Source organism: Hyaena hyaena, unplaced genomic scaffold (genome assembly GCF_003009895.1).
Source record: "Hyaena hyaena isolate Hyena2069 unplaced genomic scaffold, ASM300989v1 scaffold_44, whole genome shotgun sequence".
NCBI lineage: Eukaryota > Metazoa > Chordata > Mammalia > Carnivora > Hyaenidae > Hyaena > Hyaena hyaena.
Genome location: NW_024080676.1, coordinates 2,807,189 through 2,879,277, shown reverse-complemented (window position 1 = coordinate 2,879,277; position 72,089 = coordinate 2,807,189). Strand labels below are relative to the sequence as shown.

Below are 72,089 nucleotides of genomic sequence, written 5' to 3'. Positions count from 1 at the left end.
ACTAACCAAGAGGGAAAACTAAAAAGTAATGAGAAAAGACAGAGGAGGGAAGGCGAATGATAGAAAACAAAAATACATAAAAAAGTCATAAAGAAGCAAAGAAAAGGAAGAAGAAAACCGATAGAAAAAGATCAGCTTAAAGCATATATATAACCAGATTTCCCAGCTACAATTAAATAGCCGGGTGTATGCAGTGCTGGTTGAAGAGCATAGAGAAAGAGAGCGATGATAGGGCGGAGATGAGGCAAAATTGGAGATAGAATGAACAGGCAGAAGGGATAAGAAGCTTTTTTTCAAAGAGCTAAAGGGTGGAATATGGTTGGAGAGGCGAGAGAAAGATGGTGGTGTTATCCAGAGAAACTATCTAGTCCGATTACTCCTGAGAGGCTTTGTTATACCGCCATTAACAGTTCCGCTGGTGGCTGCTTCCCTGTTGCTGGGGGGTTGAATGGAGGGTGGGGGAAGTGTCGCAGCCTCAGATCCGCCGGGGTCAAGCAGCAGTACAACCCGAGTGCGTTTGGGGAATGTAGCAACTTCAGGTCCGTAGAGTCTGCGTCGCCTCACTACGCCGCCACCGCTTCAGCAAGCAACTTTTCGCTCACGCAGCCACCACTTCACCGGGTCGCAGCCGCTGCCACTTTAGTGGGCCGATGTTACGGGCGCCACTGCCGCTTCACCCGGCACCGCGACCACCTCCGCAGGTGTTGCTTCCCGTTCACTGGGCCACCGCCATCATGGATAGTGCCAGGCGCACGGCAGTTCAGTTTTTCCTGGCGCATTCTGGGACCAGGACACCTAGTTTAAAGTCAGCACCCCAGCCAAAGCTAAAAAACACTGTCTTTCCAAGCCGAGGTTTTTCTCTTCTCCAGGGACGGTTCTATGAACAATCTCAGCTTTTCTTTCCTTTCCCCTAGACTCGCGGCAGCTCGCCACCACTCACCGATTTATCATTCACCGCAGCTGCATGAAAGCCGGGTTCCCTCCCCTTCCTCCGTATCTCTGCGTCCTACCCGCTTTAATCTTGCCCAGTTCGCACTCACGCACATATGAGGTTTCCTTCCCAGTGTATTCTGTCTTTTTCTCTTCCGAAACTCCTGTGGCTCAGTGTCCTGTGACTTCAGGCCTTCTCAGTTTGAGAGATGAGTGCAGGCGAAATGTAGGGTGCTCCCTACTTCTCTGTCATCTTGCCTCCTGTCCCTGGCAATGGATATTTCTGATCACACTTATGGGGCTTCTTTTCAGGGTGATGAAAATGTCTGGTAATTGATTGCTTTGGTGGTTGCGCAACTCTGAAAATACACAACTCCTGAATTGTACTTGAAATGTGTGACGGGTATGATATGTGAATTATACTCTATGAAGATGTTAACAACAACAACAAAAAGGACTAAGTTAGAATTTAAATACTATGATGAAGTTCAGAGGAACAATGCACTTTTAAAACAAAGTATTAAGGAAATACTATTAGTTGAAATATGAGAGATGTCAGAGCCCTCATTAGCTCAGGATCAGTGGAAAGGATTCCTGGTATTAAGGAAATTCCACAAAATGTGTGTAAAAATTATTTTCATGTAGGTCCATTCTTCTGGGAAGATGTCCATACTTTTTAATCAGATTCTCAAATCAGATGACCACCAGAGAGATAATAATAATTGCCCTATAAGCAGAGAAAGAAGAGGGTGGAAGCAATTTGCTTCATCCCTCTTCCAGTTTCTTGAAACCATTCTGTGTTCTTCACTTCATTCCACCCAGAATACATGAACTGAGCAGTCTAGTTGATACCCATGGACAATTCTTTGACAGTCACCTTCATGCGCATCTTTGACTTCTTACTATTTTAGCTTACTAGCTAGTTTGCTGTTTCTCTCCAGAGTTACAAGGTGACTGGATAAAATAAAGATGGCCTCAGATGAAGAAAGGTATTTCCTTCTCTAGAATTAGCTCCTTACAATGCATTCTGGAATCAGTCTCTCCCCAGTTCAAAGAGGACTTTGTACCTACACAAGTGTCCTTATGGCATGTGCATTATTGTTGTCACATGATTTCCAACTTGATCCTACCTATCACTCATTCAGATTTATAGTCTAAATCTTTTACTCCTTGGTTAAACCTCTCAAATATCATATCTGTTCCTATTACTAAAACTTCCCATACAATCCCTACTTATCCTCTCCTCCAACTAAAACCAACCTCTATAGATCTCTGAGATGTGACCAAATGAACAACTTGATTTGATTTCAGGATCCTCTGTATTTCCATGGTCCAGACTGTCATCAAGCCAAAGTCAAAAGAAATGAATAATCTCACAGTTGGTCCTTGAGTCCCATTCTTATCATACAGATCATTCTATAGAACTCCCAGGGTAATTTTCTCCAATAATTATTTGCATTCCACTCTTGTGGCCAAATCAAAACTTGTCATGCCAACACTCAGGTTTACAGTTACCTGACAGACACCAACGTCCAACTCTGTATCCGTCCAAATTCATGTTTGGTTACACTCAGTGAAGACTTCTCTCTTCCATCCATGCAATCTCTTTGCCCATACACACCTCTAAACTTCTCATCATACCACTCTACCAATCTGAAATTCCCTCCCCTATTCCTTATTGCAAATATCTGAGGATCTACATCAACCCTCAGAACAAGCAAGAAGCCTAGCAAGGTTAAACCTTTCCCTCTCACTGTCTTACGTGCTGTGTGACATGATCATATCCACCTTCATTTTATGGCTCAGTATTTTGTCATTTCTAACCTGTTTGTATTTTCATTTCCTCTAAAGTGTACATTCTCTTTCTTTTCAGGTAGAAACCTAACAAACAGGTTCCGTGTATTCCAGTTATATAGCAATTCAACCTTAGATCTTCCATGATGCTCAATCCAGATCCATGCATACATAAGAACCTAAAGTGTTTGTCAAACATTTCTTGCCTGACCATTTAAACATCCCCAATAAGTACAGAATTGGTAAACCCCAAAAATGCAGGCAAACAAATAAATTACCAGTCACCAATATTTTACCTGTTCTATTTTGATCAAGAAATAATCAATGAAGTCCCGAGGATTGTTAATGTCCAAGGATTCTTGGTGTTCTTTCATTTTCTCCAAAATATAATTTTTTGTACGAGTAAAATTTTTAAATATTTTTCGATGACTTCCTGGGAGATAATCAATGAGAGCAGGGAAACTATTGTAGATCTTAAAGATAAAAAAAAATTAATTTATTAAATTGAAAACATTAAAGAAATGAGATGAAGAAAAAATGGTCTCTATCTTCTGGGGGGGCATTTTATATTGTACATATAAAGTAACTGTCTGATGTTCATAGAGATATTTAAGGGAGAAAACTCTGACCAGATGATGGAAGATAATAATTTCCTATGTGCATACATCAACCTTAAAAGGTTAAAGCATCTTTATATCAATTCTCTCATTTTTTACTTAAATTTTTTATTTTTTTAAATGAATTTGTTTTTTTAAGTTTATTTATTTTGAGAGAGAGAAAGGGGGGGGGGTCAGACAGAGAGGAAGAGAGAGAATCCCAAGCAGGCTCCGTGCTATCAGCACAAAGTCCAATGTGGGGCTCAATCTCATGAACCATGAGATCATGATCTGCGCTGAAATCAAAAGGTTGGATGCTCAACAGACTGAGCCACCAAGGCAAGCCTGTTTTTTAATTTTTAGAGAGAATGAGAGAGAGCATGAGCAGGGCAGAGGGAGAATAAAAGAGAGGAACTTTTTTTTTTTTAGTTTATTTTGAGAGTAAGTGCATGTGTGAGTGGGGGTAGAGGCAGAGAATGAGGAGAGAGAAAATTCCAAGCAGGCCCTGCATGCTGTCAACACAGATCCCAACACAGGATTCGATCCCATGACCCTGGGAACATGATCTTAGCCAAAATCAAGAGTTGGATGCTCAACTGACTCAGCCACCCAGGTGTCCCAATTCTCTCATTTTTAAAATATTAATTCCCCCACAACCTTGAAATACAGAATGACATGATTTACTATGATTCACATTTTATAGATGAAGACCAAGGTCAAGGGAGTTTGGGCAACCTGATATACAGCACAAAGCTGTGTTCCTCCTCAGTGTTCCCTGGTAGCATCTGTGGTCCCAAACTTTTTCTTTTCTTAAAGGAGATATTCTCTTCCTTCCTAAATTAGCATACTTCTGCTAAACAATGTGATAGAGAGGTCACTAAGTAAGTGGAGGACAAGCCTTGTGGCCAGTGGGAACCTTCCAGCAAGGACTTGCATGCCCATGGTGTGCTGTGGTCATGTTTCCAGGCAGTTACCAAAGTAGCTTGTGGAAACTGAGGTTTGAGGTTTAGTGGAAAAACCACCGGCCAGGGAACCAATGGACTTGAATTCCACCAGCTTCCTATTGGGACATTTGTCTTCCTGTCTGTGAATAAAGGTTTTGACTATCTTTCTCAGATGCACCTCCAGGACGCTTGCCTTGGGCAAGAGTTCGGTATTCAAAAGTTCACTAAGTATGACTGGTGAAAAAGGTGAACGTTTTAGCAAAACCCATGAGAATCAACTTGTCTGAACTCTAGAAAACCTAGCAATCAAGTGAATGCTGAATTAAGAAAAAGGCAACTTGAAAATGGTGGGAAAGCTTTGTGGAGTTTTTAATTTGTCCTTGTCCCACCTCTTTCCTCAGTTTGGCAGTGGTCTTAACAAGGGCAACGTCTTGTGTGGGACTCTAGTTTCTAATTCAAGAAAGACTAGAGCTGACCATCCTCACAGAAAATTTTGTTTCCTCTGTTGCAACTTCTCTGGGGCAATCTGAAGGACTCTTGCCTTTGTTTCATAGAACTTAGAAGTCAGGGTGGAAGGCAGTAGGTAGGTCTCAAAAACTCTGTAAGGCAAATGAATAACCCACAGCCTCCTGGGGCAAAGATTAGTTAAAGCATATGACACAGCACCAAAATCCTAGGAAGAAAAGCTGAGGAGAGAGTATCTTCTGGAAATTAGGGCATTCAAAAGCACCTATGTATACTGAGGAATTTAGAAATTTAAAGTTTAGAAAGCAGGACATAGGCTAAGAAAAGACCTCAGAAGACCCTAAGTTTTCACCTCTGGTTGATCTTGGCTCAGCGCAAGCTGAGAAAGAATTGAATACAGTCTGATGAAAGCATTGAAGGAGTATCCCAGCACAGAGCCAATCTGGAAGAGTTCCTTCCTCCCTCTCTCCCTTCCTTCCTCCCTCCCTTCCTCTTTCCCTCCAGTTCCCTCTCTCTCTCCCTCCTTTCCCCTTCCCTACCCCCCCTACCTCCTCTTTCTCCCTTATTTTCAGCTCCTCACATTCAATGAAACTTCCACCAAAGCGTTAGCTTAATACAAGCTAAGGGAACTGAGAATTCAGAGACCCCACATGACAAAGAAGAGACTTAGCAAAAAGAGTTCAGAAAAGTAACTAAATAAATATCTACAGCCTATAGAGAGCAAAAAACGCCCAACATAAACCCATAGCAAGCAAAACAAACCAAACAAGTCACAGGGAGGGAGAAGAATCTGAAATCCACAGTTACCACATTATAACATCCAAAATGTCTAGTTTTCATTCACTTCACAGCATGGTTCATACAGAATTTTGGACTTGTTGGACAAAACAGTATAAGTAGCTTCTCAGGGAGAGAGGATCTTGACTTCACCTGGATCCATGAGGAGCTCAAAATCTTGGAGTTTTCATTAAATCTTTCCAGGAGGCCAATTAAGATCTGATCTGTATAATCAAAACGATTCTGGAAAATAACGGAGCAGACCACATTGCAGGGAGCACAGCCCAGGACAAAAGTGGGGTCACAGGGTAAGGCTAAAGAATAGGAAAGATTAAAAAAAGAAGAATAGGAAAGATTTATTAAATACCATTAAAATATACATATAAAAGTCTTTGTTGTTGATAACAAATAAAGGGAATTTTAGAACCTCTAAAGCAATAGGTACCTATCAATCGCCTTATCAGTGAATATTTCAGTATGCTTAAAATCAACTTGTCACTTTTCCCTTAAAAGTGAAGCCCAGTCCATCCTTGTTTGTTTAATAATCATTTTTCCAAATACTCCATTTACATTACTACATTTGTTTACTTGATTTTGACCCAAGGGGACTACTACTTTGGAGAACAAAAGAAAAAAGTTAAAGAAGGCACTTGCTTCCTTCCTCGTTCCCTCTCTCTTCCTTCCTTTCTTTTACATTTTATTCAATGCAGGGCTTGAACCCATGACCCTGAGATCAAGACATGAATGAATACTTAACCGACTGAGCCCAGCAGATGCTCCAAGAAGCCACTTTTAAAAATACCTAATAGAGGTGTGTGGCAGTAGGTGGAGCATGCAAATGTTGATCTTGGGGTTATGTGTTCAAGCTCCACATTGGGTGTGGAGATTACTTAATAATAATAAAAACAGGGGCGCCTGGGTGGCATAGTCGGTTAAGCGTCCGACTTTCGCTTAGGTCATGATCTCGCGGTTTGTGGGTTCCAGCCCTGCGTTGGGCTCTGTGCTGACTGCCAGTTCAGAGCCTGGGGCCTATTTCAGAGTCTGTGTCTCCCTCTCTCTCTGACCCTCCCCTGCTCACGCTGTCTCTCTCTCTCCTAGAAATAAATAAAAATATTTTTTAAAAAATAATAATAAAAGTAAAAAAAAAAAACTTGAATCCAACAATTCAGGTTATGAATGAAGAATCAGACCTGTCTGGTAAGCTTGTAAACAATGAGCGCTCAATGTAGGAAGGAAGAAAATGGCTAAGGACCTGGAAACCTTTTATGTAGAATGAAGTTGAAGTGAATCGTGTAAAATCAGCAGAGGAAAAGATGAAAGGAAAGAAGATTATGGAAAAATTCAGATATTTGATGGAACAAAGATAAAAGAAGCAAAAAGCTATTCATGTTGTAGAAGAAAAACTAACACAAATGAATACAAATTAGACTACAGATTTGTCTGCCTAAAATAAAAGTAAAATAAGAAATCTTCATTTCAGGGAAGCCTGGGTGGCTCAGTTGGTTAAGCTCCTGACTTCGGCTCAGGTCACGATCTCCCGGTTTGTGAGCTCAAGCCCCACACTGGGCTGTGTGCTGAGAGCTCAGAGCCTGGAGCCTGCTTCATATTCTGTGTCTCCCTCTCTCTCTGCCCCTCCTCTGCTTGTGCTCTGTCTCTCTCTCTCTCAAAAATAAACATTAATAAAATTAAAAAAACCAAAAAGAAATCTTCATTTCAAAGAGAAGTCACAGATAAGGCAGACAAAAAAGATTAACTTGATAGAGTCCTGAGAAGCCTGGCTAGCTCATGAGATAAAGCTTCATGTTTGGCATGGAACCTAATTAAAAATATTTTTACATAAAATAAATGGCAGTAAATAGAGTCCTTTTATTTCCTTATTGCAATATAGAAAAGAATAATAATTTCCTTCCCTAGGAAATCACCAATAGTGTCCAGCAGGCCCCATATTAACTTGGACAGCCTGCCCTCTTGTGGAATTCTGCAATATTGCTATATACAGCCATAATAAGAAGCCCATATTGTTATAAATTTTTTAACTGGACTATCATATAAGTCAATTCTGTCATTTTACAGATAAATTAAAGCAGAGTAAAAGTTTCATTTTTTTAGTGGGAAATATTTAAATGAAATTCCTATAGTCAAATGATCAATAAACTTTATATGCAAAAGGCCCCCCAAATCACATCATCAATGTAATTAAGGTAAAACCAAAATAAAAAATGAGAAAGAAATGAGAAGGAATTAAAAAATAGGAAACATGTTTAGTTAACTGCCCCCAATCCAGAATCCTTTTCAGTTGAAACATACAAGGACAGTAAACTTTTAGAAAAACTTATTTTTAAGGAGGGAATAATTTAGGAAGTCCTTGAGATTTCCGTGTGTGTGTGTGTGTGTGTGTGTGTGTGTGTTTCGCAGCTAAAATTTGATTTATTTTTTTATAAATTTTTTAATGTTTTATTTATTTCTGAGAGAGAGAGAGGCAGCATGAGCAGGGGAGGCTCATAGAGAGAGGGAGACACAGAATCAGAAGCAGGCTCCAGGCTTTGAGCTGTCAGCACAGAGTCTGATTGGGGATTGAACCCACAGACAGTGAGATCATGACCTGAACCGAAGTTGGACCCTTAACCAACTGAGCCACCCAGGCACCCCTAAAATTTGGTTTTTAATCTTTCACTTTATTTGAAAGAGAGAACTAAAAAGAAGGGTAATTTGGAATCCAGACTGAAAATCAGATTCACCGAGACAAGCACTTCATAGGTCACTAAAGTTGGTCACTAGAGCTGGCAGGAGGGTGGGGTGGGGTAAATAGTCACCATAAAAGTTCTACCCCCAAATCTAATTATTTCAAAATGCACTTGGCACCGTTATTATTTAGATGGTGAGGTCAATAGACCAGGAGAAGATAGCAATTGAAAAGACAGTTTATTACTTGGAGTTCCCAAGAGGAGGAGCAATCACCCGAGAGGGAAGCACCAAGGTAGATCAGGAGGCAAAGGAATAGGGGGAAAGCATGGGCCAGAGCCTTTATTGGGGTTTTCATGGGAAGGAGTGGGCAAGGCAGGGCAGGTATGCTGAGTACATTTAGGATTAGATAGTTTGAATAATTGCAGAAGGCTCTGGGTATAGGGGTGTTCCCTAGTTCTTCAGTAACTGGCTCTGGGTTGATTTAGAGCAGGGAGAGTATTGGCTTGGTGTGTGAGAATTTGATAAAGGAAGCAGCTAGGAGTATGGTCCTAGGATAGGTTGATTTACAAATCAAAGACATGCTCAAAGACAAAATGTTTGCTATATCTAGCAATTCATTATCCTTGGGAGGGAAGGCTGTTTCCTGGTTCCGCAAGCCCGTAAGATGTCAACACATTACAAAATAGAGAAAATTATAAACATGATTAATAGAATAATAATGAGGGAGAGTAATATAAGGTAAGTTGAAAACAGAGCCAACTAATAAGGAAGGCAGGGTAAAGAGTTACTAATAATAGCTAAAATTTAAATCATTTTATAACTTGGTATTTGTGTTATTTTCAGGATTATGCTATAGCATATATTTCTTAACATATATTAAACAATACTACAATAAATAGGGAGCAAGCAACATTAAATAAATCTACCTGATAATTTAAAATTAATTGTTTACACTAGTACAGCTATTCTAGAAAAACAATATGGAGGTTCCTCAAAAAATAGAACTACTCTACGGTCCAGCAATTCCACTATTAGATATTTACCCAAAGGATACTAAAATACTAACTCAAAGAGATATATGCACCCCAATGCTTATAGCAGCATTACATGAAATAGTCAAATTATGGAAACAGACTAAGTGTCCACTGATGAATGGATAAAGAAGTGGTATATATATATATATATAACCAACGAAATATTACACAGCCATCAAAAAGAATGACATCTTGCCATTTGCTATGACATGGATGGAGCTTGAGTGTATTATGCTAAGAGATATAAGTGAAATCAGAGAAAGACAAATATCATATGATTTCACTCATATGTGGAATATCAGAAACGAAACAAATGAGCAAAGGGTGAAAAGAGAGAAAGGGAAACCAAGAAAGAGACTCTTTACAGAGAACAAACTGGTAATTACCAGCATAGAAATGGGGGAGATGTGTTTAATAGATGATGGGGATTAAGGAGGGTATTTGTGATGAGCACCGAGCAATGTATGAAAGTGTTCAATCACTCTACTGTACACTGAAACTAATATAACACTGTATGTTAACTAAATGGAATTTAAATTAAAAAATTGTTTTAAATAGCTGTTGACAGGGATATTACAACTAATGAGAGCTGCACTAAAGATGCCTGAGGAATTATAACCATAAAAAAGTTTCATTGTTGCCAGAAATGTAGACATTGGCGTAGGAAGAAACTCTCGGACATATCAATGAAGCTGACCAAACACATACAGACCAATGAAGTAAAAGCACTTGTCACTTGTTACATGTGCTCCATCAGGGGGTGATGAGGTCATTTCCATTGTGTACACTTGACAAGCATTCCCTGGTGACATGTTCTGAAATAGGTAATCCACATTTACATTATGGGAAAAACACTGTTTTAACTCTTTGGAAAAATGAGTCCCCAAACATTCCTCCTTCATGATGTAATGATTCGGAAATAAACAAATTTGGGACAGAATAGGATAAATGACCTTTTATATACACACTCTATGCAGTCATGAAAGGACACACATAACAAGCATAGATACACAAAAGCTCCCTTGGTTCTTTGCTGCACAACCTTTCTCTTCTACAAGAGGGCTGAAATGTTTCTAAAGACATTAGCATACAAAAGAACAGTCTGCCAAGGTCAGAGTTATAGAATAACCCACCGTTGGTTTTTCTCAACTCTTCTACCAGGTAGTAGGCTTCCTCTTGAACTCGGCTCTCAAGTTCACTCTTCCCCATCCCCAAATTCCGCAGGGTCAGGAGGGAGAAGCGGCGCATCTCCTTCCATGTCTTTCCATTGGTGAAAAGGACTCCTACCAGAGGGAAGAAATTGGGACAGATATCCTAGGCAAGGAGGAGGAAGCCTTGTGGATGGCCCAAGTTCTGCTGAGTTGCCCATTCAAATTCTTGTTTTCCATCCTTCCTACCCCCATAACAGGTGCTGAACATGCATACCAGAACACTTACCATGTCCGTTATTAACTCTTTCAGCTAATGGGAAACTTCCTCTTGCAGAAAACTGTTCTCCTAGATCAATCAGGGCTTCCTTTACTGCCTTATATCCATGCAGCACAACAGCAGGCTTCATGCCCAAATACAGAGTAAAAACTGGGCCATAGGTTTTTGAGAGCTGAGAAATCCAAAGAATATGTATTAATTACCCAAAGAGGTCACAACTTGGCTATATTTTGTGCATGACTCTTTTGTGTGTGCATGATTAAGCTTGATACCATCATCATATTGTTGATGTTTTTATTCTGCTGAACGTGGCTTCACCTATTTTGGGATTTTTTTGTATAAATAAGATTGTTACAGGGGCGCCTGGGTGGCTTAGTCGGTTAAGCGTCCGACTTTTGCTTAGGTCATGATCTCACGGTTCGTGGGTTCGAGCCCCGCGTCGGGCTCTGTGCTGACTGCCAGCTCTGAGCCTGGAGCCTGTTTCAGTCTGTGACTCCCTCTCTCTCTGACCCTCCCCTGCTCACGCTGTCTCTCTCTCTCTCCTAGAAATAAATAAAACATTAAAAAAAAAATAAACATTATAAATAAGATTGTTACAGCTGGCACAGAGAAAGGGCCTCTAATTTGACAGGCAATGACCCGGACTATTAGTACTCAGATTACAGCTAATCATCATATCAACACCTTGAGCTAGGTTTATTTACCCTGTTGTATAGATAGACAGAAGTTTAAAGACCTTCCTATATATTTCCAGTGTCTAATAACAAAACACCCAAATTTTAATCTTGCTTAGCAGTCCTGTGATGTCTGAGCAATTTACCAGTGCCCAGTGTCCACCTTGGGACCAATACCCAGGTGACGGTTTCAGGATCATCTGTAAAGTTCATCCTCTGGAGATTCTGACTTTGTAGCCATAATATGGATACTAGAAATGTATATTTAAAAAAAAAATCACTGCAGATGATGCCGAGGCACACCCCACTATGAGATCTGGTATTACTAATACAAAACGAGAGCAAGCATCAGAGAGGCAGTGTTAGGACATGAAGCATCTCATGGAAGGACAATTGCTTCTCTCCTGCAGCATTCATGGCGGACAGACAGCGGCTTTGTACATGTACCATTCAGCTGGTCCTGAGGATTTCTTTTTACTTTCATTTATTCATGCGAGTCCTAAACCCAAAACTACTTCCTTGACATCAGGTACAATTTGCTTCTTCAGAGTTCAATTTTCAGGACTATTCTGAACAAAACACACAGTTTATATAGTAGATGACTTCTCAAATGAAATCTTTAGTCACAAACCACCTCCCTTACCACTTACCTCCAGCCAGAAATCATACCAAATGGCTCTGAAACAAAGAAGGGCAGCAACATTCCTGGCTTTTGCCACTTGATTATTTTGATGCTACCACAGAATGACCTAAATATTTCTCTCTTCATAGAAAACATTATTATATTCCACTATTCTTTTTTTTTAAAGTGATGTCAACACCCAGTGTGGGGCTTAAACTCATGACCCTGAGATCAAGAGTCACACACTCTACTGACTGACCCAACCTGGCTCCCCTTATTCCACTGTTCTTGACAATACTCCACAAAGAGTATTCCTTTATAGACATATCTTGATGTTTTAATTTTAATATTGTATACTTTATTTTGATAACTATATTTTATTTAAACGTGGCTGTTTACCTACATACCCTTTGCAAACTGCTGGAGGAGCATTAAGCATACTTACATTGCATAAAGATTTGCCCATGTCCTTCACATCTACCTGTAGGATATTTCCAATAAAAGGGAGAGGATGAGGGCCAGGCGGGAGCTTCCCCTTCCCAGGATTCTGTTTCCAGAGAGAAAAGAGAAGCCAACAGGAGAGACAGAGCACCAGAACCACAAGTAGATCCATGGAAGTGTTCTCTTCTCAGACAACTGTGTGTTTGGAGACTAAAGCTTCTGTACACTCACTGCTAATTCCACATGTGATGCTTATAAGGTAACCAATCAGCTATATTTACTTTAATCTCTCTCTTGAAAGGACTTTGGCCCACTGATAAGGACAAAAGTATTGTGTATTTTACTCTTCTTTTGCTTCTAATACGCTGCCCTGGAGATTCTGTTCTAACAGGTCTGGGTCAGAGCCCAGGTAATGTTTTTCTTTTTCTTTTCTTTTCTTTTTTTTTTTTTTAAACACTCTAGATGGTTCCAGTTGAGAGCCAGTGAAGTAAATTATTTGATCACAAAAACTGCAAAACATTCTGGATTTTGATTAATGACCAGTTTGTGAATTTATGATTTAGGGGGAAATCCTTGTATATAAAAAAGTTTATCCTTTAATGCTTTATCAAGCACTCTAGCATATTTTGTCCTAGAAAATCAAAGCCTGCTGAAATATTTTAGTGTACTGTACTAACAACTATCTAAACATAAACTAGGTAACTTAACTTTCAACTCTCCAAACATGCATCAAGTAATTAATTGCTAAGTAAATTTATACAGTAAAACCTTAGTTTGTGAGCATAATTTGTTCTGGAAGTAATCCAAACCACTTGTATATGAAAGTGAATTTCCCCATAAGAAATAATGGAAACTCAGATGATTTATTCCATAATCCAAAAATATTCACACAAAAATAATTATAATACTAAAATATAATACAAAATAATAAAGAAAATATAAAATATAAAGACAATAAACAAATTAACCTGCACTTACCTTTGAAAACCTTCATGGCTGGTATGAGGGAAATAAGAGAAGAGGGTTATTATGTAGGACAACTTTCACCATGCCTAATGGAATCAATGATATCTATGGCTCAATGGAATCTTTTTCTTTTCATGAACACTTTAACAAGGAAGCTATCCAATGACGATTGCTTTTTCCTCCTTGAGAGAATTTCAGGGAACTGTGACATTGCATTGATGATCATCCACAATCCCACCGTGAGACAGAAAGAACCACTGGCTCATTTGTGATCATGTGATGTTCAGTGTCACATGCACAACTCATATTGCAAGATATCGCTTGTTTATCAAGTTAAAATTTATTAGAAATGTTTGTGCAGCTTGCGAATCACAGAAGAAATTACTCATAATCCAAGGTTTTACTGTATACGTTTACCATCAAACTCTTGTTCCCCCAAACATTGGAAAAAGGAATTTTAATTTTATTTTTACAAATGGAGAAAGGGAAATTTGAAGACAACAGGAGCCCCATTCAATGCTGCACCACTTACAAGTGACAAATGGGATTTGAACTGAGATCTTCTGATGCCCACTATGGCCATATGTGATACATATGTGATACACCACAGCCACCTCAACAATGACAGGAAAACAAAATCAAACCCCCAAAACATTAGTTCCTCGGTACGTACACCTCACTGACTGTTCACAAAATAATAGACTTCACTAAATAGAAGCCTTTATTTATTTGATTCCAAGATTAAAAGGACTTTAAGTTCTCAAGACAAAAAAACAAAATTAAAAAAAACAACAAAAAACCATAGGGATTCTCCCCTCATCATCACTGCAGAAGTAAAACTTGCTCAGGTAACTGAGAAAAGAGCCAATCTTAGAATTTAGGGAGCAAGACTTGAGAAGCTAGGGTTTCCCCCACCTCGTAGTCACCTCCAGACACAGCTGCTTCTGTTGCTTTTTGTGGCCTGGAATTGTTAGAAATATTGTTAGAATTAATGGAATGAAGTATGCATGGCAAGAAATGGAAGATTTTAAAACTAAAGGCATGGATTTACTGAATGGGAATGGGAAGCAGGGAATTCATTAAACAGATGCAGAGAACTGGGGCACTTGGGTGGCTCAGTTGGTAAAGCATGTGACTCTGAGCTCAGGGTTGTGAGACTGAGCCCCACATTGGGTGTAATTACTTAAAAATCATACCTTAAAAACAAACAAACAAACAAACAAACACCAAAAAACCTACAGAACTAGCACAACATTGCAGACCTGTAAGGATGACCTTCAGTGATCATGAGGATCCAGATATCAATGGAATAAGAGATGAACATTATCAGATCACTAACAGTGATGCTTCTACAAAAGATTGTTCTGCAAATATCGTATCTGTTCTAAACTGACTAGTGCAGACATTTCCAAGCTCTTTTACTAAAGAAAATTAAGTTTTACCAAGACCCCAGTCACACAACGTTTTACCCCTCATGTTTACAGAGATATTGACAATTTATGGAATTTTCACATCTATTGTCTCTTTTTTGATACACTCAGTCACCTTTGCCTAAGATAGAATTATTCCCATTTTAGAGCTGAGGCAGCCGGGCCTCAGGTCTTTAGCACCTTTTCCAAGGACACACAGACTGCAGGTGGCAGAGCTCAGGTCCCATACATACTGAGTGGTGCATGCTTCCATACAAGAAAAACACCCAGTGCAAGTTAAGTTTAGCCACGTTTATTGAATGTATACTGAGTATGATTCACTATTCCAGGACTTACCTTACTCAGTGACTTTTAAATAAACATTTGAGTCAATAATGGCAGCACAGGTTGATTAAAATAGGAGTCAGACAAGANCAGATATCAATGGAATAAGAGATGAACATTATCAGATCACTAACAGTGATGCTTCTACAAAAGATTGTTCTGCAAATATCGTATCTGTTCTAAACTGACTAGTGCAGACATTTCCAAGCTCTTTTACTAAAGAAAATTAAGTTTTACCAAGACCCCAGTCACACAACGTTTTACCCCTCATGTTTACAGAGATATTGACAATTTATGGAATTTTCACATCTATTGTCTCTTTTTTGATACACTCAGTCACCTTTGCCTAAGATAGAATTATTCCCATTTTAGAGCTGAGGCAGCCGGGCCTCAGGTCTTTAGCACCTTTTCCAAGGACACACAGACTGCAGGTGGCAGAGCTCAGGTCCCATACATACTGAGTGGTGCATGCTTCCATACAAGAAAAACACCCAGTGCAAGTTAAGTTTAGCCACGTTTATTGAATGTATACTGAGTATGATTCACTATTCCAGGACTTACCTTACTCAGTGACTTTTAAATAAACATTTGAGTCAATAATGGCAGCACAGGTTGATTAAAATAGGAGTCAGACAAGATTTATAAGCTTTAGAACTTGAGTCCAACTCTAGTCTCAGTGAACCTTCATAATTTATCAAGGGCAAAGAGAAACATTAGTTTTGCTATCTGACTCATATAGCTCTAGATTTAAAAGAGCAACACTACCTAATGAAGTCGATAGTTTTCTTGGGGGGGGGGGGTTTGTTTGTTTTTTAAAATAGGCTCCAACACCCCAGGTGGGGCTTCAACCCATGACCCTGAGATCAAGAGTCACACGCTGTACCAACTAAGCCAGCCAGGCACCACCTCTCCCTGGCTCTCTCTAAAGCAATTGTTTTATTACTTGCTTTGCTCCTCCTTCCTCTTGCTGAGGCTTCTGTCTCACCCTTTCTCTTTTTATAAAATGAGTGACAGATGACTCAAGATAGAAGGGATCAGAAATCCTTAGTGTAATCCCTGTTAGTGTTTGGAGTAAGGAACTGGTGACTTTGTAAGGTGAAGTATCACCAGCTTATCAAGTACAAGATCTTGTCTTAGAATCCATCTTCAGGTGTGTGGGTGGCACAGTTCATTAAGCATCCCACTCTTGATTTCAGCTCAGGTCATGATCTCATGGTCATGAGTTTGAGCCCCATGTTAGACCCTGTACTGATCGTGCAGTACCTCCTTGGGATTCTTTCTTTCCCTCTCTGTCTGCCTCTCTCCTGCTCACTCTCTCTCTCAAAATAAACTTAAAAAAAAAAAAAGCTCCAGTTCAGGGACACCACACACTGAAGGGATTCCCCATCACTGCCCAAATGGATGGTCAGGGAGGCATCAGCATGAAGCTCTCCACAGTCATAGAACACTACAGACCGAAGGGTAGAAGTGTTAATTAAGTTTCTTTTTCAGGGCACCTGGGTGGCTCAGGTGGTTGAATGTCCAACTTTGGCTCAGGTCATGATCTCACAGTTCATGGGTTCGAGTCCCATGTCGTGCTCTGCAGCAGAGCCTGGAGGCTACTTCAAGTTCTGTTTCCCTCTCTGTCCCTTCCCTGCTCACACTTTGTCCCTCTCTCTCTCAAAGCACACTGCAGAGCCTATTTTGGATCCTGTTTCCCTCTCTCTCTTCCCCTCCCTTACTCAGTCATGCAATCTCTCTAAAATAAACATCAAATTAAAAAAAGGAAAAAATTCTTTTTAAATAAACCTTTCATTGAAGCAGAATATAAAATTCTAAAAGTTTAGCGCAGTGATCTAGCATCTGAACATATACAGTGATATCAACACACAGGCCAAGAAAATTCATTTTGCCAAGACCCTAAAAGCCCCAGAAACCCCTTTATGCCTCTTCCTGTTCAGTACCTTCTCCTTTTTTTTTTTTTTAAAGGTTTTATTTATTTTTGAGAGAGAGAGAGAGAGCATGAGCAGGGGAGGGTCAGAGAGAGTGAGACACAGAATCCGAAGACAGGCTCCAGGCTCTGAGCTAGCTGTTAGCAGAGCTGGACGCCGGGCTCAAACCCATAACCATGAGATCATGACCTGAGGTGAAGTCCCAGTACCTTCCCATTCTCTAAATGTATCCAATTTCACATCAAAGGTTAGTTTTTGCCTTTACATAAGGCAAAATATTAGTTTGTGAGCTTTATATAATCAAAATCATACATTTCATTTAGTATCTAGCTTCTTCATGTTGTAAATAGCACTCATTAGGCTTTCTTACAGTGTCTTATAACTTTTCCAGTTTTTTTTTCCCCATTGTATTGTGGACATATGGTTGATTCTAGTCTGAGGCTATTATGAATAGTGTTGTTACTAACATTCCTACAGATGGCTGTTTTTGTATTCCAACGTAGAGGACTTCTGCCCAGCATATATCTACAAGTATAATTGCTGGAGATGCAGGTGTTCTTTTTTAGTAAATGCTGCCAAAGAATTATCCAAATAGTTGAAAAATTTTATAATGAGATTGACAGTAGCTCTACTTTCTTGGCAACACTAAGTATATTCAGTTTTTCATTTTGGCCATTCTGACAGGTATGTTAATAACTCATTATAGTTTTAATTCACATTTCCATGAAGCTTCATGTTGCTGAGCACTTTCTCAGATGCCCATTGGCAATGTGAATTCTTCTTTTGTTAAGGGTTTGTTTAGTATAGAACTGAGCACATTGCTGGTTTCATATGTATGTTTTTATAATTTACTTTTAACAACTCTACGGGTATAGAAAAGTTTGAACTATTTACAAAGAATTTTATTTATTTTGAACATATGAGTAAAAGTGCTGACCTAAAATACTTTGGTGTTTCCTAAAAACAATCCAATTCTCCATATAACCATAATATAAATTTCAAAATCAGGAAACTAAAATTGATGTATTAGGACCACTTAATCTCTATTTCTGTTTCATCAAAAAGTCCCCATAATGTCTTTTATATTCAATTAAGAAACCATAATTATGTATTACAAATAGTTGTCATGTCTCAATCTATTTCAGTCTAGAATAGTTCCTCAGCCCTTTCTTAACGTCCATGACCCTGGCACTCTTGAAGAATATATTTGGAAAATGTCCTTCAATATGGGCTTGTCTGGGACTTTCTTCATGATAGATTCAAGTTATGCATCTTCTTAAAAAAACGTTTTTTAAGTAATCTCTATACCCAACATGGGGCTCGAACTTACAACTTTGAGATCAAGAGTTGCACAACTCACTGACGGAGCCAGCCAGGTGTGCATAGGTTATGGGTCTTTTATATGAATATCACAGAACGTTTTTCCTTCTTATTGCATCTTATCAGGTGACAAATTTCCATCTGCCCATCACGGGTGTTCGCTTTGATAACTTAGGAGTGTTTTGGCAGTCTCTTCCATTAAAATTATTTTAATAGCATTTGTGTATTTTTTTTTTGAAGATCACTTAAATTTATTTTTAAATGTCTTTTATTTATTTTTGAGAGAGAGAGAGAGAGAGAGAGAGAGAGAGAGAGAGACAGCGTGAGCAGGGGATGGTCAGAGTGAGAGGGAGATACAGAATCCAAAGACAGGCTCCAGGCTCTGAGCTAGCTGTCAGCACAGAGCCCAACATGGGGCTCAAACCCAGAAACCGTGAGATCATGACCTGAGCTGAAGACTGCTGCTTAACCGACTTGAGACACCCACACGCCCCTTTAATAGCATTTGTAACTAAGAAATATTTTGAGGGTAGACTCTGAAATTACAGAAGTAGTCATCAAGATTTTAATGGTATTTATATATCATTATGGAATCATGCATCAGACTGAGCCACCCAGGCACCCCAAGGAGTGCTGTAATTTTAATGTTAAATAGCACATGACTGTGTAACAGTTAAATCTCAGCATTTTGGACATTAAAGATCCTTAATCTTTGAAATAATTTAAGTATAATGGCGATCATTTCGTATAATCTCATTTCAGATCATTAAAAACAAAATGTCAGTAAACAGAGCAATCACTTACAAATTCTATAATTTTTTTTTAAGTTTATTTATTGGCTGTCTGGGTTAAGCGTCCAACTTTGGCTAGGATCATGGTCTCATAGTTTGTGGGTCTGAGCCCCTCGTTGAGCTCTGTGCTGACAGCAGCCTGCTTCGGATTCTGTGTCTCCCTTTCTCTCTGCCCTACCCTTGCTCACGCTCTCAAAAATAAACAAACATTAAAAAAAGTTTACTTCACCAAAACCCATAAAATACCTAGGAATAAACCTAACCAAAGAGGTGAAAAATCTATACACTGAAAACTATAGAAAGCTTACAAAAGAAATTGACGGAGACACCAAAAAATACAAAAAATATTCCATGCTCATGGATTGGAAGAATACTGTTAAAATGTTAATACTACCCAAACCAATGTACATATTCAATGCAATCCCTATCAAAATAATACTAGCTTTCTTCACAGAGCTAGAACAAACAATATGAAAATTTATATGGAATCAGAAAAGACCCCAAAAAGCCAAAGCAATGCTGAAAAAGAAAACCAAAGCTGGAGGCATCACAGTCTGGACTTCAATATGACTACAAAGCTGTAATCATTAAGACAGCATGGTACTGGCACAAAAACAAACACTCAGATCAACGGAACAGAACAAAGAACCCAGAAATAGACCCACAAACATAGGGCCAACTAATCTTTGACTAAGCAGTAAAGAACAAACAGTGAAATAAAGACAGTCTCTTCAGCAAATGGTGCTGGGAAAACTGGACAGCAGTATGCAGAAGAATGAACCTGGACCACTTTCTTACACCATACACAAAAATAAACTCAAGATGGATGAAAGACTTAAATGTAAAACAGAAAGACATCAAAAGCCTAGAGGAGAAAGCGGCAAAAATAGCAACTTCTTACTCAACATGTCTCCAGAGGCAAGGGAAACAAAAGCAAAAAAGAACTCTTCAGACCTCAGCAAGATAAAAAGCCTTTGCACTGCAAAGGAAGCAATTAGCAAAATTTAGAAGGCAACTGACCGAATGGGAGAAAATATTTGCAAATGACATCAGATAAAGGGTTAGTATCCAGGGGCGCCTGGGTGGCTCTGACTTCAGCTCAGGTCATGATCTCATTGTTCCAGAGTTTGAGCCCCGTGACGGGCTCTATGATGACAGCTCAGAGCATGGAGCCTGCTTCAGATTCTGTGTCATCCTCTCTCTCTGCCCTTCCCCCACTGGCACCTCCACAAAAATAAACATTAAAAACAAAAAGTTAGTATCCAAAATCTATAAAGAACTTAGCAAACTCAACACCCAAAAAACAAATAATCCAGTAAAGAAATGGGCAAGAGACATGAATAGACATTTCTCCAGAGAACACATCCAGATGGCTGACAAAAATGTTCAACATCACTTATCATAAGGGAAATACAAATTAAAACCACAATGAGATACCACCTCACAACAGTCAAAATGGCTAACATCAACAACTCAGGCAACAACAGATGTTGGTGAGGATGCAGAGAAAGAGGATTAGGAATGCAGACTGGTACAGCCACTCTGGAACAGTATGGAGGTTCTTCAAAAAATTAAAAATAGAACTACTCTACGACCCCACAATAGCACTACTAGGTATTTATCCAAGGGATACAGGTGTGCTGTTTTGAAGGGGCACATGCACCCCAATGTTTACAGCAGTGCTATGAACAATAGCCAAAGTATGGAAACAGCCCAAATGTCCACTGACTGATGACGAAAGATGTGGTATGTGTACACACACACACACACACACACACACACACACTGGAGTATTACTCAGCAATCAAAATTTTGCTATTTGAAACTATGTGGATGGAACTAGAGGGTATTGTGCTAAGCAAAATTAGCCAGATAAAGACAAATAACATGACTTCACTCATATGAAGAATTTAAGATACAAAACAGATGAACATAGGGAAGCAAAAATAATATAAAAACAAGGAGGGGGACAACACATAAGAGACTCTTAAATACAGAGAACAAACTGGGTTGCTAGAGGGGTTGGGAGTGGGGGATAGACTATCTGGGTAAGGGGCATTAAGGAGGACATCTGTTGGGATGAGCACTGGGTGTTTTATGTAGGAGATGAAATCACTGGATTCTACTTCTGAAATCATTATTGCACTATAAGCTAACTAATTTGGATGTAAATTAAAAAAAAAAAGTTTATTTTGAGAGAGACAAAGCAGGGGCAGAGCAGGGAGAGAGGGACAGAGAATCTCAAGTAGGCTCCACACCGTCAACATACAGCCCAGTGTGGAGCTCGAACCTACAAACCACAAGATGGTAACTTGAGCTGAAATTAAGAGTCTGATGTTTAACTGATTGAGCCACGTAGGTACAAATTTTGTAATTCCTAAATAAATATTTGGATAAAAGAAGGCACCAAAAACAACATTGCACAATAATTTTAAAACACTAACGATGGTTTGTATTCACTGTGCTAGAACAGAAATAACATTCAATGAAGAAACTTTGTGCCATTTAACACTTGAGAGCATTTATGACATGCAAAAGGAAAAATAATGCAGCTTGAAACAGAAACTTAAAAGGCTAAAAAGTTAAAAGAAATTTTGACAAAATATTTAAGTCTCTAAATATCACAATTTTTGATACAAAAATGTATGAACTTTTTTTCTGGATGCCCAGTGAATTCTGTGGACCCTGCAGAAGGTTCCCCCAAGTATTGTTTAAATCTTGGTGGAGAGTGCCCAGGCGGCTCAGTCATTAAGCCGCTGACTTCACTTCAGGTCAGGTCATGATCTGTTTGTGGGTTTGGCCCTCATCTCAGGTTCTGTGCTGACAGTGCTTGGGATTCCCTCCCCTTCTCTCTCTGCCCCTTCCCTCCTTGTGAACTCACTCAGTCTCTCTCATAAATTAACTTTAAAAATAAATCTATCCTGATGGTAAGGCATATGCTCCTGGAAGGTTTGCCAGCGTTCTGTGAACCAAACTCATTTTCTGAGAACAGTTCCCTACTTTTGGGAAACTGGGAGCTCTATGTACAGATGTGGAAACAAGCTCAGAGGAGTGACCCAGTGTCCCTGAACCTCTGAACTTACCCTCCTGTGGTGCCCAGGTGGGTCAGCCCTTCAGTAACGCGAGCCTGGAAGGAAGGTGCTCCTGGCATTTCAACCCCTAGTCGGCAGAGATCACATGAACGTTGGTTGCCTGTCCTTTCCAAAGTGGGTATAACTTGTTACATTCTTTCCAACAGGGTATGAGAGTTCTAATTTTTAAAAAAAGGTTATTTATTTTGAGATAAAAAGCACGAGTGGGAGAGGGGCAGGAGGGAGAGAGGGAACCCACGTAACAGATCATGACTTGACTTGGTCAGATGTTTAACTGACTGAGCCACCCAGATGCCACAGAGTTCTAATTTCTGTCTTCAAAGATTCTTAGTCTTTAATGTTTCTTGTGGTGAGTAGTATCTCCTTGTGCTTTTCATTAGTATTTCTCTGGTGTATAATGATTAAATAATTACTTTCAAACCTTCTGTGCTTTTCTGTTTTTAGGTCGTACGCCCATTTTAGTTTCTTTGCATTTTTGAGATTTTGTTTATGATGTGTCAGAGTTTGAGTGGGATTATTGATGCAGAAGATAGGGCTGCCTTGCAAGGGGACCAAGATTTGAGGAGAGTAGAGGGCATCCTCATGGAGGGTTAGCCAAACATGGGGTGTCTTGGTCCAAGAAGGTGGGGAGGACATTCACCACTCACAAGGACAGGTGAAAGCTGCCTTATTTGGAGAGCCAAAGCCCACCCACGTTGAGAGTTGTCTACATGGGGGTGCCATGTCTATAGTCTACTGGGCTCAGGAGGCCCAGTAGAATAAAGGCTTGCCCACAAACGGGTGTCCCCAGGTAGATTATCAGTGTCTTACCAGCGTGAACAAGGCATATATACGGAACGGTGGCTTGGTTTAATTATTGTTGCCCAAGCAGATTAAGAACATCCTTACCCCAGGGAGGGTTCGGTGGCCCCTCCCCAACTTGCAGTCCCTTTCAAAGTAACTTAAAAACTTCTAAAATAAATAAAATATAAAATTACACCACTCCTCTATTCTTTTTCTACAGGAGTTTTATTACCCACTGGATAAGCAGAACATTATGCATGCATTGCAGGGATGGCAAAGGATGGATGTAAAATTCTAGGTTGAAATTTCAAGACACTGAAAATTTTATGGTCTTATTTTTGTTAAAACTACTGCACCTATCTCCCGATCTTTGTTCCTTTGTGAATGATCTATCTAGTTTTAGAAATTCTCTTTGAGGTTATTTTATCTACAATGCATCCAAGTGTAGTTTTCCTTATCCTTTCTGTCCAGCACCTGGTAAATTAAATTAATTCAGTAGGAGGTCCTGTATTTTTAATTCTAGGAAACAGAGTTAATATTTTTAAAACTGGTCTGTTCATCTAGTTCTTCTTTGTAACTTTATTCCTGCTTCATGTTTCCAACATGCTCTTTTACACAGTGAAGATAACAAAGTGCTCAGTCTCATGGAGATATGAGAAGCTAAGAGATGAAGAGTAAGATCCTTTGGCACGAGGAAGGGATAGATAAGGGACATTCATTCTCATGTGAACTGTGAGCTGAAACTTGAATGCCAAGGAGCCAACCATGCAAATATCTAAGGGAGGAACATGACCAAACATCAAATCCAAATAATAATGAGTTGATGAACTGTGAATTTCTGATTACCTTTGGTATTGCTGGTGCCTCTCAGAATCCACTCAGATCCTAAACTTTTCATTCTCTTCCATAGAAGGAGTAAATGTCTTGTGACAAGTTATCTAATATTCTAGTTATCACTTGTCTCTTGTACCCTAGTACTGCTACAAAAAGGATTCAGTGGAAGATGGAGAAACAAGTAAGAACAGGTACAACCTTGGAACTGAGAGAAACAGGGTGAAGGAAAGCTGCCTGCGCCCAGTGCTCCCAGGTGAGTCTGTGCCTGGTTCTGCCTCACAAAGTAGTCATGCCACATCTCATTTTGATAACACATTAAGATAGGACTCATCTTATATCTTTCAAGGAACCAGAGAAATAAACTTAAGTGGGATGCCTGGGTGGCTCAGGTGGTTAAGCAACCAACTCTTGATTTTGGCTCACGTCATGATCTCACAGTTCATGAGATCGAGCTCCACATCAAGCTCTGCGCAGAAGGTGCAGAGCCTGCTTAGGCTCTCTCCCTCTCACTCACTCTCGAAATAACTAAGTGTTTGGGGTGCAGGACACACAATCCTTATCAAAATCCAGCAATAAACGGTACACAGAAGAGGAAAAAAGGCAATATAAATGTTCTGTTCTCACCAGAGGTTCTCTTATTTTTTTCCATTTGTCCTGCAGGACATGCTTTTGATTAATTTAACGTTCCCAAACTTCACTAACACATGTACTTGGCATAGACAGAACTAGTCCATGAAGATAAACATTACAAGTGTGGTTACCTTGGGGTAGGGCTTAATTAGGAGGAACAGAGAGCCTTCTGAGATGTTAAGAATGCAAGAGCAGGGTATGGATGGCAGTTACACAGGGGAAACCTGTGCATACACCTAAACACTTAAGATTTCTATACTCTCCTGAAAGAAGTTACATCCCCACATAAGAAGTAAAAAAGAACTTTGTCACGTTTCTGTAATGAGTATGCAATTTTCCTATTTCATTAAAATACTTTTTAAACTCGTAAAGGAATGAAACCTTCATTTGACCGCTAGAATTGAGGGAGTGTTGGTAGAGCACTGAGCATGAAGAGAGGCATATTTCATTTTATAAATGTTCTTAACATTAATTTTTATTTTTGAGAGACACGAGAAAGAGCGTGAATAGGGGAGGGGCAGAGACAGAGAGAGACAAAGAATCCGAAGCAGGCTCCAGGCTCTGAGGTGTCAGCAGAGCCTGATGCGGGGCTCAAACTCATGAACCACAAGCCAAAGATGGACACTTAACGGACTGAGCCATCCAGGAACCCCTATTTTTAAATGTCCCGAAATACCTTAAAGAGGAGCAGCTCATGTAATCTCACTACACACTCCCAAAAGACCTCTTCAGATGGTGATATTTAACCAAGCCAGTGACCCATATTGAGCAATCTAAAAAGTAACAAGACTCAGGAAAGAAATAAATACAAGATTCAGAGGGTACTTGGGGGTTGATCTGTAGATTGATCTGGCTAGAACAGAAAATTTGTGAAAGGAAGATTTGGAAAAATTATGGACGATTTATGCTTTAGTGCTGTGGTTCTCATAACTGAATTTGTGGACATAGCTCAGGAACTTGAGCTTTTATGAGTGTATTTCTTTAAAAAAATTTTTTTAAAATGTTTGTTTCTGAGAGAGAGTCAGAGCAAGAGAGCGAGAGAATGAGTGAGCACAAGCAGGGAAGGGGCAGAGGGAGAGAGAGAGACATAATCCAAAGCAGATTCCAGGCTGTGAGCTGTCAGCACAGAGCCTGACATGGGGCTCCCATTCATGGACTACAAGATCATGATGTGAACCAAAGTCAGATGCTTAACTGACTGAGCCACTGATGTACCCCTTAGTGTGTATTCACTTCAATCAAATCTAAAAATTTATACAAGCACATTCTAGATCACATGAATGACCAAACAACTTACCATCAAGTACAGCTACGTATATCCTGGAATTAAATACTCAAGTAACACCTCGAGACACCATTTATTGTCTGGTTGCCATTTGCAACTGTTGTCAAAATCCTGTCTTACTCATGCACAACTTGACTACATCATGTGGTAGTTTAAGCTTAGTTTGCCAACTGTAAGCCAAAAGTATATAAAATTCTGAAAAAAATGTAAGAATAATTTTTATAAATTTTTAAGTTATTTTAATTTCTAATCAAAACCTATTTAGATTTAGTATTAGCTAAATGAGGGATGTAAATGTATATAATGGAAAGACAAGCTTCACTAGATTTTGACAAGAAATGACATCTGCTCTGAATATAACAGGAATAGTAATAAATCAAGTCAGGACCATAAATGATTCCAAAGAACTGAACAGCAAAAGAGATTTTTAAAATTTTACTCCTGGGGCGCCTGGGTGGCTCAGTTGGTTTAGCGTCTGACTTTAGCTCAGATCATGACCTCATGGTTCGTGGGACTGAGCTCCATGTCAGGCTCTGTGCTGACAGCTTAGAGCCTGGGGCCTATTTCAGATTGTGTCTCCGCACTCTTCTGTTCCTCCCTGCTCACTCCCTGTCTATCAAAAATAAACAAACAATTAAAAAGTTTTTAAAAATCTTACTCCTAAAATCCTGGCTAGAGATATAAAGAAATCTGAGTTATCTACTTAAAGCAATGAGATAAGACCATCAAGGCAGACCTAGGCTCTGCTTGGGACATTCTAATGTCCAGGGGTCAAAGACGTAAAAAAGAAATAGCAAAGGGGATGAAGAAGAGCTAGAGAAGTAGGAAGGAAAACCAGGCCAATGGGTTTGCAAGAAATTAGCAAACCCAAGAAATTGTTTAGGAGGTTATACTGCTGATTAAAGAACAAGCAAATTGAGGTGACAGGAGATCTCAGTAAGAATTGTTCCAATGGAAAGAAGAGGATGAAAATCTGATTGGAATAGATAAGGGAATGAAAATCTGACTGGAATAGATCTAGGGAAAAAAATGGAAGAGGAGAAAAAATAGTTGTCTGTATTGTATGAATTTTGTTTAGGATGGATTAAAATGAATACACACATTGAGCTAGGTCCACAGACTTCACTATGAGAAACACAGCCCTATATCATAAATTGTAATTACAGACAACTTTTCAAGGAGCTCTCTATAAAAGTTCAAAGAAATGAGGCATTTCTGTTGACTCCAGACAGGATGGCACATCCATAGTTAAGAGGAGAGGAGGACACGTGAGCACAGATGTTGGTAGGTTTACAGATGCAGTGGTAGCAACTTTGGCAAGTTGTTTTCTGATAATTTCTATTTTCTCCGGGCCAACAGGGAACAAGACAAGAAAGAGGGTGGAGTTACTACAGATGTGAGGACAGAGGTAAACCCATGAAAGTCACTGGAAAACGTAATCCTGTATCCTGTACCTATATCCTGGAGTTAAATGCTCAAATAACACCTTAAGATACCATTTGTCTGGCTGTCATTTGCACGGCATTGTTATCAAACTTCTGGGGTGCCTGGGTGTCTTAGTCGGTTAAGCGTCTGACTTCAACTCAGGTCATGATCTCACGGTTCATGGGTTCGAGCCCCACGTCAGGCTCTGTGCTGACAGCTAGCTCAGAGCCTGGAGCCTGCTTTGGATTCTGTGTCTCCCTCTCTCTCTGACCCTCCCCTGCTCACGCTGTCTCTCTCTCTCCAGAAATAAAAACATTAAAAAATTTAAAAAAAAAAAAAAACAAAAAAACAAAAAACAAACTTCTGTCCTATTCATGCACAATTTAGAACAGACTAGGCAAACTAAGTTGGACTACTAAGCAACCAAGTTATAGGTATGATTAGCCAGCACAACTTGACTGGAAACTGGTAAACATATCCACTTAAACAATACAGCTGCTCTGTAGTCTGCTCATCCGAATATTCTCTCAGAACACTTTTTCTTCTGAGTCATAGTTTGGTTACTCTAAGGCAGAGATAATCTATTTTATATTGAATACAATAACATTTTCGCAAGAGGCAAACAACCTACACAAAAATATATTGTTCAGGGAGCATTCAGGAACTCTCTTCCTTACAATCTGACATACATACAGGCCCTAAATTGTTCTGATTTTGGTCTTTATGTTCCTCTACTATATCCTATGAATTTCATATTACTTACTTTCCTACATCTTGTTTTTTTCTCTTGGGTACTATCTACTCCTACTACATTTTCAAGGTCTTTTCTCTCTTGTTCTATTCTTATTTTGCACGATATATTACCACTTCCAATTTCTACTCTTGTTTTTGTCAAGACCTTACAGTTTCTCTGAGAGTCTTCTCTGCATTAACCAATCCAGTGTCCAGCTGTAATCTTCATATATGTGTATAAATCACATAATAATGAATAAAATCAACATAAGAACATTGAGTCACAATGCCAGTCCAGACTTTTGCTACTATTACTTCACCTGAGTCATTATTTTCCTAGAAAAAGAAAAATATCTGCGATCATCTTATAACAATATTTATTTGGTAAGCTATTTTATAGAAATAGACTCTAAAATCAAACAATTTCTTATTTAAACACCAGAAAGCATAATCCCAGTCATTCCCCCATCAAAAAAGCCTACTCCATAAATGAAGTACCCCAAACCCATGAACTGTACTCCTAAAAGGGGGAAAAAAGACTTTAAACTTCCACAGGAAGACTGTATAAATCTGGCAGTGGTTAAGTACACATCAGCCTGTACCCAAGAATATTACCGAGCCCGAAAAATTAACGGTAAATCTAAACTTACTATGAATACTTCTTTGTTCTTAATAAGGCTCAGAAAATTATCATCTATTATTTATGCAATGGTACAAGTTTCATTATGTAAACTGATACAACCAAAAAAGCCAAGTGGAAAATCTGGATTTTAAAACCAATATAGGCAAATTACTGGATGTAAACAAGAACTTTAAAGGCAGTCTTTAACTCCAATTTAAAACAAACATTCAGGACTGGAATCCTCAGAATTTTCTAGGATCTTGAAAATTCCCATCTTCTCTTTAATTGGTCCTGAGGCATTCATTTGATCTAAGAGAAAAATATATAAACAAGTATTTATTTTTTAAACAAGTATTCATTTTTTTCAAGTATAAGAACCTAAAAAAGAATATTAAAAGAGATATCCAATAAGTTGTTATGGAAAGAGTCAACTATACAAAACTTAAAAACCCACAAAAATGTGACACACTTTATTCCTCAATCATTAATACTCAATGTATCAAAAGCAGGAAAGTAAAGTGTACTCGTTTTACAATGAGAACGGACCTCCAACGAACAAACATCAGAGTTTGCTATCAAAATCACTTTTGTTATATTTAAGACGCAGAGGTATAGGGCAGCAATTTGAATTACATCTTCAGAGATGTCTAAAAAATACTAAAAGCCCAATCTTTGTTAGTTTAAAGGCTGGAAAGCATGATACCATGAAAATTTGTCTTTATCCACACCCCCACTGCTAATATGTGGTCTTTTACATTTTTGTCAATGATAGCTACGGAATGAAATCTTTACCAGTTTTGAGTGGTATTACTCTGACTTCTTAGGAAGCTGAAGCATCTTTTATATGTTCCCTGGCCATTTTCCTGCCTATTCATGTTGTCATTTTCTCTTGTTAATTTTAGTTACATGTTATAAGCACTTTCTATCTGATAGGTGTTGAAAATATTTCTATGGCTTGTCTCTAATCTGTGTGTAGTGTCATCTGTTTAAAAATTTTTTTTAATGTTTATTTTTGAGAGAGAAGAAGCGTGAGTGGGGAGTGGCAGAGAGAGATGGAGACCCTGAATCCAAAGTAGACTCCAGGCTTTGGGCTGTCTGTCAGCACAGAGCCCAAAAAGGGGATCCAAACCCATTAGCCATGATGAGAACATGACCTGAGCTGAAGTTTGATGCTTAGCCGACTGAGCCATCCAGGCACCCCAGTATCATCTGTTTTTATACAAGTCTTTACTGTATTAAAATCAATCTATAAATAAACATTAAAAAAATTATTTTCCTGTCCTAAAAATCATACATGTATTTTCCCATATTTTTAAAGTTTTGCTTTTAAGATTTAGGTTCTGACCTGTTAATTATTTAGTATTTGTTCTGGAGTGCGGTATGAGGTTTCTTAGCTATTGATTAGAAATGTCCTGGGGCACCTGGGTAGCTTAGTCAGCTGGGTGTCCAGCTCTTTACTTTGGCTTTGATCACGATCTCATAGTTCCCGGGTTTGGGCTCCATGTCAGGCTCTATGCTGACAATGCAGAGCCTACTTAGGATTCTCTCTCAAAAATAAAATAACATTAGGGGCGCCCGGGTGGCTTAGTCGGTTAAGCGTCCGACTTTTGCTCAGGTCATGATCTCGCGGTTTGTGGGTTCGAGCCCCGCGTCGGGCTGTGTGCTGACTGCCAGCTCAGAGCCTGAAGCCTGTTTCAGAGTCTGTGACTCTCTCTCTGACCCTCCCCTGCTCACGCTGTCTCTCTCTCTCTCCTAGAAATAAATAAAACATTAAAAAAATAAAATAAAATAAAATAACATTAAAAAAAAAAAAAGTCCCAGCATCATGTATTTGAATAGGAATTTGTTCTTTCTAGTTTAAATTGCCATTTTTGTCATTTACTGATTTTCTATGCAAGTTTGGTTGGCTTTTTGGATTTGCCAAACCACTGGTCTATTTATTTTATCATATGCTAATTCAAAAGTCTTGATTATTATGACCTTTATATCATGTATTAATACAGGATATGGAATTTTTTATTGTTCTTCTAAATTATCTTGGCTCTCTGCCCTTTACTCTTCTATATAAATTAAAAAAAAATTTAATAGTTTTCATTTATTTTTGAGACAGAGAGAGACAGAGCATGAACAGGAGAAGGGCAGAGTGAGAGGGAGACAGAGAATATGAAACAGGCCCTAGGCTCTGAGCTGCCTGCACAGAACCTGATGCGGGGCTCGAACCCACCTACTGTGAGATCATGATCTGGGCTGAAGTCAGACGCTTAACTGACTGAGCCACCCAGGCGCCCCTCTTTCATATGAATTTTTAAAACTGCTTGTCACTTTTTTTTTTAAATGTGTCAGGTTCTATTTCTTTTATTTATTTAAAAATTTATTTTGAGACAGAGAGAGAGACAGCATGTACAAGCAGTAGAAGGGCAGAGGGAGGGAGAGAATTCCAAGAATGAGGGACTCCATCCCATGAACCCCAAACTGAATTCAAGAATCAGGCACTTAACTGATGGAGTCACCCAGGCACCCTGTCATAGTTCTTTAAAGTCATACTGGGGTTTTAATTAGAATATCATATAAGGAATATAAATTAAGCTGGGGAATACCAACTTACGCTTGAATATTTACATTTGTGAATACAGTTAAATGTCCTGTTAATGACCTTCGATGGTTCCTAATTTTGTCCATATGGCCTTAAGAAAATTGTTACATTTAATCCTAGGCATGTTGCAGTTCTGCAGTTGTTGGAAGTATTTTATTCTTTAAATAATTATTGCTGAATATACATACTATTAATTTATAGCAATTGTCTCCAATTCTATTTTGTTTTTTAAAAAAGTTTATTTAGAGAGAGAGAGAGCAGGGGGAGGGGCAGAGAGAGAGAATCATAAGCCAGCTCTGCACTAGCAGTGTGTAGCCTGATGTGTGGTTCAAATTCACGAACCATGAGATCATGACCTGAGCCAAAACCAAGAGTCAGATGCTTTAACCAATCAAGCTAGGCATTCCTCCAATTATAGTCTAAAAACTACTAGGCTCCCTTACACTTTCTGCGTAGACAATTACATCATATGCAAAAACTATATGTATCCCTATTCCTCTAATCTATTTTTATTATTTTGTAGCATTAGTTAGGATTTTCTTGTAAATTGTACAATTTTATATATTATACAGTGGGAGTCAAAGCTGCTATCCTTCATCTTGATTTTAGTAGTAATTTACAAGACGGATGCATTTTACCAGGTTAACAACATTCTTCTCCAAGTTTAAGAACTCTGAATTGATTATATTATCCAAAGTAGCTTTTCAGTATCTACTTCTCCTTTAGTTAATGAAAATAATTCAGATGTCACACTATCTTTGCATACCTTCTATATGACTGATTTTTAAAGATTTTTCTAAAGTAATCGCTATACTTAAGGTAGGGTTTGAACCTATAACCCAAGTTCAAGACTTGCATGCTCTACAGACTGAACAGCCAGCTGCTGTTATATGGGTACTTTTTATTTAATAGTATATTTAAGATTTGACCATAAGGATTTATCTTTCTCATTATTTTTTTCTAAACTATTTGAAAACTAAAATTTGTATAAACATGCAAAGAACCAAAAAAGAGCTTAAAAATTTTTTAAAAGAACAAAATTAGAGGAGTCTCTCTCCACTAAGCTACAATAATCAAGACAGTGTGGTACCAGCACAGGACTGGTAAACAGATCAAGAGGCCAGAATTGAGAGTACAGAAATAAACTATTACATTTATGATCAGTTGACTTTTTTTTTTAAGAAGATCCTTAAATTTCTTCTCTTAATGTTTATTTTTGAGAGAGAGAGAGAGAGAGCACATGCGCGCGCACAACAGGGAGGGGTAGAGAGAAAGAGACACAAAATGCAAAGTAGGCTCAAGGCTCTGAGCTGTCAGTATAGGGCCCTGTGTGGGGCTCCAACTCACAGACTAGGAGATCATGTCCTAAGCCAAAGTCAGCTGCTTCAACTGAGCTACCCCGGAACACCAGCTGACTTAAAAAAAAAAAAAAAAAAAAAGTACGTATGTATGTATGTATGTTTGTTAATTTTTTATTTTTGGAGAGCAGGCAAGAGAGCAGGATTCTGAGAAGGGCAGAGAGGAAGGGAAAATACCAAGCAGGATCCATGCTCAACACGGATCCTGACCCAGGCCTTAATCCTATGACCTGAACTGAGATCAAGAGCTGGACATTTAGCCAACTGAACCTCTCAGGTGCCCTTTTATCAACTGATTTTCAATAACATTGCCCAGGCAATTCAATAGGAAAAGAAAAATCTTTTCCAACAAATAAATGGTGCTAGAACAACTGGATAACAACATGCAAAACAAACAAAAAAATGAATTCAGACCTTTATCTCATACTCTACAGAAAAATTAACTCAAATGCAAGGACTAAAACCATAAAACTCTTTTTAACTTTTTAACATTTATTTTTGAGACAGAGTACAAACAGGGGAGGGGCAACGGGAGAGAAGGAGACACAGAATCCGAAGCAGGCTCCAGGCTCTGAGCTGTCTGCACAGAGCCCATTGTGGGGCCCCAACTCACAAATTGCGAAATCATGATCTGAACCGAAGTCAGAGGCTTAAACAGAATGAGACACCCAGACGCCCCAAAATTATCAAACTCGTAAAAGAAAACACCATGTATTGGCTAGGCAAAGATTACTTAGACATGACATCAAAATAGTAAATGATAACAAAAAAAGATAAACTGGATTTTATCAAAATTAAAATCTTGCCCTTCAAAAGACACTAATAATTAAGACACTAATTAAGAAAGTGCAAGATAAGAGATGTCTGGCTAGCTCAGATGACAGAACATGCAACTCTTAATCTCAGATCATGAGTTCAAGCCCTATTTTGGGTGTAGAGTTTAGCTGTGGTGGGCGGGGGAAAGAGTGCGCAAGATAAGCCACAGACTGGGAGAAAATATTTACAAAACAGCTATCTGATAAATGACTTGTATCTAGAAGATATAAAGACTTCTTCCCACTCAGCAAGACAACACAATTTTTTAATTTATTTATTTAAAAGAAATTTTTTAATGTTTTATTTATTTCTGAAAGACAGAGAGAGATAGAGACATCATGAGCAGGGGAGGGTCAGAGAGAGAGGGAGGCACAGAATCCAAAACAGGCTCCAGGCTCTGACTGGCTGTCAACAGAGCCCGACGCAGGGCTCGAACTGACAAACTGTGAGATCATGACCTGAGTCAAAGTCGGACTCTAACCAACTGAGCTACCCAGGCGCCCCAAGACAATACAACTTTAAAAAGGGCTACCTGAAACAAAGCTGAAGACATCACTAAAATATACTCAATGGTGTGCCTGTAAAAGTTCAACAATGGCTCCCCCAACGTCCTGTCCCACGAAGGCCCGGGATTTGTAGTTTTTCCCTATTTCCACGGTATTAACATATTCCTACCATCACCAATACCACACTACCAACATACCAGTGCTGAAAGACGTGCAGTGGTACAGCTTTATATAGTATTTCCCCTACAGTTACAATACACATAAGGGCATAGATTACCAGGTTATAAAAATAATTAGGAAATGATGAGTTTTAAATATTTATATTTTCTAAATAATTTATGTTCACCACTGTAGACATCAACTCATACTAAAAACTGAAAAAGAGAAGCAATTTATTGTGCTTCACCTGTATAAAGTATATCTCAGAATAACCAAATTGTTGGCAAGGAAAAGTTCTTAATAGATTAATTCTGGCTAATAAAGGAAAGACAAAACAAGAAAATTACCATTTCGCAATCCTTAAGGCAATAATTGTTCAAAACAATCATCATCATTGGATACTAAAATCATCAGGTTAAATAAAGGACAGGAAACTTGATAAAATCAGCCTGAATCAGCTGATCAATCTAGCTCACTAAAAAGAAGAAACCCAGAAAAGTACCTCTTGGTAGGATTTAGAATATGACAACAGCTATTTGGTCATTGCTGATGACATACCATCTAGATTAAGGAAGACCCAGAAGCCTCAGGACCATGTGAATTGTGTCACAAACATAAGCAGCACCCAGGAAGCCAGGGTGATGCTGGTGGCATGACCACAGGATCAACTTCAACAAATATTACTGAAGTTACTTTGAGAAAGTTAGTATGAGGCATTACCACTTACAGAGGAACCAGAGCCTCTGCTCACCTGTCAACTCTGATAAACCATAGGCCTTGGTCAGTGAGCAGACACTGATAAATGCTCTGCAAAACAAGACTGGAGATGATTCTATCATTCATAAAATGCAACTGGGCTACAAACATTTGGGAAAGAGAAAGCTCCCAAAGCAAGCTCTCATCATGAAGGCCAAACTCTTGAGTGAAAGAGCTGAGAAGGTTACAGGTGTTTGTGTGGAAGCCTGTGTCCCGGTAACTTAAAGCCACAGGAGGGAGGCTCTTTACATACTAACAAGTGCTTTTCTCAAAGAGAGAAACCACAAAGTATTCATAAAAAAATGGAACCTGGATCTAATTAAGCCTATAGAGCTATTTACATAGCTAATTTACCACTGTTCTGAAAATAAGTGGATGGAGGAAGAAACTGAGGAACAAATCAACGAACAACACAAAAAGAATTTTTTAAACATCAGCAAAATTCAAAATAGAGGTCATTTTATAGGACAACCCAGTTTTTCTCAATGACATGGAAAAACAAAACAAGAAGGAGTGTTACAGAAGAAAAGAGTCATAACAAACAATGAAATCTGGATCTTGATTCAAACTGTAAAAAAAAGATTTGAGACAACTGGTGAAATGTGAATATGGCTTGGGTACTAGGTATCAATTCAAGGGTTTAGTGCCAATGCTCCTAAATGTAATGACATAGTGGCTACATTTAAAGACCTGTTCTTCTCAATAAAAAATGTCAGAGTAAAAGATGAGTAAAATGTCATGATTTTAAGATTCTGACAAAGAGAATCATAAAGAAAAAAAGACTAGTTAAATGTCTGAATGAATTACATATTATGTCTGTTTCAGTCTCCAGTAAAAGAAAAATAAAAGCAGGATACTTGCCAATGAGATCACTTCGATCTAGCAACAACTCCAGATCTTTATCACTAATGACCTTCTCTCTTGATCCTTTTACTTCCCTATAAGAAAACAAAATATTCAAGTCCACATGATAAATCAAAACTACAAATTACATTTTTTAAAAATTAAAATATCTTACCTTTCATAATCTCTAGATTTTAATAATTCCATTAATTCCTTAGGGTCTAAGAAGTTCTTAGATTGATTTAATCCAGACTGACCACCTTTGAAATGATCTAGAAAAAAATTTTCAAGAAATTTAAAACACTGAAAATTGCTATTAAAACCAAAATATGCATTATAAACCAATCAGAAGGGCATATGTTAAAAAGAACAGGCAAAGTCAAGTGCTGATAAGGAGAAAAGTAATCACAACTCTCATACTTTGCCAGTATAAATGTAAAATGGTACGTCCACTTAGGGAAAAGTTCAGCAGGTTCCTACAGGTAAACATGCACCCATCCAAAGACCAAGAACAAAGGCATATGTCCACAAATACTTGTGTAAGAGCAGCTTATAAAAAAAGAGCGCCTGGGTGGCTCAGTCAGTTAAGCGTCTAACTTCGGCTCAGGTCATGATCTCATGGTTCATGGGTCTGAGCCCCGCATTGGGCTCTGTGCTGACAGCCAGCTCAGAGACTGGAGCCTGCTTCGGATTCTGTGTCTCCCTCTCTCTCTGACCCTCCCCTGCTCATACTGTCTCTCTCTCAGAAATTAAAAAAAAAGAAAAAAATTAAAAATAAACAAGATCTGAAAAACAATTTAAATGTCAACCAACAAAAGAATGGACAAACTATTAACTTACAATATAACATAAATGAATCTCAAAATGTTATGCTAAACAAAAGTAGCTACATACATACGAATGAATCCACATATGAAGGTAAAGGAAACACTAATCTGTGTCACAGAAATCAGAACAGTGGCTGCCTTCTGGTGAGGAACAAGAAAATATGGAAAATGACTGGTGTATGAGGAAATGCTTTTGGATGATGGAAATGTTTACCTTGATCTAGAGGACAGTTATACTGTGTGTATATGTTGGTCAAAATTCAATCTGTACATTTAAGACCTGGTTATTTTGCTGTACATATATTATACCTCAATAAAACACTGCCAGTATTTTAAAAATTCTTTTCAAATTGTTCTTTGAAATTAATTTCTCAAAATACTGGAAACAGACTTTGGAAATAAAATGATATAAATTTTACTGGAATTTAAACTATATTCAATAAAGAAAATACATTTCATTGTTCAAAAACCTAAAGCAGCACAGGTGAACATTTTTTAATTTGTACAAAATCTTCTTTAATATTTTTATTTATTTCTAGGAGAGAGAGAGAAAGACAGCACAAGCAGGGGAGGGTCAGAGAGAAAGGGAGACACAGGGAGACACAGACTCCGAAATAGGCTCCAGGCTCTGAGCTGGCAGTCAGCACAGAGCCCGACGCAGGGCTCGAACCCACAAACCGCGAGATCATGACCTAAGCGAAAGTCGGACGCTTAACCGACTAAGCCACCCAGGTGCCCCTGTACAAAATCTTCTTAAGGCAAGTTCTTTTTCCCTCCACTGTAAATTCCAACTATAATCTGAATGTTCTATCAGATCAAATTAAAGATTTCTAAAACCTAACTCAATATCAGATACACTGGAGGAAGTACTCCCAAGTAAAGAGCAAGCAGAAAAGTAGCATAAAATAAAATGATAGTGATTTTCCACATTATCATGTTCCCATTACTCTAGGCTTTACAACATAACAGATGTTTTCAACTTCTGTGATGGTAGCTATGAAGGCAATTTCGCCAAACAGATTTTCATACTGAATGAATAAAAGCAGAAACTTCTCCAAGGAATCTTAGGGAACAGAATATAAAATATTAATGCCTCACCTACTTCACTTCCCCTACTTCTCACAATCTAAAACACTGTATTTTAAGAATACTGTATTTGAAACAATGAAAAGGACATTCTAGAGCCACATTTTTGAAATATGTGAGTTTAATCAAGTAAATAGATTTTATAGCACTACCTCAGTGTATCTTTAAGATTCTAATACTTAATATACTGAACTTCTAAGAAGAGTCTTGAAGTCTTCTTAAAGCCTTTTGGAAGGCAAATCTCTGCTCAAGAATAAGCATTTCCATCACGTCAAATCCCCGTAACAGAGGTTAGGATATAGCATTATAAAAGTATCCTGGATAGGGTTTTCTTTGCCCCTCTGCTCCTAATCTATACATTAACGTTTTTTCTTTATTTATGTTTATGGTCACACAAATCTAGTTTAGGTCTTTACAGCTGCAAATTCCCCACTATTTATCTAAATCTTTATCAAGCTGTACTTCTTTATGTATATTTTTATTTTAGAGAGAGACCATGCCCACGAGTGGGGGAGAAGGGCAACAGGAGAGAGTCCTAAGCAGCCTCTGTACTAATAATCCCCATGGCCCTAGGATTATGACCTGAGCTGAAATCAAAAGTTGGAGGCTCCAATGACTGAGCCACTCAGGCGTCCCTGTACTAATTCCTTTTATAAAGAAATCAGTGAGATGCCTGGATGGCTCAGTCAGTGGAGCATGCAACTCTTGACTCTGATGTTGTGAGTTCAAGTCCCACACTGGGTGTGAGATTACTTAAAAATAAAATCTTTCAGGGGCGCCTGGGTGGCTTAGTCGGTTGAGCGTCCGACTTTCGCTTAGGTCATGATCTCATGGTTTGTGGGTTCGAGCCCCGCGTCGGGCTCTGTGCTGACTGCCAGCTCAAGAGCCTGGAGCCTGTTTCAGAGTCTGTGACTCCCTCTCTCTCTGACCCTCCCCTGCTCACGCTGTCTCTCTCTCTCTCCTAGAAATAAAACATTAAAAAAATTAAAATAAAATAAAATAAAATAAAATCTTTCAAGGCACCTGGGGGGGCTCAGTCAGTTAAGTGTCCAATTCTTGGTTTTGGGTCAGGTCATAATCTCATAGTTTATGGGACTTAGCTTCGCATCGGGCTCTATGCTGACAGTGAGGAGCTTGCTTGGGATTCTGTTTTACCTGCTCATATTCTCTCTTGCTCTCAAAATAAATATACTTAAAAAAATCTTTAAAAATAATAAAAGAAAATAATAGTAATAAAATATCACAACATATAATAGTAAATTCAAACAAAAAAGTGTTACAAAGTATAATTTACTTTTGTGGATGATCAACTTTTCCAGTTTTCTTTTAGCAGCTGCTCTTTCCACAATTTTCTGATCGATAGTATTTGCTGTGACAAGACGATATACAACAACTGGCTTTGTCTGACCAATTCTATGACATCTATCCTGGGCCTGAAGATCAGACTGGGGATTCTTAGAGTAAAAAGAAAAATAACATTTAATAGTTGAATGTTAAAGTTATCTAAACTCATACTATGTGGGTAAAGTCACATACATGCATGATCCAATCAGAATCTTTTAAACAGTGTCTTAACTCACTTTAGATCTCCAGAATGATTTCAATTATAAAACATGTTCAAGTCTTTATATACAAGACACTTGATGATTTGTCTTAAAATGGGATACATTTTCAAAGTAAATAAAATTGCAAAGCATACAATGAAAGATAAAAAAAATTAAGAATGGAAATATAATCAGCATGTGCTATATTTTTGACTTACCCAATCACTATCATAAATAATAACTGTATCTGCTGCAGTCAAATTAATGCCCAGGCCACCAGCTCGTGTACTCACTAAGAAGATAAACACATCTGGATCTGTGTTGAAGCTGTGCATCTAAAAGTAAAAAAGGTATAAACTCAAGGAATTAAAAAATTGTTACTGTCTGGAACATGGATATGATGTTGCATGTGGAGCAACCATCTTATAACCATACGTTTACAGCAAAGGTAGGATGGAGGGCAATGCCAAGGGATATAATAGGCCAGCATTCCCCAACTAGGTATGAATTATTCATTATCTACAGGATTTTTGATGTGGAATAAATAATGAAAACCCCAAAGTCATCAAAGTTGAAAACGACAGGGTGCCTGGGTGGCTCAGTCAGTTAAGCAACTGACTTTGGCTGGGATCATCTCACAGTTTGTGGATTTGAGCCCCATGTCCGGCTCTGTGCTGACAGTGCAGAACCTGGATGGAGTCTGCTTCAGATTCTCTGTCTTACTCTCTCTCTGACCCTCCCCTGTTCATGCTATCTCTCTCAAAAATAAATAAAACATTAAAAAAAATTTTTAAAAATCATTAAGACTTACTAAAATTAAAAAATGCTTAGGTTTTTGATCCTGCTACGAGGTTTTCAGTCTATCAATTTGTGGGTCTACTCTGAACATTACTTTAGAAATCAAGATATGAATTACAAAAAGGAATTTGATATGTATTATGTAATAGTCTTACATTTTTTTCTCTCTCTGAGTAAGACATGGATCCATCAAGCCTGCTAAAGTTGATATTTCTAAAGTGGCAGTAATCCATCAAAATGTCCAACATTCTTGTCATTTGTGAAAAAAGCAGCACCTGAAATTTAAATATATCTTAGTATCTGTACTAACAGGAAGTAATTAAACAACCAAAAATCCAATCAAAGGTACCACCTTGTGACCTCTGGTTTTTAGTTCTGGCAGCATTCGATCCAAAATTAAGAATTTCCCAGAATTTGTTACCAAGTCTTCATCAATCTTAAAAGCAGGTAAAGAAGGACAACAGAAAAAATAGTCACAATAGTTATCAATAATTTTCATCAAAATAAAGTCCAGGTGAACAGTTCATTTTTAATAACATATAAGTCCCTATAAAATTTTTAAAAATTGAGCTTGTTATTTGATCTTTTTAAATAAGATAGTTCTTTCTCAGAGAAAGACATACTTTTAAATTTAAAACAAATGATTTCACAAAAACAAGAAGTCCAACTCTGATCTATCTACCCCACCCCTCTCTCAAAGACTTTGTAATAAGAGAACTGTTAAGTTTAAACTGCATACTGCATGTATGTTGAAGTTTTTTCTTTATAAATGTACTTTTAATAAAATATGAATGAAAATAACTGCTAGACTTCTGAGTATAAAGAAAACATAAGAGCTTATAAGCAACCTAAATATTAAAGAAAATCTTCATCTTCTAGTGAAAATTAATTTCCTCATCAGAGATTATCTTCTTCCTTACTTGAATGAAAAACTGTAAAGAAGTGATTCTCAAATAGGGGCAATTTTGCCCTCCATCCCAGGATATATTTAGCAGTATCTAGAGACATTTTAGGTTATCACAACCTGGGAAAATACTATTTGGTACCCAGTGACTAGACACTACGGATGATATTAAATGGGCTATAGTTCACAGGACAGCATCTCGTAAACAAATTAGCTGGCCCCAAATATAAATATTGCTAGGGAGAAGAAACTCTACTGTGTAAACTAGTGTGAAATAGGGTTATTAAAGGTTACTGAGAACAGGTTTATTTTAATACTATGCCATTTCTTCCATCAACTGCCCAGGAAAGTAATTTCATTCACCTAATCTAAATGCCTGTAACTTTGTAAACTTTTTTGTTCTGTGACTTTCTGTTAAGATTTAGGCAATGAGCAGTCAGAATGATTTTGCCAATCTAAATACTAACTAAAAGGAATACTGAAAATGTGACAACTATCTCTGATAGACAGCAAAACACAAAGTGGAAATAAACAGGATTACTAACAAAACGAAACCCCAAAATATTGTTTTATACAAAAAACTTTACACTATCACTCTAAATTTATTAGTGTTCAGATAAAATATGTAAATAGAAATATTTCACTTACATATACAAAGTGACTATCATTCTAAAACTCAAAAAGTTCTCTCAGTTTTGGGGGAGAAGATTATCTTCACTTACTGGAAGGATTACAATCTTTATACTTTAAGGATTACAATACTTAAGTAATAATCAAAAAACAAAATGACATTTTCCTTCAATATAAAAAGTTACAGCAATCAAAACAGTACATTATTAAATGGTACTCACCTTAAACTCTTGTGTGACTGGGTCTATGGGATATTCAATCAAGTATGGATGATTACAGCATTTCCGAAGGAGCATCATTATATTCTGCAACTTCAGATTAACTTCAGACTCTAGAGGGATATTCGTTTCCACAACAGCTCTACCAAAAACATATAATCCACGAATGTGAGAAATACAAAAAGTACCATAGTTTAAAGAATACTTAAATTTATTTTAAACTCATACCTTTCTCGGTCTACTTCTGGCTGTATTTGACTGATCAATTTTTCCAATTCATTAGGGAAATCGTCTATTTGGCTGTAATTTATTGACTTTCTGGAACGCCGTCTTGGTCGTCCAGTGGAACTTAGCTCAACTGTTTCTTTCTAAAAGTGAACAATTAAAAGGAATATGTTTAAAAAGCTATACCCTTAAATTCTAAATATATACAAAGTGTAATAGAATATTTTTATGTACAAATGTTTTATGACATATAGAAATAATAATTTTGTCTTTCATCAAGTTTAGTGATTTCCAAAGGCATAAAATCAAGGATCCATCAATTTTAGCCAAGTGCAAATGTGGTCATGTGACGCCTAATTATTTTAACAATTACGATAGTATCTGAGAATTACAGTAAAGGCCTTCATATCTCCATGGGTATGAATTTAAAGATGGGTAGAGCTGTTTTGAACTTATATGAAGGAATTTAATAACAGGGGCCTTACATATCTGCAATAGAGAGTATCTCTTTGGAATAGTATATAATAATGCTATGAAATTCCTCACAATAAGGAACAATATTAAATTCCTAATAGCTAAAAACTCAAGAATCTTCCCTTCATCATATAATAGAAATTGGGGAACAGAGTCCAATGGTTGTACAAAATAGAAATGTCTAGAACCACAAATAATTTTGAAAAGAAATACATAGGTCTATAGCACACAGTAGAAAAAAATCTGGACATTTAAACAAAATCTAAGTGGGGGGGGGGCGCCTGGGTGGCTCAGACAGTTGAGCGTCCGTCTTCGGCTCAGGTCATGATCTCATGGTCTTTGAGTTCGAGCCCTGCATTGGGCTCTGTGCTCACAGCCAGAGCCCGGAGTCTGTTTCAGATTCTGTGCCTCCCTTTCTCTCCACCCCTCCCCAATTCATGCTGTATCTCTGACTCTCTCTGAAAGATAAACAAACATTAAAAAAAAAAAAAAAGATAAAAAGTAAACAAACTCTAAGGGTCTTCTAATCTTTAGTCTTAAGATAACCACATTCCAATTTAGTCTCTTATATGGTGACAAAAAAAAATCTCTTTCAAATGAAGTATTCTGTTACATTTTTGGATATCAATAGCCTTCTATAAAGGGACTGTGTTGTGGTCTAGTTGGGAAATTCTTTTAGTATATTGTGTGCTTTTTCATATGTGTTTCCAGGTCCATCACCCCACAGCATGATTAGGGTTGATCTGGGACAGGAATAAACAATCTTAATAAGCATTCCATATATCCAAAATGCAACTGATGCATGAATCATCACTTGAGCATGAATCATCACTTGAACTTCAATAGGATCACAGAATTACTAGGAGACAACCTTTGCTAATGACCTTATGCCTTATACTCCAGTTAGAAATTCACCTTCTACAAGTCCTAAAAACAGGTGATGAGCTCCAAGACTGAAATTAACCATAAAATTTTCAATGCCAACTGTTATTTACAGTTTATTTCAAATCCACACTCTACCTCACTGCATCCAAACATGTTCGCAATTGTACGGTTCACAATGGCTGTATAAAAGATCTCTTGTTTCTTTGAAAGTGGTGCATAAACAACTACTTCTCTCTTGGGAGGAACTTCAAGAGCAACATCAGATTTTAGTCTTCTCAGTAAAAAAGGTGTTAGAATCTAAAATTTAAACATGAATAAACATGTGAATATTAAGCAATTCCAAGTTTTCAAGCAATTCTCTCTCCACAAACCTCTGTATCCTTCTTTCTCTTTTCCTCCTATATATATACTATCAAATCTTGAAAGATAAAATATCTTCTTGAAATTTCCCCAGACCAAAAGACATCCCAAATTCATGGTATTTATCTATAACATTTCAAAATTTAACATTGCTTCAAAACCTCTTAATATATCTTGAATATTTTAAGAAGTAGAAAGAAGATGACATTTGTGACTCTTAGAATTAAAATGATATCCCACAGCATTTACAGTGAGGTTTTGGACTAGCATAAAACCAACATACCAACAAACCTAGGGATCAGACGTAAGAGTTTTCTTCTATAAGTTCTAAAACTTTAGGGTTAGATTATTTTCATTCATCTTCCTATTATGTGATGATATGTAATTTTCACATTTACAAAACAACAGCAGAAGCATTAGGTAATTATACCATTATTCAATAGTTTAGAGGTCTTCAAAAGAATACATAAACTTGTTTAAATAATTTTATATCCTTTATAGCTGTATCTTGATATATAGATTGATAACTCATTTACATAAGATTCATTTTAGGGATCTGTAGTTGAATACTCCATAGGGATAGAGTTAAGCACAGAAAGGCTTTAAAAGAGAGAGAACATTACTACCAGTTTAAGAAAAAAGATCTGTAAATAAGCTGCCCAGAAACACATATACCAATTACCAAGAAAAAAAATACAAATGATTTGGTAAGGGAAGTATGATTTGGAATTTTATTATTATTTTCAATTTTTATACTGTTTCATATTTTTATCACGAATATGTATAAACTTTAAAACAAAAAAGTTACAGGGTGCCTGAGTGGCTCAGTTGGTTAAGCTTCCGACTTCAGCTCAGGTCATGATCTTGCAGTTTGTGGGTTTGAGCCCTGCATCGAGCTATGTGCTGACAGCTCAGAGCCTGAAGCCTGTTTCAGATTCTGTGTCTCCCTCTCTCTCTCTGCCCCTCCCCAGCTCATGCTCTGTCTCTGTCTCAAAAATAAATAAACGTTTAAAAAAATTGAAATAAACAAGTTATAATGGACTTTGAATAAAATTGTCAAAGCACAATTGAGAAGCTTTTCTGGGCTCCCATATGGAAATGACTAGGAAACCTTTGACAGATTAATTTGCCTAAAGTAAACACAGGTAGGATGGGTAGAAACTGGAGAAAACAGTAAAAATGGATCATGTAAGTAAGTGAATTATGCAAATATTATTGTCAAACATTCATAAAACCCACCACTTTCATTTTTTGGCTGACAAACATATCAGCAACCACAGATATAAAAGGAATATACATGAAAAGGGCAAACTTTTCACTTGAGTTCTGCTGTAAAGCCATGTGACCTCTGGGGGTGAGGGAAGAGAAAGGGGGGAGAGGGAGTAAGTTAAATTTGAGGGGTCTTCACTTTTCCAAATCTACTACAAAGGGTTGAACAGGTAATCTATAGGGTTCCTTTTTTGTTTCTAGTAGTCCACAGTAAGCAGGATAAGACAAAGTCGTACCTGATGCAGCATATGCAATACATTCTGTTCTCTTTCTTTAGCAATAATATCTTCAGCAGTTTCAGAAAGACTAGTGATATCAAACCAAGATTCAAAGCTGTAAGAGGAAAAAAAATGATTACAAATTAGCCTATTATATAAATCAACTGTATTAGCATACATATACCACAAAGAAATAGTTGAAAAGCTATCATTTTAATCCAACTACTTAGAAGACAGGAATTAATTTTAACTAAGAGCACACATTTGAGAAGGTTAGAAAAATAAAGAAAATAGGTAAATAACTGGCTTACCTACCTTTTCAAGTCATCAAATACATCTGGCAACAAAAAGTTCAGCAATGACCAAAGTTCTGATAAATTGTTTTGCAAGGGAGTACCAGTCAAAAGAAGTTTGTTATCTGCATTGAATCGTTTTAACTCTCTGATCAGACGGCATTTCATGTTTTTAATTCTGTGTCCTTCATCTACTATTAAGTATTTCCAATAGCAGTGCTACAAAAGCAATTTAGGGAAAAACTTTAACATTATGACCTCACAATTTTCCCTAAAAACAATTCTAAAAATAAAACCTCTTTATTAGGGATGGACGTTCAGTCTTAACAAATGGCATTTCTGTATCTACTGAGAGGACCATGTTCTCCTTTGAGCTACTAAAAGGGTAAGTAAATTTACTAAAGTGGATATATACTTGTATTTCTAAAATAAACCTCACTTGGTTATCTATGAACTAATAAAGTCCACCTGCTATTACGTATTTAAAACTTCTCTAGTCATATTTTTTAGGCAAAGCAATCTGTGGTTTCCCTGTGTACTTGTCAGGTTTTGATTAGTATTAAACTAGATTCCTAAAAAAAAACTAAAAGCTTTTATTAGTTCCATATGCTCTGAAACATTAAATATCATTAGAATTTTCATTCTTGAGGCCTACATCTGAAACTGACACTTATTTAATGTGATGGTGCTCTCAATTTTTTACATAATATCGGTTTATTTAGGTTTCCCTTTCTTCCGGAGTCAGTTTTAGTAATTTGTATCTTCACAAAAGAAAGCCAACCACCTACTTTCATAAAGTTGTCATAAAAATTGTTTTAATTTCTAATTTTAAAAAACTTTGTAGGGGGACATGGGTGGCTCAGGCAGGTTAAGCATTGGACCCTTTGATTTCAGCTCAGGTCATAATCTCAGGGTGGTGAGGTTGGGCCCCACATCAAGACTATGTGGTGGGCATGGAGCCTGCTTCTTAATTCTCTCTCTCTCAAATAACAAAAATTAACCTTAAAAAAAAAAAAAAAAAAAAAAAAGCAAAAACTACCAAAAACCCCTGTACTTCTAGCATTATAATCTCAAAGGAGAAAAAAAAAATGCCTTGTAAAAAAGCAAATACAACAAAAACAAAAACTCTTAGTCTTCACTTTTATTATCTTTCTCTTTATCTTGACTGGGCAAAGGGAAAACTTAAAGTTCACCTATATTATTGTTTAAAAATATAGAAACATGGATATATAAATACCAACTTGTCAAGTGTAGGTATCCTTGGATAACAGGATTGCCAAACTGGGGGGAGAGGATGAAATGGGGCACTTTTGCATTTCACTTCAATACATTCATAGCACAATAAAAAAAACCTTTTTAAATAATATTATGACTAAGAAAAACAATTTGGGACTTCTTTTGCTGGTACTATGGCAAACTAGATAACCTGAATAACTGCTCACTGTAAGACATCTATCTTTAAAAAACCCAAACATAAATAAATGAATATGCAAAACAATCAGAAAACCCAATGCGTTAGAAATGAGGGTCCTGAAAAATGAATTAAGTGAACAGAGACTTCTGTTACCACTCACCAACAGAAGCCGTGTACCCCCAAAGCTAAGATCCTTAAAATAATTTTAAGTTCAGTGGAAGAAAATTCCAAAATTCTAGCCACTAGTGAATGGACTTGACAAGAATGCTTATGTTTCAATATAGGTAGGATAGGGAGAGCAAATTAGAAAGGTCTTCACCTTTATTTAGTAGGAAACTGAAGTTTTAAGAAACAATGTATAGTAAAAAAAAAAAGAAACAATGTATAGTATAACCCTACATATAAATTATACTTATATACTAAGAAAAATATTTATATAGCTGTAGCATTCTCAGAATTAAAATGGTTTTTGGGGTGCCTGCGTGTGGCTGAGTCGGATAAGCATCCAACTCTTGATTCTGGCTCAGGTAATGATCTCATAGTTCGTGGGTTTAAGCTTTACATTAGGCTCTGGGCAGACACTGCAAAGCCTGTGTGGGATTCTCTCTCTCCCTCCCCTACTGTGCTCTCTCTGAAAATAAACTTAAAAAAAAATAAATAAAATAAAATTGCTTTTAAGTCTGTGTGCTTTTTTCTACAAGTAGTATTTATTATTTTACTGTGAAGAAGTAACATAACTGCAATTCATCTTCCAAATTTCCACTAGCACACAAGTAAAACTTTTAAAAAGATTTTTTAATTTTTTTTTTTTTTTTGAGAGAGAGAGAGAGCACGCGAATGCACATGCATGAGTGGGGGAGGGACACAGAGAGAGGGAGACACAGTATCTAAAGCAGGCTCCAAGCTATCTGCATGGAACTTGATGGAGGGGCTTGACCCCACAATCCATGAGATCATGACCTGAGCCAGGAGCTCAAGCAACTGAGCCACCCAGGTGCCCCACAAGTAAAACCTGATGTACCAAACAGAGAAAGGAAAAACAAAGTAGTAAAGAACTATACATGTATAGTTACTATAGGTGTAACAATGATAAAGTACTTCAAACACCAAAAATAAACTGACAGAGGCAAGGAGCAAAAGTTAATATTCCAAATATATTGTAACTTGGGCACTAATTGATAATGTTATGCCATATATCCAGGAGACAGTCTAAAAATAACTTGTCTTAATATATTCTATTCTTATTTGATTAAAATTAAATGGGTAAGTTAAGTTCTATATACTTAAACCACATGTTAGGCATGTCTATAATATACTCAGATTCGGTAGGTCTACCTGATTCTAACACACAAAATGATATTATGGCTAAAGGCAAGGTGCTATAGGTCTTATTTTCCTGTAAAGACTACAGCCTTATTGCAACCTTTAAGACTGTTAATATAAACCTCTAGTTTCTAAAAGAATCGGTAAAACACAATATTGACTTCCATTAGAGGAAAAAAAAAATTAAATGCTACTAGATGGTGCAAGGAACTAAGAAAAATACAGTTTATGGGTTACAAAGAAAGAATTCAATGGAAACAAATCATACCTGTAATGCATTTCGGTCTCTCATGGCTATTTCAAATGAAGTAATTACCACAGGATGAATCTGCAGAGTCCCTTTTCGCTTGTGAATATTCCTTGCTAATTTTCGACGTTCCTGCTGGGTTCCATGATATAACATAGTAGGAATCTAAAAAGATTTCACATTGATTTATAACAAACTTCAAAACAAAATCTAAGTATCAACAATTTGGAAAACATATTAACCATTTAGGAGAGAAAAAGACAATTTAATCTTAGCTCTATTTTTCTATATCAAAATAAGGCCATCAGTTCTAATCAATTATGTTACTACTATAAGGGAGTAAGAAAAAGCCATAAAAACAAATCAAGTTTAAGGCAAGGATTTGGCTAAGATGACACACATATATAGAAGGTAATACCACAGTAAGAAAATTAAATTCTACTTAGGTCAGTCTTAAGTGAATCAAATTATCCAATACACTCAAAATCATCCAGGGTTATTTTCGGCAAATACCCAAGATTATTAATAACTATTCTCTTCCATATATACGTAAAGAGAATATTATTTTTTCAAATAATATTTGAAATATTTGAAAAATAACTGAAATAGGGGTGCTGGCTCAGCCCGAGGAGTGTGTGACTCTTGATCTCATGGTCATGACCTTGAACCCCAAGTTGGGTGTACAGATTAAATAATCTTAAACAAACAAACAAACAAAACCTCCAATAAAATGTAGTGTTTCTGTAGTGCAGAAATCGACATTATAGTGACAATTCTACAATAGAATTCAGCCAACAATAAAATATTTACAATGAAAATATATTCAACAAAAGGAAAGATATCTTACATCTGGTGTAAATCTTTGGAATTCAGCCATCCAGTTAGGAAGTGTAGACAAAGGGCCACAGACAAGAAAAGGTCCAGGTACTCCTCTCTGAATCATCAATGCAATTGTAGCAATACACTGAACTGTCTTTCCCAATCCCATTTCATCTGCTAAAATGCCATTAATTCCATTTTCCCAAAGCATCTGGACAAAATAATACACACTATATTTAAGTTGATATAAAGACCTACTGAATTAGCAATAATTTATTTCTTTTTATCCAAAAATAATTATGATGAGACTAACACATTCATGGTTATAGTAACACTTGCAAGAAGTCAGTTATCAAAGCCATAAAAGTGTTGGCAGTCTTGAATAAGATACCAAATATTTAGTCTGGATAAATAAATTAGAAAATAAGTATTTACACAAAAATGTTCACTTCATATTTAATAATGAAAGTTGCAAGAAACAACTCAAGATGTGTTACAGCACATTAACAGGCTCTTATATAGAAATGAATCAATATCATGTATTAAAATTGAGAATTCATTACCCTAAGCCATTCCATGCCTTCCACTTGGTACCACCGCATCACTCCTCCCGTGAAGTGTTTTGGTTGTTGAAAGGGTACAGGCTGTCCATTACATTTCCGAACTGGGTCAAAAAAGAATTTAGTATTCTGCCTAACTGTTTCAGACAATCTATTTTTAATTATACTATTTGAATCTTTGTTTTTCTGAAGGTCTTCTACACAGAGATTAGAAGAGGAGCTTTCGTTCTGCAAAGAAAAAACTTTAATTAGAAGTTTGGTATATAATGCGACTACTCTATCAGAAAACTGAACAAATCTGGAGCGCCTGGGCAGCTCTGCCAGTTGAGTGTCTGCCTCTGATTTTGGCTCACGTCATGATCTTGAGGTTCATGAGTTTGAGCTCCCTATTGGGCTCCATGCTGATAGCACAGAGCCTGCCTGGGATTTTCTCCCTGCTTCTCTCTCTCTAAATAAACATTAAAAAAAAACTAATCAAAATTTACCCAGTCCTATGATCGTTAAGTATGGAGAAATAAAACCATTTGCTGAATAAAACCCTAGAGATGCTACCATCATTCTCTCATAAATGCAAAGCCACTGGAGAAAAACCTTCTGAAAATAACTTATACATTATAGGCACACACTACTGAAATGACCTTTACAATTATATCTCCCACTCAAACCTCTAAAATGAGCTACTCAAGAATTTATTAAACTAATTTCTTAATATTTTCCTTCACCTAAAGCAAAGATAATGGGTAATGTCTGTAGAAAATAGGAAAGAAAAAAAATTTCCTTTCAAGAAACCATTTACTTCCATCTAAATACTTTCATTACAGAAAAAGGGGCAAATTAAAGAAAGTTTAAGAACTTACTACATCACACTTAAGAGTATCAATTTATCTGTAATGACACTCATTACCAACTTATGACTAATGACAGATTTTACTGGTTATCGATGTCCACAACTCAATATTTTAAGAATGTGAAAATGAGGGGCACCTGGGTGGCTCAGTTTGTTAAATGGCTGACTCTTAATTTCAGCTCAGGTCATGATCACAGTGTTCCTGTGGGATTGAGCCCTATGATCGGCTCTGCACTGACAATGCCCCACCTGCTTGGGAGTCTCTCTCTTTCTCTGTTCCTTCCCCTTCTCTCTTTCAAAATAAATAAACTTAATAAATAATGCCACAACTGGATATTCAACTAGAAAATTACAAACTGAGTTTCACTACTGCATACATAAAATTGATTTGTGATGAACATCACAGTCAAATATCAAAACATCAAAACCAGAACCATCAAGTTTTTAGAAGAAAACAGAGTATCTTGTGACAGGCAAAAATTTCTTATGTAAGAACAAAAACCCACTAACCACCAAAGGGAAAAAGTGATAAATTGAGCTACTCTAAAACTTAAAAGTTCTGTTTATTAAAAGATATCATTAAGAAAATGGGTAGGCAAGCCACAGGCTGAAAGAGACAGTGCATAAAGCTGACAAAGAACTTGTATCTTATTATATATACAACTCCTATATCAACAATAAAGCAAATAATAAATGGGCAAAAGCTATGAACAGAAACTTTATAAAACACACAAAGAGTCATTAACATGGAAATACGCATCATTAGTAATTAAGAAAATGCAAAATAAAACCACATAAGATGCACTTCACATTCAAGGAAATGGCTAAAATTAAAAAGACTAATATGAATTGCTGGCAATAATATGAATACTTTTATACATTGCTGATGAATACAATGGTGCTCTTTCCGGGAAAGGATTTGTATTTTCTTTTTCTTTTTCTTTTTTTTTTTTTTAAATGTTTTATTTATTTCTAGGAGAGAGAGAGAGAGAGACAGCGTGAGCAGGGGAGGGTCAGAGAGAGAGGGAGTCACAGACTGAAGCAGGCTCCAGGCTCTGAGCTGGCAGTCAGCACAGAGCCCGACGCGGGGCTCGAACCCACGAACCGCGAGATCATGACCTAAGCGAAAGTCGGACGCTTAACCGACTAAGACACCCAGGCGCCCCAAGGATTTGTATTTTCTTAAACAGTTTAACATACATTTACAGTATGACCCAGTAATTCCATTCCTAGGTATATACCCTAGAACATGAAAACATGTTCAAACCAAGACTTGTAGACAAATTATAATGGCAGCTTTACTTAGATGTCACAAACTGGAAACAAATGCCCATCAAGAGAACAGATAAGGAAATTTTAATATTCATTCAAGGGAATGCTACTCAGCAATAAAAAACTCCAACTAGTAATAGACTCAACAATATAAATGAATATCAACTAGCTGAGTAAAAAGCAGGAAATAAAAGGCTACACATTTAGATTTCATTTGTATGAAAACTAGCCTTGTGATAATGGTTAAAAAAAAAAACTAGGCAGATTAAAAAAAATTTCATTTATTTATTTTGAGAGAGTGAGAGAGCACCAGCAAGCAAGGGGGAGAGAGAAAGAGAAACAGAATTCCAAGCAGACTCTGAGTTATTAGCCTGGAGCCTGACATGAGGCTCAATCCCACGACTGGGAGATCAAGACCTGAGCTGAAATGAAGATATGGAAGCTTATCAACTGAGCCACCTAGGATAGTAGCTCCAAAATTCAGGCAGATTTTGACAAAAGTCAAAAAGCAGGGGCGCCTGTGAGGCTCAGTTGGTTAAGCAACCGACTTAGGCTCAGGTCATGATCTCACGGTTCGTGGGTTCAAGACCTGCATCGAGCTCTGTGCTGACAGTTAGCTCAGAGCCGGGAGCCCGCTTCGGATTCTGTATCTCCCTCTTTCTATGACCCTCCCCTGTTCAAGTTGTCACTCTCCCTCTCTCTCAGAAATAAACAAAACAAACCAAAACAAACAAACAAAAAAGCAGTTGCCTCCAGGGGCGCCTGAGTGGTTCAGTCAGTTGAGCATCTGACCGGCTCAGGTCATGATCCTGCGGTTTATGGGTTCGAGCCCCATGCCAGGCTCTGTGCTGAATGCTTGCTCAGAGCCTGGAGCCTGTTTTGGATTCTGTGCCTCCTTCTCTCTCTGCCCGTCCCCCACTCACGTTCTGTCTTATTCTGTCTCTCAAAAAAAAATAAATGTAAAAAAAAAAAAAAAAGTAGTTGCCTCCAGGTTTGGGGTGGGGAAATGACTGGCAAGGGATACAAGGAACCCTTCTTTCATATGGGCACATTCCAGAGCTTGATTTGGATGGTGGTTAGTTATCCAGATGTATGTATTTTTCAAAATTCATCAGATTGAACAAGACAACAGTATGCTTATGTACTGTGTATTATACAGTGAGATCAAAACTCCATAGTACATCTTGAGATTTGACTGAATCTTTATCTTTAAAAATGTAACTAAGGGGTGTGTGGGTGGCTCAGTTGATGATTTCATGGTTCAGAAGTTCGAGTCCCACATAGGGCTGTCTGCTCTCAGCACAGAGCCTTCTTAGCATTCTCAGCGACACCACTCTTCTTCCACTCACGTTTGCTCTCTCTCAAAAAATAATACATTCCTGAAACCATTATTATACTCTATGTTAACTGACTTGGATTTAAGTGAAACTAAAATAAAACATAAAAAAGTCCAACTAGTATAAAAAATGTTTAATCTTATTTAACACTGTTCTAATCATAAACTAATCCTTTTGATGAATAAAGCATAAAAAAAAAAAAATCAATGCACTTAAGAGATGTAAATCTTGTTTTGTTTTTTTAACACTTATTTATTTTTGAGAGAGAGGAGAGAGAGAGCAAGAGAGACAGAGCACAAGTAGGGGATGACCAGAGAAAGGGGGAGACACAGAATTCAAAGCAGGTCCCAGGCTCCGAGCTGTCAGCAGAGCCCGACAGGGGGCTCTAACTCACAAACTGGGAGATCATGACCTGAGCTGAAGTTGGATACTTAACCGACTGAGCCACCCAGGCACCCCAAAAGATGTAAATTTTAGTCTAAATTGTGGTTGCTAAATAGAATACCTCTCTCTTATAATCATGTCATCAATTTTCCCAAGAACCTATTAATCTTTGATAGGTAAATTAATTTTTTAAAATGTTTTTATTTATTTCTGAGAAAGACAGCGTTGGCAGGGGAGGGTCAGAGAGAGAGGGAGACCCAGAATCTGAAACAGGCTCCAGGCTCTGAGCTAGCTTTCAGCAAAGAGACGGACGCGGGGCTCGAACCCACAAACCATGAGATCATGACCTGAGCCGAAGTCAAACACTCAACCAACTTAGCCCTCCAGTCACCTGGTAAGTTAATTTTTAACTCCCTCAGTGAACATTTTCATGTTAGAATTGTTTTTGCTTCTCTAAGAAATCCTGTAATGGAAGTTACTTGGGATAGTAAATACAGGTAACAAAGAATCTCTCCACATAAAATTGGGGTGGGGTAAGAATCAAACCTTCCTAGAAAGAATCAAAGACAATCTTTAAGGTCAGAAACAAGATTAAGACTTCTACAGGCTGTGGAATATATATATACACATGGAATGCACATATCCATATGGTTATAGGCACTTGCATCATTATTAAACTCCCAAGGACCCCATAAACTATTATTTACACATTAAGGAACATATAAAATAGCAAAAGTTGATATATGAAGAAAGAAGCAGGATAGCAAAGAGGTGAATTTTTTTTAAGGCTAAGAAATAGGGTAACTAGTTAGAAAAGAGTGCACACTGGGGATTAATGGAGCTAATAATTAGGGAAACAAACACAGTTCCTAAATTTAGTATCTCTCATAAATCTCTTACCTCATTCTCCTTTTTATTTTTTTTAGCCACAGACAAAATTTCCTAGAACATAGAGAAAACAAAAATCAATAACAATGCATGTGGTTCATTCTTTTATTTATTCAACATTTATTCTGTTCTGACTTCCCACAAGGAACTGGAGATAAGGCTCTCTAGCTAAATAAAGTACAGAGGACTCAAATTGGCGGACCTCAAGCAAAATTAAGGCTACAGAGTCTTATAAAACTCTATGCATTAGTTAGCAATTCTTAAAAATTGTGGTATTTCCTCCTAAATTTTCAAGGTTTTTTTTGGTTTGTTTTTTAAATCAAAGCTTATCTGAAGAGACTTAAGTCCAAATGCACACGTCAATAACCCTCTAGTACAAACTACAGCTTGTGGACCAACTCCAGCTGGCAACCTGATTTTGTAAATAAAGCTTAATTAGAACAAAGTCAGCTCATTTGTTCGTCTAGAACTGCCCTCCAGGCTATAATCGTAAAGTCTGGCATCTAGTAGTTGCCCACCTAACTATTCAAAGCCAAAAACACTATCTAGCTCCGTACAAAAAAGGTTTTCTAAACCCTGCTCCAGAGTCTCCGTTGTGGTACTTTTGGTATTTAAAGATCACTTCCAAATGTTTTATAGTCTCACCTCTGGCCGACTTTAGACCTCTGTGGACAGAAACCTGAGTCTGCAATCTTGAGCAAGAAGTAAGGCAAATAAATAAAAATTACAGAATAGGGGCACCTGGGTGGTTCTGTTGGTCAAGCATCTGACTATTGATTTTGGCTCAGGTCACTATCTCATGGTCGTGGGATCAAGCCCTGAGTCAGGCTCTGTGCAGCATGGAGCCTGCTTAAAATATTTTCACTCTCTCTTTAACGCTCTCTCTCCCCTTTGCTGGCCCTCCCCCACTCTCCCTCTAAAATAAAATATTATAAAAGCAGAAATAAAGTATTCTGATTTTTAAGTATCTACTAGATGCTAAGGGTATGAAGACAAGAAATACTGGAATGCCACTTGGTGACTACAATTTGGTGAGTACTACACCAAATTATCTGAAAAAGTTGTCATCAGGGCATAATCACTGAAGATGAAAGTTAGGGTTTCATTTCAAACAGAATACCATGTGCAGAGGACAAAGGGAATGGAACAGTAGATACATTTAAGAAACTGAACGTATCTTACATTTAATGCATAGAATGATAGAACACATCAGTAAGTAGCTTACACACATAATATATACATGTCTGTGTGTCTCATGTGTATGTAAAGCATTATGTAAGTATAGGCATTCATATGCTAAGGCTGAAGGGATATAGTGAACAGACAAGAGAATGGTCTTTTATAATGACTAGCTAAGCTGAATCTTTTTGAACAATCTATGAATTAATAGAAACATAAACATAATACATATTGTTAAAAACTAAACCTCATAACTAACCTCCTGACTCTACTTACCTCTAGCTTCATCTTTCACCACCTTTTCCTTTACACACAGACTGGAAACTAATATTTACTTTCAAGTTTTTACAACTTGTCAGGATCTCTCCTGCCTCTGGATGTTTGTCAAAGGTTATTCTCTCCTCCCAGAACATTTTTCTACTATCTTCTCTGTATCTTACTATTTCCCTATTAACTACCCTCAACCTCTGGATGATTTAACTTTTATCCTTCAAGTCTCAACTCAGGTGTCAGCTTCTAGAAGATTTTAAGAACCTAATGCCTGTGTTTAGAGTTCTTCTATAGGCTCAACAGTACTCAAATATAATTGATTACTGTCTATGTATTTCTCACGACAGTGTCTACTCTCCTTTACTAATTGACCTTATCCATGAAGGACAAAGGTGGCTGACAGCCAATATGCTACCAACATTTGCTATATTCAAGTAACAGTTGTGACTGGCTAAACTATATCTAAATAACAGTGTTTTTCAAACTGTGGGCTATGTTCCATAATCAATAAAATGGGTTCTGACCATTATTTCTAAATGAAAGGGAAAAAAAAGGAAAATATCAGAGTGCATCCTTAAAGTACTGTGTGAAATTTTATATTTTAGGAAGATCTCAAGAGTTCAAATTTTAGGTTAAAGAAAAATATAGTAGATAATACTATTAGAAAAAATTTTAAATGTAAGAATATAACACATTAAAATATGCTTAAGGAATATTCAACAGGTTTTTTAATTTCTATTTTATGCGGTCACAAATATGAAGGTGAAACCGGATCTGGTTTTAAAAATGAGTATATGATGGGGCAGCTGGCTGGCTCAGTCAGTGGAACATACAACTCTGATTGCAGGGTTGTCATCAAGCCCCACACTGGTTGTAGAAATAAAAGGTCAATATTTTAGTTCCCTAAAAGTCCTTAACAAGGAACAAGAACAAAGTTCTGAAGATAAGGTCTTGTAGTTATAAGAAATTATAATAACTTCTGATTAGGCCAAGCTCATGCTCTTTTAACAAACAGGAAGATGGCACCATCTCCTTCCCTCAAACAGTCCCTCAGCAGTCTGAAAAACGTTCCCTTTAAGAGTCTGAAAAGCCATGTAACATCAATCCATACAGCTTCAATGAGGTTCAAAATCCACAGCGGGTTTTTTGCTCAACAATGAATCTTATGTGTCCCCCCCCATTTTTTTTTTTTTTTACCTCTTTTGACATGACCTCTGAAATACTGTATGATTCATCTTCTCTTCCTCTCTTCTTTCTCATAACTATTAAAAAAAATCATTTTATTTTTTATAGCAATTAAAGCAAAAATATAAACACATGCTTCAAAAGCAGAAAAAGGAAGTTCACCTGGATTCTCTTCACTTGCATCAGTGGAATTTTTACCCTATAAAACAAGAATTTAAAATATTAGTTTTCGGGGCTCCTGGGTGGCTTAGTCGGTTGGGCGTCTGACTTTCGCTTAGGTCATGATCTTGCGGTTCATGGGTTCAAGCCCCGCGTCGGGCTCTGTGCTGACTGCCAGCTCAGAGTCTGGAGCCTGTTTCAATCTGTGACTCCCTCTCTCTCTGACCCTCCCCTGCTCACGCTGTCTCTCTCTCTCTCTCTCTCTCCTAGAAANAAAAAAAAAAAAAAAAAAAAAAAAAAAATTTAAAATATTAGTTTTCTAGGGACTTCTATGCTATTAAATATTAAAAGGCACTGATTAAGTGAATGTTCCTTATAGTTGAACCACATCTATAACTCTTTACTATTATACTTACCAGCATGCTATCTTTTTTCTACATTTCCCTGTTAGAACGTATTTCTAACCATACTCCTTTTTCTTGCCAACTCTACTTTCCTCACATTTTTTTCCATTTGAGAAATTTCTTAATTAAATATAGAGACATTTTGAGCACTGAGTGTTATGTGGAAACTAATTTGACAATAAACTATTTGTAAAAAAAAAAAAGGAATAAAAATAAATATAGAGACATTTTTATTTTGATATTACTATGCAGATCTTCTGTTACTGTAGGTTTATGCTAAACATATTCAGTGTGTATGGTATGGAATAACAACTCATTTTCAGTAAAATTTTTAAGCTAAATACAATGGAAAGCAGAAATATGAGAATACTAGTTGAAAAAATATTAGGGGAAACAGAGGAAAAGAAGACATTTTAAAAAATAAAGTTTAAAAATGAAAGGTGGAAAAGATGACCAAGAATAGGGAAAAATACGTATGAGAAATCAAAATAACAAAGGTAAATCTTATTTATTTATTTAACGTTAACTTCACATCACAGGTAGGGCTCAAACTCACAGTCCAAGATCAAGAGTTGTGTACTCTATCGACTAAGCCAACCAGGTGCCCGAAGAAGGTAAATTTTAAAATAAAGTTAAAAGAAAATTAAAAGCAAATACCAAAAGAGACTGATGAAAGAGGCAGAACTTACGGTTGAAACCTTTATAAAACCCTGTTATAAAAGTCAGCTAGGCAAAAGTGAACAATGGATTAAAATAACAGGTTGAAGAGTAGGGAGTAAATGATTAAGCAAATAAAATCGTCTTAGGGGTGCCCGTGGCTCGGTCAATTAAACATATGACTCTTGATATCAGCTCAGGTCATAATCTCACCATTTGTCAGTTCAAGCCCCATATCAAGCTCTGCACTGACAGTGTGAAGGCTGCTTGGGATTTTGTCTCTCCCTCTCTCTGCCCTCCCCTGCTCACTCTCTATCTCTCTAAACAAAATAAAATATAAATAAATAAAAATAAAAAATTATCTTATAATATCAGTTTTCAATCATTGCTTTTGTTATAAAATTATCTATAATATATTTTAACATCACCACTAACCACACTAAGAATCAAGTGGACTTAAAGGTACCCTTATTGGTATTTTGATATTACCTAATCAAGCCAGATTAGTAAAGAAGTGTGGGGTATGAAACAAACTCCAACATTACTATTTACTGAATTCGTAACTATCAGCTGCTTCGTAAATTCTCATTCTGTTCTATACAATAACTACAAACACTGGATGAATGAACAATGAATCAGTACTTCTGGAAGAAATATAAGCTTAGGCTCCTGAAAGCCTCTGGTCATAATTTCATCAACTGATCAACACATAACCCTGTTTTTTGTATGTTGCTATTTAAGGACATCTTATTTAATATAGATGTTGATTAACAGCAAACAGCACGGTAATTTACACCCAAAGGAAGTTTACTGAATACACATATTTTCTCCGCAAGGCACACCACAGACTTCTTGCGTTAGAAACACTAGCCAGCACTTCAGCACAATATGGCTGAGGGCCATTTTAACAGAAAAATCAACGAAACCCATAAAAATCTTGACATTAAATAAACCATGAAAAGAACATTTGTTTATAGTGTGACAGCTTAAGTAAGGCAGAGCACCACTGTGTTTAGCTTCAGTTGGAAATGTGTGTTGGGAGATAAACTTTTTGCTATTCTGCACAGGAATAGGTCTATGAATGACCATGAAAACCCAAGTACTGATTTTGGAGTTAATAAATTTTAGCAAGTAGGCTAACTGGCAAATATGGATTCTGTGAATAATGAGGATGGACTGTACTTTATCTCTTTGCATCAGCTTCTTTATAAATAAAAAGTACAGTACCTCTACCTAAAAGAGCTTTTTGAGAATTAAAAAAAACCGTATGGGCACCTGGAAGCTTAGTCAATGGAGCATGCAACTCCACAATGAGCTGAGAACTTCCATAAAAAAATAAACGTAAAGCTTAGAATACATGACACATAGTGAGTACTCAATAAATGTTGCCTTTATTATTTCTCTTTTCACTAATTCCCAACAGTATAGCTTTAAACAGCCTCATATTAAAACATATTCTCCTCAAAGATCACATCTAAAATTTAGGCCATCCCTGGGGCACTTGAGTGGCTCAGCAGGTTAGGTTAGCATCTGACTTCGGCTCAGATCACTATCTTGTATTTTGTGAGTTTGGGCCCCATGGCGCAGAGCCTGGAGCCTGCTTCAAATTCTTTGTCTCTGTGTCTCTCTGCCCCTCCCCCACTCACACTCTGTCTCTCCCTCTCTCTCAAAACTAATCAAACATTAGAAAAAAAAAAAAAAAAGATAAAATAAAATTTAGGCTACCCCTAAACAAATGCTCTATTATCTGAAATGTTTTTAGTAGCTATACTCTCTCTCCAATTTTGGCTCCACTGCTGCAGTCGTACACAAGATACAAATTTAGATTATTGTTAAGGATGCAAGTTGACATGATGAGGGTGGAGACATTAAGGAGAAAAGAGTAATCATTATAAGCACCTAAGAGCTGGCCACTTATAAAAGTGAAATTTTGCCATTATGAGAAACAGAATAAAACAAAAGGGTTACATTTAGCTCTCCTTCCTTATATAAATATACTGAGAAACATATTTTACAAGTTTCTATGCAGCTTGTAGCAAAGATAGGTTTTTAGATAAAGAAGGTTAAAATTAAGTAGCCAATCAAAAAAGACTGGGTGACTCAGTAGGTTGAGCATTTGACTCTTGACTTTGGCTCAGGTCAGGTTCATGGGTTCAAGTCCCCATCTGGCTGTGGTGACAATGCAGAGCCTGCTTGGGATTCTATCCTCTTCCCCAGCCCCTACCTAACTTCTGCTCTCTCTCACTAAAAATAAATGAATGAACTAAAAAGAAAAAAAAAAGGCTACAAAAACATTTCTTCAATATTTAAGAATACATACAAGATTTTCAATCTTACTATATATTACCTTAGCAACTTTTAAAGATTCCTTTTTTCTCTCCAATTTCTCTTTCTTCTTCTGTTCCTGTAAGATAATTTAGTGTCACAGCAGAAAGTGCAAAATCTAGAACACACACCTCAAAAGAACATGTTCACAATGAAGAAACTATATATAAAGATTTAAAAATGAGGGAGAATTTGCACTTCAAGCCTTTATGGAGCAATAGGGAACAGATTTCCTCTCCTGCCTTGAGGAACTGAAAGGCCAGGAAAGAGCCACCAGAAAGAAGCAGGTAGAGCAATCCCTGTGCTCACAAAGAATAGTTCATAGCTGTCAGGCAAAGTAAAAGAGCCTCCCAACATAGAAGGCAACAAGAAGAGTGCTCAGGAGAGGGACCAAGTTATTTCTAGATTAAAAGCTGTTCCACATACACCCTAGCAAAGCTTTAAAACAGACTAAAAGGATTCAAATCATTCCCAAGAGGTGGTTAGAAGGTATTTTTGTCTTTTAACAACTCATTAAGTGTGACTTTTATTTTCCTATACCTGTGTTTCATTTTACCATACAAGGGTTTAAAAAGGGATTCAAAGGAAAAAGAATATTTAGCAAATATAGCAAAATCTTGATAGATAATTCTGAGATGTGAATGATGAGAACACAGGAAATTACTGTAGTCTAGATATTTGCACAAATTTATAAATCTTCATACATCCTAGTGGGCAATAAATAATATGATATCTTACTAAGTGCAATGGGAAGAAGAGAACAGGGTAAAGGATATCAGGAGTGTGTAGACGGAAAAGGTGTCAGCAATTTCATATAAGGTTATTAGGGTAGGCTTCATTGGGAAAACATTTAAGCCAAGGCTTGAAGGTGATGATGAAGTAAGCTACGTTGGTATCTACAAGAAGGTTCCAAGCACAAAACAGCCAGTGCAAAGCCCCAAAGGCAGGAAACACACTTGAAATGAGGTCTGAAAGGTAATGGGGTTGAGCGAGGCAACCAGACTTATGGTCTTGTGGGCCATTATTAAAACTTATGGTTTAAAGAAAAAAATTTTTTTGGTTTTGTCATGATCAATGTAAACTAGAAAGCAGTGAAATATCATGAGGGTAGGAGTATCTGGACAGAAGGAAGAAAGCACGGAGGAAAAATAAATTCTTTACTCAATAAAAATATCTTTCATGGCATCTGCACGGCTCAGCCGATTAAGCGTCTGACTTCTGCTCACGTCATGATCTCAGTTTGTGTGTTTGAGCCCCACATCAGGCTCTGTGCTGACCATTCAGAGCTTGGAGCCTGCTTCAGATTCTGTGTCTACCTTTCTTTCTGCCCCTCCCCTATTCTTACTCTGTCTCTCTCAAAAATAAACATTAGAAAAAAAAGAATCTTTCAAAAACAAAGGCAAATGAAGACTTTTCCAGAAATATAAAAGCTAAAAGAATATATTACCAACAGAAAATGCAAATGAATTTATAATAATGAGAAGTGGATCAGTGGCTATTTGGTGATGAAGACAGGAAGTGAAGGATGGAAAAAAATTTTAAAGGGGCAGGAATTCAGCCATAAAAAAAATAGAATTTTGCTGTTTACAACATGGATGGATCTTGTGGGCATTATGCTAAGTGAAAGGAGTCAGAGAACAACAAATATCATATAATCTAACTTGTGGAATCTTTGAAAAAAACCAAAAACCTCCAAGCTCGTAGATACAAAGAACAGATTGGTAGTTGGTGGTGGGAGGAATGAGTGACAGGTCAAAAGGTACAAGTATCCAGTTATAAAGAAAGTCAGGGGTATGTACTACACAGCACGGGGACTACAGTTAATAATATTCTACTGTATATTTAAAAGTTGCTAAGAGGGGCACTTGGGTGGCTCAGTCTGTTAAGCATTTGACTTTGGCTCAGGTCATGAACTCATAGTTCAAAAGTTAAAGCCCTGAATCAGGCTCTGTGCCGATAGCTCAAAGCCTGGAATGTGCTTCAGATTCTGTGTCTCCCTCTCTCTCAAAATAAACATTAAAAAAAAAAGTCTTATAAGAAAAAATTTTTTTTATGTATGGTGATAGATGTTAAGTAGATGTACTGTGGTGACCATTTCACAATATATACAAATACTGAATCATAACCTGAAACTAATATAATGTTATAGGTCAATTCTACCTCAATAAAAAAAAAGGGAGCTGATGGTTATGTCATCACCTTGACTATGGTAGCTTCGTGGGTGTATTCATGTCAAAACTTATATAATTATACACTATAAACGTGCAGTTTTGTGTCTATCAATTGTATCTCAATAAAGCAATTAAAAAAATGGATGGGCAACATAAGTTTATAATCTCCATCATGCACAAAATATGATTAGACAGGATAAAAATCAGTCAATACGTAAACAGAAAAATAAATGGTGATATGTTCATAGAATGTTCAGGAATAAAGAAACAGCCATGGGGAGCCTGGGTGGCTCAGCTGGTTAAGCGGCTGACTTCGGCTCAGGTCATGATCTCACAGTTCATGGGTTCAAGCCCCGTGTTGGGCTCTGTGCTGACAGCTAGCTCAGAGCCTGGAGCCTGTTTCTGATTCTGTATCTCTCTCTCTGACCCTCCCCTGTTCACGCTCACGCTCTCTCTCAGAAATAAATGAAACATTTAAAATAAAAATGTAAAAAAAAAAAAAGGAATAAACAACCTATAAGAATAAACAAAATCTCAATATGCTGAGCAAAGAGCAAGATACAAAAACAATATACCACATTGTTCTATTTATATAATATTCTAGAAAAAGCAATACTAACCTATAGTGACAGAAAATAGGAATCAGTGGTCTGGGGGCCAGGCATGGGGATCACTGAGACAAGAGAACTTCTTGGGGTGATGGAAATGTTCTTTATCTTGACTGTACTGGTGGTTACATAGGTGTACACAGTGGTTAGGTCATCAAACAGTAAACTTAAAATGTGTGCAGATTACTGCATGCAATTTCTATCTCAATAAAGCAGTTAAAAAAAAAAACTGAAGCTACTAGTTATAATCACATACACATACCTCTAGTTGTTGTTGTTCCATTTTAGTCAATAAAAATTTGGAGTAGATATTGCTTTTTTCAAGCAAATGTTGAAGTCTACGGTACCGAATGTCCACGGACTCTCTATCCCAAGACATGCGAGCCTATCCAAAAAGAAAATTTACATAATTATTAAGTTTTCTAAAATATGTGATTTTTTTATAAGATGTAAAAAGAAAGTCTAAATACATGCTCTTTGGGGGTTTAATGTTTTTCTGTTATTAATGGGTGGAGAAAGATTTTTATATATGATTTATTTTCCAAAACAAAAACTAGAACAAAGCTGAAAAAATACGATTCTTGAGGTCAACATTCCTTTTGGTATGATGCAGCTTGGATACCAAAATATTGAAATTTTAGACACTGGACATGTTTACTGGCACCCCAATGAATTAAGGTCCATTTTTTAATATAAAATTAACACTTGAAAATATTTAAGTTTGTAAACAATCAAATGACTTCAGAAAAGAAAAATTTATATATCAGTTTTATTTGAAAGAGCACTAGAATTAAAAAAAATCATTTCATTGGCTAGGAACTAGAACAACTATTCTTAGAATTTTAAAATTGTATGGCCTGGGTGGCTCAATCAGTTAAGCATGAGACTCTTGATTTTAGCTCAGTTCATATTCTCAGTTGGTGAGTTGAGCCCCACACTTGCAGAGCATTCATGCGGTTCTCTCTCTCTCTCAAAACAAACTTTATATTTAAATAAACCTTAAAAACAAAAAGACAAACAAAAGACTGTATTGCTGGGGTGTCTGCCTCAGTCAGTGTAAGTGTAACATGCGACTCCTGATCTCAGGGTTGTGAATTTGAGCCCCACACTGGGCCTAGAGATTACTTTAAAAAAGAAATGAAAATCCTAAAATAAAAATTTTTAAAAATCTGCATTGTAAAAATATTTCAACATGCTAAATCTATTTCTGATTTATCACTTCTCCTTCCTCCTCAGCATTGTGTTCCCCAGAGCTTTGCCCTTCTTTTTAGACTTTTTACTTTCCCCTACACTTAGCTTTATCTTTTACTTCTGTACACCTTTAAATCACGAGCCTGCTTTTCATAATACTTTTACATGCCACTTATTTATTAAGTGATTTCTAAGTCTATAATAGTCCAGTGGCTGAGAAGGAATCCATTTCTCTCTCGATTCACACTGATGAAGTTAAATATTTGAAAAGAATACCAGAGGACACAAGATGGAAAACAAAAGTAACAAATAAATACAATATAGTTCAGTGGTGCACAAATCTTTTTCTGTAAAGAAGGGTAAGTATTTAAATATTTGAGCATATGGCTTATACTCAATTCTGCCTTTTTACACAATAATAGTAATAGACAATATATAAACAAATGGGCAAGGTTATGTTCCAATAAAACTTTATTTGCCTAAACAGGCACAATCCAGTTCATAATTTGTCAACCGGATATAATCTGAATTAAAAGAAAAAAAAAAAAAAAAAAGCACTAAGTGGGCTGAAGTGAGTCAAGAGTTGAATTCATCTACCAAAGCCAAATACGTGCAAAACTTACAAACCATCAATTCTACTCCTGGACAAAGTGTGTGTGAGCAAAGTGAGTGAGTGAAAGAGAATAGATGCAGAGGCTGAGACAGCATAACCTAATTAACTCTAATTTAAGGTTAAGGCCTCACCTTAAATTTAGACATCACTGTATACTGGCTTGTACTTCCTAGATGTTTTATCATCTCTCTAGCTTTTCTTTCTAAAATAAATTTGTCTATTACAAAAGAAATGACATTAAGATACCTAAAAATAAATCCAATGAAAATAATAAATGCACATTATAGGAAAATATTTAAGAAAGACCCACAAAACAAACACCCATTACTCTATCCATGCAGATAATCTGCTGACATCTTACAAAACTATTTTCAGTTTTTTAGGACAGCCTTTCTTTTACTATTGCCAATATATTACTGATTACAATAGGCAGTCAATGAATGAAATAGATTTTATAAATCGAGAGATGAAATTACTTAGATATTAAAGAAATTCTTAATTTTTAAAATTTACTTTAAATTTTAATTAAAATATTCTGGACTTAATTTGATAGATCTACTACCTTAATCCTATTCAGAATAAATTAGCACATATTTTTTAAGATTTAAGATACCATTTTATACTTATTTGTAAGTATTATAATTAAGGAAATAAAATCAATGACTAACCCTTAAAACCTTTAATACAACTCCATATATCAAAATAATTTTGTGGTAAACCTTACCTACCATTACTGTTCCTTAGCAATTTTATTTGTTATATTAAGGTAAATTGTAGCTTCAGCTGTGGAGAGCACTGAGTGCCTGGCAGGGAAACTCTCTTGATAACTAGAGTGAAAGAGTATGCCAATGGACACCAAGGGCATAAATTCCCCAGGATCTACTTCATAATCTCTCCTAACACCAACACCAGATTTGGGGGCATAGGGATGGAGTTATATTTCATTCTATACCATATGAACTATTTTCCTTTTACCTAAGACTTATCCCAACTCTTACCTTTCCCCTCCCCCACTACATATACATTAATGCTATTCTTAAATCTTAGACTAACAATGACTTCTTTCAAAAGGAAATGCAGGTGAAAAGCCAAAGAAAATAACTGTAGCAAATCAATGTCAAAGCCATTCTTGACTCTTCACAAATCTTAAAATCTCCTAAAGCAAAGTAAATGCTTCTCATTAAGGAATTTAAGCATGCTCTTCCTCTCTTAAGTACTTCTAAATATATGCCCATGAATACTGTGGGCATATATTCTTCTAAAAGAAAAAGAATCTTTATTTCTGTATAGTGAATTTTTTGGCCCCCAAAGACATGTTAGGAGAGACTAATTCTCAGAATTTTCTCCATGGTCAAGTATGGAATAACTTAGAAGTGAAAACCATAAAAATTAATCAAATTCCTTGAATACTTATACATAAAAAAATAATAGACCATAATACTGCTAGCTTTTTGGCAAATCACACCCTTATATTAGTAAAAGAACTGAAAACAGATATATAATTTATTCATGGAAGGACAAAGTGGATTAAAAACTGCTATCTTAAGTTCTATGATGAATAACTGCTAAAGAAAAGGTTTGTTTACTTAAAAATTTCACTGAAAGTATGTCATTTAGATTCTAGTTTAATCAACAAATACTTATGGTACTATAAATTTTGAGAGATCTTTCTAAAATGTGAAAATGGGGGCACCTGGCTGGCTCAGTAGGTGGAGGTGACTCCTCTTGGATTATAAATTCGAGTCCCATGTTAAGTGTAGAGATTACTTAAATGAAAATCTTCCAAAATAAAAACATGAAAATGTTTTCATCTACTGAATTAATGCATTCTGGAAATGTAGTCTTACTGTACCTCATAATCTTTGTTCAAATAGTACTTCTTTACCCACCAACTTTCAGGAGTAATAGATCTGAAGACATACCACTCAAAATGAAGGCTTTATTGGGGCGCCTACGTGGCTCAGTCAGTTAGATGTCTGACTGTTGGTCATGATCTCAGGGTTCGTGGTTTTGAGCCCTGTGTAGGACTGCACTGGCAGTGCAGAGCCTGCTTGGGGTTCCAGCTCTCTGCCCATTCCACCTCCCTCAAGCTCTATCTCAAAAATAGAATGAAGGCTTTATCATTCTCATAATCTCTGAAGTTGATTCAATTCCGGACACTTGCCTCAGGATTCACCCTTTATAATTATCATCTTATTACATGCTAGTAAGTACATTTATTTTATTTACATAATTTCTTTTTTTTTTATTTTTTTAATGTTTTATTTATTTCTAGGAGAGAGAGAGACAGCGTGAGCAGGGGAGGGTCAGAGAGAGAGGGAGTCACAGACTGAAACAGGCTCCAGGCTCTGAGCTGGCAGTCAGCACAGAGCCCGACGCGGGGCTCGAACCCATGAACCGCGAGATCATGACCTAAGCGAAAGTCGGACGCTTAACCGACTAAGCCACCCAGGTGCCCCTATTTACATAATTTCATATATGCTATGTAATACAGAATATTCTTGACCAGTTTCAAATTCAAGAGCATTTACTGACTGCCTATTTGCTAGGTGTACAGCCTACAGAAAACAGTAACTGACATGCTTTCAATAAACAAAATGAGAATCAAGTAAGTAATAATACTGTGAAACAAAGTACTATGAAAATCCGTATCATGAGGAAAGGTGGTTCACGGTCAACCTCCCAATTCTATTAAAATTTCTTAACATTACTGTAACTGATTATGGTCAACTATGGGTGATGACTAATAACAAAATTAGTATTACTGGAGTGAAAGTATAGCATGGTGGTTAAAAAGTGTGAATTCTGGAATCACATGGCCTACCAACAATCTTGGCTCTACCACTTACAAGCTGTGGGACTTTCTCCTTTCCCCACCCCCTCTATGCCTCAATTTTCTCATCTGTAAAATGGGGTGAAAACAGACCTACTTAAGAGAGTGCTTTAATAAAAAAAAAATAGTTTATACTAGTAATAGTTTATACTAGTTTATGTTAGGTTTAATAATATAGTAATAATGTATTTAATAACCGTATCTACATTACAGTCTAGTTGAAGCCTCACTGAATAAATACATGTACAACATTCACAACAGTGTTAACAATGCCAGCAAAAGAATCATTATTGTTGATACAAAATGGCAGAAAACCAACTAATTCATTATTTGTCTTTGGGGTGCATTTTTTCCCAATTTAAGTAGTTTTGCAATTACATATAGTTAATTAAGTATTAATGTTTACTTCCTTGGGTATAGGGTCAAAAACAAAAATTCTGAAGACAGCCAGAGTTCAAATTTGAGTTCATGTTGTGTGACCTCCAACCGCTCCAGCTTCCTCATATGTAAATACAGAGGTACCAAAAGTACCTATAGCATCACAATATTCGGAGTGCGAAATAAATTATTACAAGAAAATCACTTAACTTGGTTGGCAGTACATACCGGTTAGTGGCTATCATTCCTTTTGTTGCACACCCAAGAATTAATAAGCAAGGTAGGACTTTATTACTGAGTGAAATATACCTGAGTATTGAATTTTCAGGAGGTTGAAAACTGCTTTCAGTAATCTACAAAATACATACTCCGTACATGAAAACCACAGGTATAATAACTTAATCACTGAAAAAGTACACCCCATTTTTACCCAAAGCATCTTCCTTCGCAGCACTCCAAAAAACCAAAAGGAAAACGGAAAGCAAGTTTATCCCTCAGGTGGAAAACGGCACTGAAAGACCTCACTCAAAAACTCACCACCGGCGTTGTAAGAACGGTTACGGCTAAAGGAGCCCTTGAAACGCTCCCAGGCCGAGACTACGCCTCACAGAAGCATCCTGCAGAGCGCGAGCAACGGTGTCTCACAGATAGAGATCAACAAAGCCCGTTTTAAAGGGTCTGGAAAAAGGCGAACGGAGAACCAACAGGACCTCCGAGGAAGCCTACGACCGGCTTTAACGACGGTGAACTTGAGTCCTCAAGTACCTTTTCTATCATCTTCCGCTCCCTCTCGAGTCCAGCAGCCTCGAGCTGTTCTTCCTCCTCCAGCATGGCTTGGGTAATCACAGCAGTCTCGGGCTCTTCAACCGGATCCGGAGCCAGGGACCCTAAGAAGGGAGAAGGCTTTTCAACTGCATTTCGTAAACAGTACCAGGTCACTCAGCTCCCACGCTGAACAACCCTCCTGGATGCATTCGAGGCAAAAGCTGAAGACCCACGGGGACGCCAGCATCAGCCCTCTCAAGACATCTCGGGGTCTCCACAAGTCAACAAGTGGTCAGGACCCCAGCTTACTAATCGGGATAGTCGGGGAAATGCGGCTCCCCTGTGTAAAATCCGCTATATCGTGCACATTATATGCAATTCAGGGCGCCCTCCGCTCACCCTCCACAGCCTCTTGCCCTCCTTTCCTCAGTCTCTGCACGCAGTCGGCTCTACTCCCCAATCTCGGCTGCCGCCTCCATGCTGTCTCCCTACCCCCCGCCCGGACGCCGCCGCCCGGCGCAGGGAGGAAGGGTCTCCTTACTCACCATTGCTGCTCGCGGGCCCCTGCGCCGGCATGTCTGACACACACTCCAGAACCCGGTCCTCTCCTCTCAGCGCCCGCAACGCCGCACGCTAAAGTCGCTCAGCTGCCGCCTGCCCAGTCTCCTAGCCAAATCCCCGACCAGGGAAAAACGCGCGCTTCTCTTCGCGGGAAAACGCCATCGTCTCGCGATACTTCGTGCTCCCCGCCCCGCCCCCGAACTGCGGCCGCACGAGATTTGGCGCAAATTAGTTTTCATCAGAACACACACCTGGGCTACGGTATTTACGTAGGAGTCTTCTGTCGGGAAGACGGGTGCTGAAGTTAGCCTTCTTTGTGACACTGGACGCCTCTGCCCACCGTGGAGGGCCCAGTTTCCTCACGTATTGGATGATGGTTTTGAACTACACAACACTTCAGTAGCGCTCTTAACTATTTGCAAGGCACCTTCACACACTGGTTGATGTGATTAAATCGCGCCAACCCCATGCTCCTTCAGGTAGGAAATATGTAGGAGTATTCAGGTCAGGATGTCAGAAATAAGTATTGCCAATCTCGCCCGCCATCCTTCGTGCACAGTGTACATTTTGGGTGAAAACGGGCCAAAGTGACCCAGAAGAGAGCTCCTTTGTGGGTGAGATGGGAGAGAAAAATAGGAAAGTAAGATTATGGCAGAGTACAAGAAGGTTGTTTTTGAATAAGGGAGAACTGAATGTAGCGAAAAGTGTGTGTAGTGGCCAGTAGAAGAGACAGAAGATTAAAGAATTCAATAAACCAGTAATTAGAACGGGTGCCTGAAAGAAGGTACTGGACTTTTGTCGCTGGTTTTTTACTTCAGCCTACAATTCCACATTTTCTTGTCTGCAATTCCTTTCAATAAATTCCTTGCCACCCCTCACCTTCCTTTCTGAGAATTTGTGGTATACCTGCCATGTTACCACCTGTTTCCTTCATTTCTGACTCCGGACTTTAATGATTGTATTAATACAAAATTAAGAGCTTGCAACACACATCCATCAAACCATCTTCAGTAACCATCATAACACTCTGAGATTAGCAGATTACTTTTATCCCTACATTGTAGGTGAGAAAACTGATGCTGAGAAAAGACTGATTTGTCCAGAGACCTATGGGTACTTTGTGATAAAACAGAAGCCAAACCCAGGCATTTTCTCTCCTTCTTCAGTATTAAGATAAAATATAGCCTCAATCAATACTTCTTAAATCCTACCTCCTTCTAACCTAAGACAATAGCTATCAGTCTCACTTAAGACTTCCCCAACCTATCTCCTAAAATTTCTTTCTCCCTTACTTTTGAAACACAGCTTTTCACAGGATTTTCCTCTACTGTATTGAAAATCTCTTTTTCCTTCTTTTGAACTCAGTTGTGGCCCAGCTCCCAAAATCTTTCCTCCATCTGTTGCTTTTCTGTATATACTCTGTACTTACAGCATCTGCTGTATAGGCTTTAATGATCAGCTCAAGGCTGACCACTTCCCTTCTAATTCCTGAGACAGTAGGGAAGGCTTGTCCAGATGCATAGGTGATGGGAGTTCAAGGCATTTTCATCTGATTCTCAAAGGAAAGACATCTAACATCTGGCCCCACACTTGTTAATACAAGTGCACTGGTAGACTTCCTGACATGTTTGCCATTGTGCAGACCTTCCCCTCAGAGTGGCAGTTCAAAGTTTGTTCATTCTCTTTTATTTAAGGGCCTACATTTAAATGTCTTCTGGGTACCAGAAACATTTCTAGGAGCTGTACATGAATGAACAAGACAAACAAGATCCCTGTTGATATGGATCTTACATTTCAGGCATTGAAGCAGGTAAGCATGTGTAGGGGGCGGGGGTATGAGAAGCACTCTGCAAAATGTTAGGATAGAGTGGTGTAAGAGTGACTGGGTACTTGAGAGTAGGTAGTTAGGTATCCGAGGAAATGACAGACACTTAGGTTGAAAATTAAATGTCAAGCAGTCAGCTAGCCCAGGGGAAAGATAGTTGTATGGGAGGAAAATTTTTACTCTACCCTGCTAGGTTCTTTGGTCTATTAATTAAATTGGCATCTTACAGATTACAAGAGAAACACAAATTTAATTAGTACATAAAGGAGTCACACAGAGTTAATGAGAATCTCCCTAACAGGCAGTTGAGGCTTATATACCATTCTTTTAAATATTTTTTTAATGTTTATTTTTGAGAGAGACAGAACACAAGTGGGGGAGAGGCAGGGAGAGAGAGACAGAATCTGAAGCAGGCTCTAGGTTCTGAGCCACCAGCACAGAACCTGAAGCGGGGTTCGAACTCACAAACCACAAGATTACAATCTGAGCTGAAGTCAGACACTTAATCGACTGAGCCACCGAGGTGCCCCTAGGCTTATATGCCATTCTAAGCTAAG

The 72,089-nt window shown here is 37.5% G+C and overlaps 2 protein-coding genes and 1 long non-coding RNA gene across 4 annotated transcripts in view; 1 reads left to right on the top strand and 2 right to left on the bottom strand.

Moving 5' to 3' along the window:
• The window catches only part of LOC120230589 (cytochrome P450 2C41-like), a 36,572-nt gene extending 23,592 nt beyond the window's left edge, over positions 1-12,980 (bottom strand). Inside the window, exons 1-5 of one of the 2 annotated variants that reach the window (XM_039230218.1) lie at positions 12,395-12,980; positions 10,663-10,825; positions 10,359-10,508; positions 5,660-5,820; positions 3,021-3,197 (exon numbers count right to left, since the gene is read on the bottom strand). In XM_039230218.1, coding sequence (XP_039086149.1) covers positions 3,021-3,197; positions 5,660-5,820; positions 10,359-10,508; positions 10,663-10,825; positions 12,395-12,562 — 819 coding nt within the window. In that variant the 5' untranslated portion in view covers positions 12,563-12,980. Of the gene's footprint in view, positions 1-3,020; positions 3,198-5,659; positions 5,821-10,358; positions 10,509-10,662; positions 10,826-11,473; positions 12,037-12,394 lie in introns of those variants that run through there. The other variant, XM_039230217.1, reaches the window with a different exon arrangement.
• A 15,313-nt stretch (positions 12,981-28,293) lies between these two features.
• HELLS (helicase, lymphoid specific) lies at positions 28,294-69,848 on the bottom strand. Its single transcript, XM_039230215.1, has 22 exons — positions 69,692-69,848; positions 69,147-69,268; positions 63,629-63,751; positions 60,610-60,666; positions 57,205-57,241; positions 57,055-57,119; positions 54,421-54,462; positions 49,684-49,908; positions 49,149-49,331; positions 48,323-48,466; positions 45,340-45,536; positions 45,043-45,139; positions 43,313-43,474; positions 41,822-41,961; positions 41,597-41,735; positions 40,194-40,277; positions 39,997-40,116; positions 39,262-39,378; positions 38,794-38,953; positions 35,762-35,858; positions 35,605-35,681; positions 28,294-28,864 (listed from the first exon to the last, which is right to left on the bottom strand). Exons 1-22 carry the CDS (start codon positions 69,720-69,722, stop codon positions 28,770-28,772), a joined length of 2,514 nt encoding a protein of 837 aa, XP_039086146.1. The 5' UTR covers positions 69,723-69,848; the 3' UTR covers positions 28,294-28,769.
• LOC120230587 lies at positions 67,330-71,518 on the top strand. The gene is made up of 2 exons (XR_005528085.1): positions 67,330-67,376; positions 71,402-71,518. It is a non-coding gene; the product is annotated as an uncharacterized LOC120230587 (long non-coding RNA).
• Positions 71,519-72,089: the final 571 nt, after the last annotated feature.

Excerpts from the sequence above, each read along its gene's own strand:
- HELLS (XM_039230215.1), bottom strand. The coding sequence starts at position 69,722 with ATGCCGGCGCAGGGGCCCGCGAGCAGCAATG. Across the intron at positions 69,269-69,691 it reads GGGGCCCGCGAGCAGCAATG|GGTCCCTGGCTCCGGATCCG; the intron begins GTGAGTAAGGAG and ends CTCCCTTCTTAG. Across the intron at positions 48,467-49,148 it reads TCCAAAGATTTACACCAGAT|ATTCCTACTATGTTATATCA; the intron begins GTAAGATATCTT and ends AAATCTTTTTAG.